This window comes from Oncorhynchus nerka, linkage group LG22, assembly GCF_034236695.1.
Source record: "Oncorhynchus nerka isolate Pitt River linkage group LG22, Oner_Uvic_2.0, whole genome shotgun sequence".
NCBI lineage: Eukaryota > Metazoa > Chordata > Actinopteri > Salmoniformes > Salmonidae > Oncorhynchus > Oncorhynchus nerka.
This window is the reverse complement of record NC_088417.1, coordinates 36,804,590-36,876,678: the sequence shown is the minus strand read 5'-3', so window position 1 is coordinate 36,876,678 and position 72,089 is coordinate 36,804,590. Positions and strand designations below refer to the sequence as shown.

The following is a 72,089-nucleotide window of genomic DNA, read 5'->3' as shown; positions in this document are numbered from 1 at the left end:
CAAGACGTAACATAGTAAATGTAAATCCGGGACACTCAAATGTGACCGACCACCTTGATTCTGTCTTACTAGTAAAATTTGAAATTGTGTTTTTTTACATTGGATAAAAGCAGAGATACAGAGCTACACAATGGTATATCATACACTGCCTTTGAGGAACAATGGGAAAGTAATTCTGCTTTGAAAGTTGATGAACTTGTAACCTCACATTTGAGAAAATGGCCTTTGAATTTTTGGTACCTACTGGAGAGCTCTTTGTCTACACCCATTCAGCATTGTTCACACCCTCTTAAGCTTTAGCCCCACCAATTACTTTAAGGTTGATCAGAGCGTTCTGTCCTAACAACAACAGTCAAGCACCCAAGCTAATTGGCTAACATTGTCTAGTTTGCTAGCTACCTCCAGACACAAATGAGAGAACAGCTCACTGACCATTTTACTCGCCTTAGCAGAGCTTGTAAGGCTATTTTTATGTTATCCAGAGTGCTTGTGACTGCAACTGTGCTGCTGGCAACAATTTACGCTTTTTTTGCCAACGTTTACTGACACTGGCCACATTCAACAGATGTTGAGCGTTTGTAAATTCATCAGTTATTCTGCTCGCCTCTGGCACACTCAGACGAGAGTGCTCTGAAATCAGAGTAGATAGCCAGAGAGAATTTACCAGCTACGTCTATCAATAGTTGTCGCAGTGACATTCTATTGAAATGGTTACTTGCGTAGTGGAGTCTTTTGTTAAGACATGTAGCTTTATTTAACCAGGTAAGCTAGTTGGGAACAAGTTCTCATTTACAACTGCGACATGACCAAGATAAAGCAAAGCAGTGTGACACAAACAACAACACAGAGTTACACATGGAATGAATAAGCGTCTATAGACAGTGTGTGCAACTGGCGTGAGGAGGTAAGGCAATAAATAGGCCATAGTAGCGAAGTAATTACAATTTGGCAAATTAACACTGGAGTGACAGATGAGAAGATGATGATGTGCAAGTAGAAATACTGGTGTGCAAAAGAGCAGAAAAGTAAATAAAAATAATATGGGGATGAGGTAGGTAGGTTGGGTGGGCTATTCACATATGGGCTGTACAGCTGCAGCTCAGATTGCTGATGTTTAAAGTTAGTAAGGAAATATAAGTCTCCAGCTTCAGCGATTTTTGCAATTCGTTCTATTCATTGGCAGCAGAGAACTGGAAGGAAAGGTGGCCAAAGGAGGTGTTGGCTTTGGGGATGACCAGTGAGATACACCTGCTGGTGCTTGTGCAATGGGTGGGTGTTGTTATCGTGACCAGTGACCAGTTACCTAGCATAGACTTATTGATGACCTGGAGCCAGTGGGTCTGGCGACGAATATGTAGCGAGGGCCAGCCGACTAGAGCATACAGGTCGCAGTGGTGGGTGCAACAAGGGGCTTTGGTCACAAAACGGATGGCACTGTGATAGACTGCATCCAGTTTGCTGAGTAGAGTATTGGAAGCTATTTTGTAAATTACATCGCCGAAGTCGAGGATCGGTAGGATAGTTCGTTTTACGGGGGTATGTTTGGCGGCGTGAGTGAAGGAGGCTTTGTTGCAGAATAGAAAGCAGATTCTAGATTTAATTTTGGATTGGAGATGTTTAATATGAGTCTGGAAGGAGAGTTTACAGTCTAGCCAGACACTTACGTATTTGTAGTTGTCCATATATTCTAAGCCAGAACCGTCCAGAGTAGTGATGTTAGTCGAGCGGGCGGGTGCGGGCAGTGGTTGAAAAGCATGCATTTGGGTTTACTAGCGTTTAAGAGCAGTTGGAGGCCACAGAAGGAGTGTTGTATGGCATTGAAGCTCGTTTGGAGGTTAGTTAACACAGTGTCCAAAGAAGGGCCAGATGTATACAGAATGGTGTCTACGTAGAGGTAGATCAGGGAATCACCCGCTGCAGGAGCGACATCATTGATATATACAGAGAAAAGAGTTGGCCTGAGAATTGAACACTGTGGCACCCCTATAGAGACTGTCAGAGGTCCGGAAAACAGGCCCTCCGATTTGACACACTGAACTCTGTCTGAGTTGGTGAACCAGGCGAGGCAGTCATTTGAGAAACCAAGGCTGTTGAGTCTGCCGATATGAATACAGTGATTGGCATAGTCGAAAGGACTGTCGTTTATCGGTGGCAGTTATGATAGCGTTTAGTTGGCCGGGGTTGGGGTAGCCAGGAGGAAAGCATGGCCAGCCGTAGAGAAATGCTTATTGAAATTCTCAATTTACGTGGATTTATCGGTGGTGAGAGTGTTACCTAGCCTGCAGTGGGCAGCTGGGAGGAGGTGCTCTTATTCTCCATGGACTTTACAGTGTACCAAAGCCTTTTGGAGTTAGAGCTACAGGATGCACATTTATGTTTGAAAAAGCTAGCATTTGCTTTCCTGACTGACTGCTTGTACTGGTTCCGGACTTCCCTGAAAAGTTGCATATCGCGGGGACTATTCGATGCTAGTGCAGTCCGGCACATGATCAAATCAAATCAAACTTTATTTGTCACATGCGAAGAATACAATCCTACTGTGAAATGCTTACCTACAAGCCCTTAACCAACAATGCATTTCAATAAAGAGCTAAGAAAACATTCACCAAATAAACTTCAGTAAAAAACAATAAAAGGTAACAATAAAATCACAATAATGAGGCTATATACAGGAGATACTGGTTCCGATTCAATGTGCGGGGTCACAGGTTAGTCAAGGTAATCTGTTCATGTAGGTAGGGGTAAAGTCATCATGCATAGATAATAAACTGCGAGTAGCAGCAGTGTAAAAACAAATGGGGGGGGGGGTCAATGTAAATTGTCTGGGTGGCCATTTGATTAATTGTTCAGTAGTCATATGGCTTGGAGGTAGACGCTGTTAAAAACCTCATAAGCCTAGGCATCCCACTAGCGGGATTCAATTCAAATAAATAATCATACAAATGATGGATATTAAACATTTGGGTACATATATCGGTTGAAAGATTAAATTATTGTTAATCTAACGGCACTGTCCAATTTACAGTAGCTATTACAGCGAAATCATTCTATGCCATTGTTTGAAGACGGCACACATCAAAACATTTTCCACCTGCACAAGTTTCAAAACATCACAAATAGCGATGAAATATTCACAATCTTTTTGAAAATCTTCCTCTGATTTCCATCCAAAGGGTCCCAGCTATAACATGTATTGTCGTTTTGTTAGATAAAATCCTTCTTTATATCCCAAAAAGTCTGTTTAGTTGGTGCCATCGATTTGAGTAATCCACTCGTTCAACAAGCAGAGAAAGGAATCCGAAAACCTACTCCTAAACTTTGTTTCAACAAGTCAAAATACATTTCTATTTATTCCTCAGATACCCCGAAATGTAATCAAACTTGAAAATTTCTTACGAAAAGAAGTATGTTCGATATGAAACCGATTTTAGCAGGTACGTCCTGTCTTCTTGGCACGTGCAAACACGAATTTCCAAGACTGTGTCGCTGTACTAAAACTGTTATTTCTTATTCGTTTTTCAAGTTAAAAGCCTGAAACCTTGAACATAGACTGCTGACACCCTGTGGAAGCCATAGGAATTGCATCCTGGGAGCTAGAATTGAGTATGCCCTTATTACTTGCCATTGGAAGAGCATGGTCTCTCTCAAAAAAATAATTCTGGTTGGTTTTTCTTTGGATTTTCTCCTACCATATATTTTGTTTTATGCCCTCCTACATTATTTTAACATTTCTACAAACGTAAAAGTGTTTTCTTTCCAATGGTACCAATTATATGCATATCCTGGCCTGAGTAACAGGCAGATTACTTTAGGGACGTCATTCAGACTGGAAGTGGAGAAAAAGGGGGCCTAGCCCTAAGATGTTTTTAAGGAGCATTTTGGTCCTAGACTTGGCGCTCCGGTACCGCTTGCCATGCGGTAGCAGAGAGAACAGTCTGTGCCTTGGGTAACTGGAGTCTTTAACAATTTTGGGGGTTTTCTACTGACACAACCTAGTATATAGGTCCTGGATGGCAGGAAGCTTGGCCCCAGTGATGTACTGGGCCATACACACTACCTTCTCTAGCACCTTACGGTCAGATGCCGAGCAGTTTCCATACCAGGCAGTGATGCAACCGATCAGGATGCTCTCGATGGTGCTGCTGTAGAACTTATTGAGGATCTAGTGACCCATGCCAAGTTTTTTCAGTCTCCTGAGGGGGGGGGGGGTGTTGTGCCCTCTTCACGACAGTCTTGGTGTGTTTGGACCATGATTGTTCGTTGGTGATGTGGACACCAAGGAACTTGTAACTCTCGACCCGCTTCTAAACAGCCCTGTTGATGTTAATAGGGGCCTGTTTGGCCCACCTTTTCCTGTAGTCCACAATCAGCTTCTTTGTCTTTCTCACATTGAGGGAGAGGTTGTTGTCCTGACCTCCTACCTATTGGCTGTCTCATCATTGTCGGTAATCAGTCACTGTTATGTCGTCAGCAACTTAATGATGGTTTAGGAGTTATGTTTGGCCACACAGTTGTGAATGAACAGGGAGTACAGGAAGGGTCTAAGCACACACCACTGAGGGGCCCCAGTGTTGAGGATCAGAGTTGCAGACGTGTTGTTGCCTACCCTTACCACCTGGGGATGGCCCGTCAGGAAGTACAGGACCCAGCTGCAGAGGGAGGTGTGTTTAGTCCCGGGGTCCTTAACTTAGTGATGAGCTTTGTGGGCACTATGGTGTTGAAGGCTGAGCTGTAGTCAATGAACATCATTCTCACATAGGTGTTCATTTTGTTCAAGTGGGAAAGGGCAGTGTGGAGTGTGATTGAGATTGCATCATCTGTGGATCTGTTGGTGCGGTTTGCGAATTGGAGTGGGTCTAGGGTATTTGGCATGATGCTGTTGATGTGAGCCATGACCAGCCTTTCAAAACACATAGCTACTGATGTGAGTGCTTCGGTGGATAATAATTTAGGCAGGTTACCTTCGCTTCCTTAATGATGGTCTGCTTAAAACTGCTTGAAACATGTATGTAATACAGACTCGGTCAGGGGGAGGTTGAAAATGTCAGTGAAGACACTTGCCAATTGGTCCACGCATGCTTTGAGTACACGTACTGGTAATCCGTCTGTCCCGAGGCTCTGTAAATCTTGATCTGTTTAAAGGTCTTGCTGGTCTGCTTAAAACTGCTTGAAACATGTATGTAATACAGACTCGGTCAGGGGGAAGTTGAAAATGTCAGTGACGATCGTATGAAATGGATGATCGTATATCATCCATTTGGTTTTCCAATGAAGAATTTGAAATGTCAGAATAATAGTAGAGGGAATGATTTATTTCAGCTTTTATTTCTTTCATCACATTCCCAGTGGGTCAGACGTTTACATACACTCGATTAGTATATGGTAGCATTGTCTTTACATTGTTTAACTTGGGTCTAACATTTCGGTTAACCTTCCACAAGCTTCCCAAAATAAGTTGGGTGAATTGTGGCCCATTCAGAGTCAGGTTTGTAGGCCAACTTGCTCGCACACGCTTTTTCAGTTCTGCCCACAAATTGTCTATAGGATTGAGGTCAGAGCTTTGCGATGGCCACTCCAATACCTTGACTTTGTTGTCCTTAAGCCATTTTGCCACAACTTTTGGAATACTCATTTGGAATACTCATTTGCGACTAAGCATTAACTTCATGACTGATGTCTTCAGATGTTGCTTCAATATATCCACAATTTCCATCCTCATGATGCCATCTATTTTGTTAAGTGCACCAGTCCCTCCTGCAGCAAAGCACCCCCACAACATGATGCTGCCAACCCCGTGCTTCACAGTTGGGATGGTGTTCTTCGGCTTGCAAGCCTCCCCCTTTTTCCTCCAAACGTAACAATGGTCATTATGGCCAAACAGTTATATTTTTGTTTCATCAGACAAGAGGACATTTCTCAAAAAAGTACGATCTTTGTCCCCATGTGCAGTTGCAAACCGTAGTCTGTATTTTTTATGGCGGTGTTGGAGCAGTGGCTTCTTCATTGCTGAGTGGTCTTTCAGGTTATTTGGATATAGGACTTGTTTTACTGTGGATATAGATTCATTTGTACCTGTTTCCTCCAGCATCTTCACAAGGTCCTTTGCTGTTGTTCTGGGATTGATTTGCACTTTTCGCACCAAAGTACGTTCATCTCTAAGAAACAGAACGCGTCTCCTTCTTGAGTGGTATGACGGCTGCGTGGTCCCATGGTGTTTATACTTACGTACTATTATTTGTAAAGATGAACGTGGTACCTTCAGGTGTTTGGAAATTGCTCCCAAGGATGAACCAGACTTGTGGAGTTTTTTGATTTATTTTGATTTTCCCATGATGTCAAGCAAAGAGGCAGTGAGTTTGAAGTTAGGCCTTGAAATACATCCACAGGTACATCTCCAATTGACTCAAATGATGTCAATTAGCCTATCAGAAACTTTTAAAGCCATGACATCATTTTCTGGAATTTTCCAAGCTGTTTAAAGGCACAGTCAACTTAGTGTTTGTAAACCACTGACCCACTGGAATTGTGATACAAAAGAATAAGTGAAATAATCTGTCTGTAAACAATTGTTGGAAAAATGACTTGTGTAATGCACAAAGTAGATGTCCTAAATGACTTGCCAACCTAAGTGAAAGTAAACTTCCGACTTCAACTGTAATAAAAGACAAGGCATGTTTTGCAAGTTATTTTGTCATTCATTTGTGTCACATATCAGTTTGCAAACAATGTAAAAATACAAAAAAGCTGCATACAAACACGGTCTCTTTCTTGAGTAAGGCAGCTCCAAAATGCAGGTGTTCCAGCCTACTTCAGTGCTTTTTGTGGTGGTGGGGCGGTGTGTAGGCGTGGGAAATCTTTTCTAGTTGCACCGTGATTGGCTCATCATTCTGTCACTCATGTGTACACTACGTCACCGCAGAATCTACCGGGAGAGCTTGGCAGTTCAAGCCCCCTTGGGTGCTGCCATAGATTTACAAAAAAGGTGCCCGTCCATGAAGACTCAATGTTATTGGCCACAGATACATTTAAGTCAAATTGCATTATATCCACCGTAGCTTTGATTTGACAGATGTCAACATCATACTTTCAAGCAGACAAGCAGTCATCATCATGAATCACTAACAATCTACTGGAAAATCCTTTTCAAGTCTTGTCATATGAGCAATTATTGATAAAACGTATCCATGCTCAACGGACATTGGACATAAACATTCTACAAGTCGGAAATTGCAAATTCAACAATGAGTGGTTTGGAAGGAATCAGTGGCTAACTGCGAGCGTCACGAAGCAATCACCATTTTGCTTCCCCTTCTTGCTATTCGGTGGAGAGCTTGTGTAGTTCAAGTCGGGGTTTAAGGATTTCAATCATTTGCCTGAAAGGGTCTCTTTTCCAAGATTAAAAGGATAAATATTGGCATGCAATACCAGGGGACAAAAAAGGTGGAACACATTGGCCATGCTGTCAATCCAGCATGACTTCATCCAGAGAATGCCAGACTTTGATGACAAAGTTCGATGACAAAGTTTGATGTCAAAGTTTGCCCACAAGAAGGACCGCTGCGAGCACAGCATAACAACAGTGAGTCCAAAAACATGTCTTGAATGCTGCTGTGTTGAGCATCAGTGAAGTGTTGCTGTTGTTTTCTACTTTCACCACCTGGGGGTGGCCCACCAGGAGTCCAGGGCCCAGCTGCATAGGTTGGGGTTCAGACCCAGGGCCCCAAGAGTATGGATGTGCTTGGAGGGTGCTATGGTGTTGAAGGATGAGCTATAGTCAATGAACAGCATTCTTTTAAAGGTTATTCTTCTAGGTCAGAGGGTACAGCAAGTGGGTACAGCAGACTATGGCTATGTTTTGGTTATTTGCATGTCCATTCACCTTATGTTTACTGTGTTTCTTTACTGTTAATGTAACTAACCTAAATATAGATTGTGTCATGCCTTCATGAAGCTGATATTTTGTTTACTAGGCCTGCTACTTGGTACCGCTGTTTTGTTCTGTTGTGTTTATTCGCATTCAGTTGTGCTGGTTTTCTAAGCCAAACTGCTATTCGGTATTTTTGTTTGCATGCATGAATAACTAGGTTACTACATTCAGCATTTGATTTGCATTATTTTGGTAAGACAGTTGTGTGCACGGCTAGATTCACATAGGCTGTTTGTAACCTATATTAATTACCAAAACTGCCTAGCTGTAGCGCGCTGTTCATTATGCTAATACAGCGCAGCAGAGAAAAGTTACAGATTTTAAAAGCCCTCAATGATCTTGGAGTCTCTGTATTTGATCTTTGTTTATATTGCTATAGCGTGATTATATAAGCAGAATTCAATATATTCAATTCCAAAGCAAGAACCCCCCAAAATATATCCCCCTCGCCAATTTTACTGCCCCCTGAGTCACTTTATCCTGACACCGGGTCTGTGTTGGAGTCTGTCTGTCTGTCTGTCTGTCTGTCTGTCTGTCTGTCTGTCTGTCTGTCTGTCTGTCAGTCAGTGTTGGAGAGCATAAAAGACAAAGTGAGAGAGAGAGAAAGTGTCCCAGGCTAAGCAGTCTTCTTTCTAGCTGACCGCAACCAATTAGAATGGACTTCCCGCTTCCTGTGTGTTGGGCTTCTCTCCTCCTCTCAGCTTCTCTTCCCTCAGCCAGCCACGGACCCCTCTCCCAGCCCAACTCCTCCAAACATCCCCCTAAGCATCACTGATCTCATTGCTCTGTCACTCGTGACAGTAAATACACAACAAGTCCTAGCTCTTTACCAAATAGTTTATAATGACGTCATGATTACAACCACATTACATCCAGTTTGTGAAGCAGTCTGTTGGATACCCTCTTCACTCACTGAAAATAGGTCTACTCACTCCTGAAAAGTGTGGCCTGGAGAGTTACACAACATGTAATCAACAAAATCACAACGTGTGTCAGGAGAACTGTATTTGTTTGACCACACATTTTATTGAATAATTTGTTTTGACATTGTCAGCTGTCTGACTCAGGTGTCCCCGCCACAACAAAGCTCGCTTTGCATCACTGCATTCCTGATTACAGCACCTCAATCTTTGTTAGATAGTTTTCTCATATCTGCCCTGCCGGCCTTGGAGGCCAAATCCTCTATGCTCCTGGACAGCTCTGTTTTGCTCTGCTCTGCTCTGTTTTTCTCCCTTTGGAGAAACCGTCTGGTTGACTGTAGGGAAATAAAATGGAGACTTCTACAATGAATAGTGATTGTATTTTGTGTTTGGATCACTGTTCACCTTCTGCGCACTGAATTATTGAACAACTGTGCGTTCTGTGGAAATGTCAGGTGCTCTTTTTGCTAAGACAGACGGGGGAGGAGTGGGGAGAGAGAGAGAAACGAGGGAAGCTATGCATGAACCAACCGCCGTGGATGGAGACAATGGAGACAACAAATGCCATTTCTAATGGGGTGTCATGACCGATCACTGATATGTTGATAGAACTTCAGCAGCCTAGTCCTCAAATTTGCTTTGTTACAATCCCCAGCTACAATAAATGCAGCCTCAGGATTTGTGGTTTCCAGTTTGCATAAAGTCCAGTGAAGTTCTTTGAGGGCCGTTGTGGGTATTCTAGGTCGTGTGAACAAAAGCACTTGAGTTCCTGTATGTTCCTAGAATTACACCATGAGTAGTTAATCATGAAACACACCCCTCCACCCTGCTTCCTGGAGTGATATTTATTCCTGTCTGTGTGATTTACTGAGAATCCTGCTGGCTTTACCGACTCCAACAGAGTATCTCGAGAGAGCCATGTTTCCTTGAAACAAAGTATGTTACAGGCCCCGATGTCTCTCTGGAAAGAAATCTTTGCTCTAAGCTCGTCGACTTTGTTATCCAAAGACTGAATATTAGCAAGTGATATACTCGGAAGCGGTGGGTGGTGTGCGTGCCTCCTAAGTCGAACCAGCAGGCCTCCTCGAGTGTCTCTCCTCCACTGGCTATGTTTTGGGTCGGCCTCTGGAATAAGTTAAATTGCTCTGGGGATAGTGACCAAAGGATCTGCTCCAGGGAAGCAGTATTCCTGGTCGTAATGATGGTAGTTCTGGTGAGTTTACCGCCGCTCTAATATCCAATAGTTCTTCCGGGCTGGAGCCAATAATTTAAAACAAATAGTACATAAAAAACAAAATACTGCAAAGTTTCCGAAGAGCTAGTCGCGATAATTGCCTAATAATTGCATAGTAATTAAATGACTTATTTTGAGATTTATTGACACAAGTGAAACTATGTACCCTTTTGTACTATGTGGTTACCAATTAAATGATTTCCAGTAAGTACCGGAAATTAGACAAACAAAGAGATGTAATGGGTTCGCACTAAAAAATGACATTGCATAAAGCTTCCTTTTTCAATGTTTTTAATTTTTTACTGCATCAGGGATAGCGTACACAGATGTTTCGGCTTCACAGCCATTGTTTTTCTGAATTTGCGGGAAAGTCCCTCTGATTGTTGTCTTGTGGATGGAGCCGTGTGTCGGAGAGAGGGTGCTGTTTCATCTGCTCCTTCTTCGGCGCTCTAGGTCAGCTGGTTCCCACGTCCCCGGCCGGCTCGACAGGTTCCCGCACTTCGGCAGAGGTGGCTAGTCCGCTTCTGATCCCCAGGATCGTCCCTGTTGTCGGCGTCTTGCGGCAGGAGCCGTGCGGCAGGGAGAGGGTACTGTCACGTATACACCCTCTTTGGCCTCTAGGTCCCCAGACTGCTGATTATTACATACACCTGTCACCATCATCACACGCACCAGAGCTTATTGACACTCACCTGGACTCCATCACCTCCTTGATTACCTGCCCTATTTATGTCACTCCCTTTGGTTCCTTCCCCAGGCGTTATTGTTTCTATTTCAGTTTCATGTCTGTGTGTTGTTCGTGTTTCTTGTTTTGTATTGTGTTTAGTTTATTTATTAAATTATTCACTCCCTGAACTTCCTTCCCAACTCCCAGCGCACACATTACATCAGGAGCATTTGAATATACAATTTGATTTTATCAAACAAAATTATACTACATTTTATCTCTGGGACCCCCAGGATGACAAATCAGAGCAAGATTACTGAATGTAAGTACAGTATTTAACTTCAGATGTGAATGTATCACACCAATTGCCGTGATACGTTGTTGTGCACTCTCCTCAAACAATAGCATGGTATCTTTTCACTGTAATAGCTACTGTAAATTGGACAGTGCAGTTAGATTTACAAGAATTTACGCTTTCTACCCACATAAGACATGTCTATGTCCTAGAAAGATTGCTGTTACAACTTCATTCTTGTCACATTAGCGCATGTTAGCGCACGTTAGCAACAACTGTCCCGTTATAGGGACACCGATCCCATAGGCGTAGAGGATATCATACACTGCATTTTTGAGGAACAATGGGAAAGTAATTCTGCTTTGAAAGATGATAAACTTGTAAACTCACTTTTGAGAAAAGGGGCTGTGAATGTTTTGGTACCTACTGGAGAGCTCTCCTTTGTCTTCACCCATTCAGCATTGTTTTACACACTCGTAAGCCAGCCCCACCCATCTCTTTATGGATTCACATGTGAGGTCATGTGCTAAACACTAAGTAGTGTAGTAAAGATTAAGACTAAAAGTGGTAGTAGCCTACAATAAGAAAAGAAAAATTCCAGGTAAACAAATTGATGGTTCATGTGAAAGAAATGCTATAACCCCCAGCCACATCCAGTGATGGAAAAAGTAAATTGTCATACTTGAGTAAAAGTAAAAGTATAATCATCTCAAGTTCCTTATATTAAACCAGACGGCACAAATTGTATTTAAAAAAATAATAATTATTGACTGATAGCCAGGGTCACACTCAAACACTTAGAAATAATTTACAAACGAAGTATGTGTGTTTAGTGAGTCTGCCCGTTCAGATGCAGTAGGGATGACCAGGGATGTTCTCTTGATAAGTGTGTGAATTTGACAATTTTCCTGTTAAAATGTAACGAGTACTTTTGGGTGTCAGGAAGTAAAAAGTACATTATTTTCTTTTGGAATGTAGGGAAGTAAAAGTAAAAGTTGCCAAAAATATAAATAGTAAAGTAATGTACAGATACCCCCAAAAAGACTTAAGTAGTACTTTAAAGTATTTTTACTGAAGTACTTTACACCCCCGACCAAATGCCTTCACACCAGTACATTAGTGTACTTTATATACTGTTACACACACACTTATCACATAATATTCCATAAATAAGTTAAGGCCATGCAAGCTGAGTTGAAACCTGAGTGAGGTGCACATGTACAGTCCATAAACAGATGCATCCGCCATATATTAATGTAGTGGACACTTGATACGGTCACATGATATTGTTGTGGCATAAGCTTGTTTTTCTCCAATGTTTGTAAACATTGTAAACGTAAACAAACACTTTTGACTCATAGCATGGTTAAAACATTAATTTTGATATCATGGATGGTCAGTCATTACATCCACAGCTCTGTCTATTAATATGAGAGTGGTTACATTTCTCCAGACCCATCCCTCCAAAACAGAGGCAGGGTGTTGTTTTGTTATTGTTTCAACTGTGGATTTGCCCTTTAAACATCTGCAAGATATCAAAGTGTCACCAACAAAAAGGTCAACAATAGGCCTAGAGAAAATGCAGAATATGGCATTCATTTTTCACATGTAAATAGCACTTTTCAGTAATGCTCAAAGCATGCCATTCCATGAGCGCAGCATTTCTGTATCAACTCAAATCAATGAGCCCAATCAGTCCTCCATGACAACAAAATCATAAACAACAGTGTAGGGCTGGCTAATAAGTCCTTCATTTTTGGGTTATGCTCAGGTAAAACATTTCCAAGTCCTATTCTTGAAGATCAAGGGGTACAACATTTATTGGAATGACTGGAATTCTGATATATCTTTACATTAAAAACCAAAGTCTAAGTTGTAACTTAATTAAGTTCTTATGGCTGGGGGGCAGTATTGAGTAGCTTGGATGAATAAGGTGCCCAGAGTAAACTGCCTGCTACTCAGGCCCAGAAGCTAAGATATGCATATTATTAGTAGATCTGGATAGAAAACACTCTGAAGTTTCTAAAACTGTTTGAATGATGTCTGTGAGTATAACAGAACTCATATGGCAGGCAGGTTTGTAGGTTTGCCTATCCAATATACAGTGTCTATGGGGTCATATTGCACATCCTAAGGCTTCCACTAGATGTCAACAGTCTTTAGAACCTTGTTTCAGGCTTCTACTGTGAAGGATGAGGGAATGAGAGCTGTTTCAACCAGGTGTCTGGCAGAGTGCCATGAGCTCACTCAGGCGCGCCCCCGTGAGAGGTAGCTGGGTTCAAGACAAAGACAAAGGAATTCTCCGGTTGAAACATTATTGAAGATTTATGTTAAAAACATCCTAAAGATTGATTCTATACATTGTTTGACATGTTTCTATGAACTGTAATGGAATTGATTTACTTTTCGTCTGGCCTGTGTGTCATGAATTTGGATTTTTTAACTAAACGGGTGAAAAAAAGGAGGTATTCGGACATAAATGATGGACTTTAACGAACAAAACAAACCTTTATTATGGAACTGGGATTCCTGGGAGTGCATTCTTAAGGTAAGTGAATATTTATAATGCTATTTCTGACTTCTGTTGACTCCACAACATGACGGGTACCTGTTTGGCTTGTTTTTGTGTCTGAGTGCCGTACTCAGATTATTGCATGCTGTGCTTTTTCCGTAAAGTTTGAAATCTGACAGCGGTTGCATTAAGGAGAAGTTTATCTAAAGTTCTATGTATAACACTTGTATCATTTATCAATGTTTATTATGAGTATTTCTGTAAATTGATGTGGCTCTCTGTAAAATCACCAGATGTTTTGGAGGCAAAACATTACTGAACATAACGCGCCAATGTAAACTAAGATTTTTAAATATAAATATGAACTTTATCGAACAAAACATACATGTATTGTGTAACATGAAGTCCTATGAGTGTCGTCTGATGAAGATCATCAAAGGTTAGTGAAAAATGGCTGTGTTTTTCTGTGTCTAGGTGCTTACCTAACATAATCAGATGGTGTGCTTTCGTCGTAAAGCCTTTTTGAAATCGGACACTGTGGTGGGATTACCAACAAGTTTATCTTTAAAATGGTGTAAAATACTTGTATGTTTGAGGAATTTTAATTATGATGTTTCTGTTGTTTGAATTTGGCGCCCTGCACTTTCACTGGCTGTTGTCAAGTCGATCCTGTTAACGGGATCTCAGCCGTAAGAATTAAATCGTATTATTATTATATGTAGGATAAGGCGATGCGTTAAAAGCAGCCTACTTATCCAACCCAAAAAGTGAAAATGTAACATCCATATAAGGCCAGCTATGTAAACTTTAACATTGATTTATCTTGCAATAGATGTCATTCAATTGGTAACATACATTTGTGTCTTCTAATGTCTCTTAAGATTACGTTACTGAGTTTGGGGTGATCCAAAAGTTACGTTACTGATTAAAATTTTGGACAGGTAACTAGTAACTGTAACAGGTTACATTTAGAAAGTATCCTACCCAACCGTGGTAAATGTCACGATTTCAAAGAGATACAATATTACAGAGGACAAGTTCATTATCTCAAATTCTGGGAAAGATTTGTACTGTTGAGCTTCTTGTTCACGTAAATCGTGCCCATGTTGAGTTTTTGTGCCAGCTCCCAATTGACTCCCACCAACTCCTGGAAGGAAAGCGCTCTTTGTCGGAGTGTACCTAGAATGCACTATGCGGCCCAGTATACGATTCAAATGGAGTTTCCTATCTCCTCAAAAGTATCTCTGACAATAAGCAGTCCGTTTCATTGCGCCAGATGTCATTAATTTCAATGGCAACCATCCATAATGGATGGAATCACAACACCTTTCCATCGAAGAACAGAAAATTACCATACACAGAAGGAAAAAAAATTGGTTTTCTTCTAAACAATTACCCAGTCCTATAACTGAGTACTATTTTAATAGTAATGTTAAGCCAATTATATTATATGACTGTTGCCTCTTGTTTAAGTTTATCTGGCTGGTAATGATTTTTGTTTTTGATGATAATTATTAGGTGGAGGTTGCTAGATACAGTGGTATCTTCAACCTAGCCTTTAGCTAGCTAGCTGCTCTGTTGACAGATGATACCGAGGTACTGGAGTCTGAACGCAATCATTGACATCGTTGAGCCGGCGCAAGATATGGGTTGTAAAACATATATACAAGGGTGAGATATGCCTCTGATATGCCTCTCCAAATGTTATCTTTATCCTCACTGCTCCATCGAGAAGATTTTAAATACTGCTAGTTTTTCTGTAAAACTGCCCTTTAAATCCTCATGCTAGCTAGCAGTAGCCACAGCAGCCGTCATGGAATGACACGTCGTGTTGAACAAACGAGCTGATTGGCTGACATGTTCATTCCAAACCCCTGGATTGAGGTACGTTTTCTGACCCATATGGGCGGCTCCACAGTCTCTTAAAGGGAAATTTCACCACTGCTCTAATACATTCGGTAATAATTCAGCCCTATTTGGTAAAATACCAAGTCCATATTATGGCATGAACAGCTCAAATAAGCAAAGAGAAACAACAGTCCATCATTAGGTCACTCTGAAAAAGCTCAAGTTCCTCTGTGGAGATGCGAGAACCTTGCAGAAGGACAACCATCTCTGCAGAACTTCATAAATCAGGCCTTTATGGTAGAGTGGACAGACGGAAGCTACTCCTCAAAAAAAGGCATATGACCGCCCATTTGGATTTTGCCAAAAGGCACCAAAAGGACTCTTGACCATGAGAAACAAGATTCTCTGGTCTGATCAAACCAGGATTGAACTCTTTGGACTGATTGCCAAGCCTCACGTCTGGAGGAAACCTGGCAACATCCCTACGGTGAAGCATGGTGGTGGTGGCAGCATCATTCTGTGTGGATGTTTTTCAGAGGCAGGGACTGGGAAACTAGTCACGACCGAGGGAAAGATGAACAGAGCAAAGTACACAGAGATCCTTGATGAAAACCTGCTCCAGAGTGCTCAGGACCTCAGACTGGGTGGAAGGTTCACCTTCCAACAGGATAACGACCCTAAGCACACAGCCAAGTCAATGCAGGACTGGCTTTGGGACAAGTCTCTGAATGTCTTCGAGTGGCCCAGCCAAAGCCTGGACTTGAACCTGATCAAACATCTCTGGAGAGAACTGAAAATGGCAAAGCAGCGACACTCCCCATCCAACCTGACAGAACTTGAGAGGATCTGTAAATGGGAAAGTAAAGGGTCTGAATACCTATGTAAATGTGGTAATTCAGTCTATTTTTACTGATACAGGCAGTTAGATTTGGGTATGTAATTTTAGGCAAATTGAAAAAAAGGGTTCGATCTAAAAATGTGTCAGAACAATTGCAAATTTCCTCACTACACGTAGATATGAGTGTTTCTGCAACCTCCAGCTACATTGCCTGATTGTAAGCAAACCACATAGCGATTTCAGGAAGAGGAGGACCGCCCCGTGGTGTGAGAAATATCTAAATGTCTGTGTTTGTAGCCAGCAGGTTCAGCCAGAGGATTTTGAAAAGGAACTGAAGTCTTAACTTCTCTAGGATAGGGGGCAGCATTTGGAATTTTGGATGAAAATACACTTCCTGCTACTCATGCCCAGAAGCTAAAATATGCATATTATTAGATTTAGATAGAATACACTCTGAAGTTTCTAAAACTGTTTGAATCATGTCTGTGACTATAGCAGAACTTATTTGGCAGGCGAAACCCCGAGGACAAACCATTCAGATTTAATTTTTTAGGTCACTCTCTTTTCAATGGGTTTTCATTGGGAATCCAGATATCTAAGGGACCTTCTTGCAGTTCCTATCGCTTCCACTGGAAGTCAAGTCTTTAGAAATTGGTTGAAGTTTTTCCTTTGAGAAATGAAGTAGCCATGCTCAGAATGAGCCTCGAGTGAAGTGTACTCTTTAGAGGCGCGTGACCTGAAAGCATACTACACTTTGTTTTCCTCCGGTATTGAACACTGATCATCCCGTCTTCAATTTGAACGATTCTTTATAATATTTGGCGCGTTTTCTGGATCAAACACGCCCAATAAATGGACATTTGCATATATATCGACGTAATTAATCGAACAAAAGGACCATTTGTGACGTTTGTGGAACATATTGGCGTTCCAACAGAAGAAGCTAGTCAAAGGTAAGGCATGAATTATATCTTTATTTCTGCATTTTGTGTCGCGCCTGGAGGGTTGAAATATGATTGTCTGTGTTTGCCATACACTCCACAGAGCTGTGCTTTACGGAAGAGAAAAAAGCTATTGTTCGCCAAAAGGCATGTGGGAGACTCCCTAAACATATGGAAGAAGGTACTCTGGTCAGATGATACTAAAATTGAGCTTTTTGGTCATCAAGAAAAATGCCAACTCTGGCGCAAATCCAACATCTCTCATCACCCCGAGAACACCATCACCATTTTTTCCATCGGCAGGGACTGGGAGGCAACAAAGAGACCAACGATAACCCTGAATTATCTGCAAAGCTGCAAATTGTCCATAGGACCACTTTAAGCCGTACACTCCACAGAGCTGGGCTTTACTGAAGAGTGGCCAGGAAACAGTTATTGCTTAAAGAAAAAATAAGCAAACACATTTGGGGTTCACCAAAAGGCATGTGGGAGACTCCCCAAACATATGTAAGAAGGTACTCTGGTCAGATGAGACTGAAATTGAGCTTTTTGGCCATCAAGGAAAATGCTATGACTGCTGCAAACCCAACACCTTTCATCACCCCGAAAACATCATCCACAGTGAAGCATGGTGTTGGCAAAATCATGCTGTGGATGTTTTTCATTGGCAGGGACTGGGAAACTGGTCAGAATTGAAGGAACGATGGATAGTGCTAAATACAGGGAAATTCTTGAGGGAAACCTGTTTCAGTCTTACAGAGATTTGAGACTGGGACAAAGGTTAAGCTTCCAGCAGGACATTGACCCTAAGCATACTGCTAAAGCAACACTCAAGTGGTTTAAGCGGAAACATTTAAATATCTTGGAATGGCTAAGTCAAAGCCCAGACCTCAATCCAATTGAGAATCTGTGGTTCGACTTAAAGATTGCTGTACACCAGCGGAACCCATCCAACTTGAAGGAGCTGGAGCAGTTTTGCCTTGAAGAATGGGCAACAAATCCCAGTGGCTAGATGTGCCATGCTTATAGAGACATGACCCAGAGACTTGCAGATGTAATTGCTACAAAAGATGGCTCTACAAGGTATTGACTTTGGGGGGGTGATGCACACTCAAGTGTTCTGTTTTTTTGTCTTATTTCTTGTTATTTTCACAAGAAGAAATATTTTGCATCTTGAAAGTGGTAGGCATGTTGTGTAAATCAAATTATATAAACACGCAAAAGGCAACAAAATAGGAAAAATGCCAAGGGGGGTGTATACTTTTGTTAGCCACTGTAGCTAGCTAGCGAAGTACATTTTTTTAAATCTAAACCAAAATCTAGCTAGCTTTCATAATATGCTGGCTAGGCATTCCAAAGCTATCAATTTAATTAACCACCTGCTATCTGGCGATGTGATTTGTGAATGATTTGCAAGCTAACATTAGCTTTAGGTCAATATCAAGCTCAGCACCAGGAACTACTGTAAGTTGCCGTGGCCGTTCTCCCCAATTAAGGTACCACCAACCTCCTGTGTTGTAAAAAATCCCAGAAATGTTAAATACGCACAAGAAGGTCTATCATTGTGTATGCAAATTTGTTTCCATCTGTTAGTGAGCATTTCTCCTTTGCCAAGATAATCAATCCACTTGCAAGGTGTGGCATATCAAGAAGCTGATTAAACAGAATGATCATTACACAGGGGCACCTTATGCTGGGGAAAATAAAAGGCCACTCTAAAAGGTGAAGTTTTGCCACACAACACAATGCCACAGATGTCTCAAGTTTTGAAGAAGCGTGCAATTGGCATGCTGACTGCAGGAATGTCCACCAGAGCTGTTGCCAGAGAATGTAATGTTCATTTATCTACCATAAGCCACCTCCAATGTTTTAGAGAATTTGGCAGTATGTCCAATTGGCCACATTACCACATGTGACCTCCCAGGCTCACCCGTGGCTTGCCCCTGCCCAGCCATGTGAAATCCATAGATTAGGGCCTAATTAATTAATTGAAATGAACTGTCACTCAGTAAAATCTTTGAAATTGTTGCATGTTGCATTTATATTTTTGTTCAGTGTAGTTAGTAGGCCGAACCGTTTGACCCTACAGACATTTTCATGTCTGTTCTGACAAGCACCCCTGTAGCTCTGCCACCTTCCACCACAGCTGTAGAAGACCGACATCGTTATTGCAAAAAAAAAAACATTTCCCCAGCTAATTAGATTTCCGCAGACATCAATTATATGGATTTAAGCCACTTTTTGACTGTTGCCTCCCGCTTTAGTTTATTGTGATGGTAATGACGTTTGTTTTTTTACTATAATTATTAGGTGGCAGTGGCTAGCTACAGTATCTACAACCTAGGTTAGAGAAACAATTTGAGGATGACAGGTGATGGCTGCATGGTGCAGTTGGTGAGAAGCAACTGCAGTTTCATCAAAAACTCCATGACCTTTGATCACATGATTTTTGTAATGTTCTTCATTTCTTCCACATGGTTGCAAGTATGATCATTTTTATAACCAGATAATGCATCACAATTTGAAAGGTTGTGACCAACGATGGTCAACCGCTTGACCGCAGTGACCAGCCGAAATGTGCCCAATATTTTTCTCCTGTCTAAATGAAAAGGTCCTATTTTACAATCTCCCAAAATAAATGTGATATCTGACAAGCGACTATGATCTCCTCCATCCTGTCTTGTGTTGTGAAACTGTGGCCTTTTCTCTTTTTTTGGTCCATGTGTCCTCTCTCCTCGTCTCAGTCAAAACCCATTGGATGAGAAAGCCACAGAGGTCCCGCCCCTCTGACCTTCTCCTTCAATGGGTTGTGAGAAGGAGACGAGCAAAGAGGAAACATGACACGAGGAGGGTCCAATTGAAAAGGCACCCCTATTATTGACTTTATGCTCTCTGTCCAGTAGAGGTACGAGATTGCATGAAGATGACGTACGGCGTAATGGACACGTCATGATGTAGGCAAGGCATTAGCCAATGGCGAAAGCAACGAAGGTGAGGGGGAGGGTTCTGGATTGTAAACAGCGAATTAATTGATTCAAATTGTCTTGTACAACCAGGGCTGCTACTGTACTTTGGACTGAAATTACACCACTGTCATGTCTGTAGCTTTACGCATATTTTCACCGTGACGATTTTTCAGGTAAGATTACCTAAAAACACCACACTCACTTGCAAGGTGGATTTACAGCTAACTTTATGTGGACATAGTGCACGGAGCTGAGGTCAAACTGAGTAGATTTTAGTTTAGTTGTTCCGTATGAAGGGAGCAATAGATTGCTAGTTTAGCATAGCTCAATTATTTATTTTCACCATGTAGTTTTAGCTGGTTGGCACGAGAGCCTCTATCGGTGCCTGTATTTAGCTAAGGTTGTCTCAAAGATGTCATGTTCTGCACAGATAACGTTACCGGTTGATTTCTGCACGACTCACGAGCAAGTGGTGTCTGTCTTGCTTGGAAAGATGTTTACTCAACCATGCTTGCTAATAATCGCTGAGCTGTTCTGTAGGAGATCTACCGTACATAAATTACCCTACATTCCAGCGTATCAGCTTTCACCACAAAAGCTTGCATGATGATCTGCTTGGTAGCTAGCTAGTTAATACTTCTAGTTAAAGCAAATATTCTGTGGTTATAACTTGCTAGCCAAAGTAGCTAAACTTTGAATAACTATGACCTTTCCCCCACATCCAGATTTATGAGCCTTGTCTAATCATCAGACCAATGAGGGTGTGTCTAAATACCAACGAATGAAAATCAGAGGAATCGTCAAGTAACTAATTATTGATGGCCCATCGAATTCTGTCGCAACATGGTTGTATCACAAACAGTACTGCAACTCTCACAGTACATTTATGTGTCATCCTGTCCTAATCCTCCCCATATCCAATGTGATAATTTGTGATTTTGCATTTTATTGAAACATTTAGGCTTATGTATAATATTATTTAACCTTTTGTGGCAGTTCATAATTGTTTAGGAAACAGTACCAGTTAGCTATGTCACTCATTTGTCCTGAAATGATCTCTTCAGGGCTGTCCAAGTATAACATATTCCCACTCTGAAGCTGCACACAGCTGATTCTATGATGGGGGCGACGGTGGAGCAATTCAACTGTGCAAAGAGTCAGATGGGCACGCTGAAGAAAGACCCTGGCAATGAGGCTAAGCTGAAAATCTATGCTCTCTTCAAACAGGTGAAAGGTCTTTGTTCTTAGCTACTTGGCTGTCATGTCTCCGAACATCATGAGCGATAGAGGGGGTGGGCAACTTGTTCAGTTTTGCTGTGTCACAGTTGTATTGAGTAGCATCTTGCTGTCACCAGTTGTATTGGATGACAGAAAGCTTTGGGGTTATAGGAGCGGGCCAGTATCTGAACGGTTGAAGATTTTGAATCCCAGGGCTTACAGGAAAAATCTTGAGGGTTGCTGGCATCAACTCGGCTGACTCAACTGACCCTGTATGGGTCTTACCTCAGTGATTCACTATAGGGATAGCCATGCTGAATTCGCCCTCATGTCGGAGGCTAGCTAATGCTAGGTATCAACAGCCAATCCAGTAGGGGCTGGAAACTATAGTAAGCTTTGATTGGTCAATAGCAACACGATGTCGTGGAGTATGTGAATACATTTCAGCTTTTCCCAACTTTGGTCCCGCCCTGTTCACGTTCCATCGCCCATGCTCACGTCGGCCAACGGTCCCCCCGCCCACTTAGGTTCCCTTCATTGAAAATTAATGGGGCTCCATTGTTTTATCGCCCCCTATGTGCTTGCTAGATGTAGTTCTGCCATTAGGCTGTCGTGTGTATATATGTATGTATGTGATTGGGTGTTTGCACGATGGATGCTGTGTCAGCAAAAAGACAAGTTTCCATTGTACAATAGATGAATAACATCTGTTGTAATGGTTGTAAAGCTATCCAGGGCAGTTTCTTATTGGACAAGTCAAAGTAGTCCCTCCCTGTTTCAGTCTGTTTTCTTTCATTTGAGACCTAATGACAATGACCCAGATTGTTAACCTATCAGAGTGCATGAGGGAGACAGGATGAAGAAAGTAAGCACCTTAAAGTCTATTGGAGACACTGATCCTCACATTTTAGTATCTTCTCCTCTCTCTTCGTTGTCTTATTAGGCTACTCAGGGACCCTGTAACACCCCCAAGCCAGGGATGCTTGACTTTGTCGGCAAGGCCAAATGGGATGCCTGGAAGTCTCTGGGCTCTGTATCTCAGGTAATCTGCAGTCTCATTATTGAATATACATAACAGCACTGTCATACACATGTTATTGAATATGCAGTCTGGGATATTAAGCACTTATTAATTCATAACTTATTGTACGAATTGGAATTTGTAACATACTGTATACAGATTGCAAAACATGTTTTTTTAAAATTCAGGATGTAACATATCATACGAAATGGATGATGTAGTTCACAACTTTACAATTTTCGGGGACCCGTTTTGGCTCGTGAGCACTACTTTCAAAACTGCTAGCTGAAATTATACAAAAGCTGGGGAGCAATATACCCATTTGTCTATCAAGGCTATTCCTCCCAAGTTTGTTAAAAACAACAGACGAAAATACACGACTTGTGAGAAAGGTCAAACACAGCTGAAAATGATTATAGTTAATAAAATTAAAAACAAATTAGAAGCAGCCATTCTTATTGAATGTCACAATTTTCAGTGCCCATAAAAAACAACTCTAATGTCCTCAATGTGGTAAAGTGCCATTTTCTTCACACAATGACATTGACAGGCATACATTGATACATTGTATAACTCTCTTCCTCTCTCTCAGGAAGATGCCAGACAGCAGTATGTGGACCTGATTGATTCTCTCCTCGCTCCTGAGGGACCTGTGGTAGCCGCACAGCCCACTGGGAGCGCTGCCACCTTTGACACGCTGCTGGTCTCCACAGAGGACAACGTCACCACTATCCGGTTCAATAGGCCACAGAAGAAGAACGCCATCAATGTGGAGGTACATCAATTAAGTTATTAGGCATTCGTGTCATTGTCTATTCCCTCCTCCCAACATCACCCTTACTGGAAAAAAAACAGGCTTCTGGCAAACATCTAGCGGTGACTTTTGAACTTCTGGAAAATCATTTTGTGAAGCTTGTGGCAAACAATCTGTTTGTTAATAACTCATTGTGTTTGCAAATCAGGTTTTTGGTTACACATATAACTTTAAATGAACTTGCTTCCCAGTGAGAACTAAACTTACTAAACATGTTTTCAATGTCTTAACTTCTCTAGGGTAGGGGGCAGCATTTGGAATTTTGGATGAAATGCGTGCCCAAATTAAACTGCCTTCTACTCAGGCCCAGAAGATAGGATATGCATATAATTAGTAGATTTGGATAGAAACCACTCTAAAGTTTCCAACTGTTGAAATAATGTCTGTGTATAACAAAACTGATTTGGCAGGCGAAAATTTGCAGTTCCTATGCCTTCCACTAGATGTCTTTAGAAATTGTTTCAGGCTTGTATTCTGAAAAAATGAGGGAGTAAGGCCAGTCTGAATGAGTGGTCCCTGCCGTGTCACAGAGCTTTTTAATGCAGGCGACCGAGAGAGTGCCTTTCTTTTTTACCTTTTATATTGACAACGTCGAGGAGCAACAACAGCACAGTTGCAAAGTGGTAGGCCACACAAGCTCACAGAACGGGACCTCTAAATGCTGAAGCGCGTAGTGCGTAAAAATAAATAAGTGCCTGTCCTTGGTTGTAAAACTCACTGTTCCAGTGAAGGGAAATCTTCTCTCTACAGCTTAGAATGACATTCTAGACGATTCTGTGCTTCCGACTTTGGAGGCAACAGTTTGGAGAAGGCCAGTTCCTGTTTCAGCATGCAAGGTACATACAGAAATGGTTTGATGAGATCAGTGTGGAAGAACTTGACTGGCCTGCACAGAACCCTGACCTCAACCCTATCGAACACCTTTTGGGATGAGTTGAAATGCAGACTGCGAGCCAGGCCTAATCACCAAACATCAGTGCCCAACCTCACTAATGCTCTTGTGGCCGAATGGAAGCATGTCCCCGCAGCAACGTTCCAACATCTAGTAGAAAACCTTCCCAGTAGAGTGAAGGCTGTTATTAGCAGCAAAGGTGGGACCCATGATTTTGGAATGAGATGTTCGACGAGCAGGTATCCACTAGGGCTGTGGTAGTCATGAAATTTTGTCAGCCGGTGATTGTCAAGCAAATAACTGCCGGTCTCACGGGTAATTGATCGTTAATTAATAAACACATTTAGCATCTCCTGGCCGCTGACTCAGACCTTTGGAACATCCACAATTTAAAAAAAGTTTAATAAATCCATGTAATATAGCCTAAATCATCACAATAAATCCATTATTTATTTTAAACAGATCTAAATCAACTTGATATGAAGAAAATGTAGTCTATTTCAGAAGAAAAGAATAGCATATCCTGCCTTGTCCTTATGTTTGGTCCTGATCTGGCTGTGGGCTACACTAGTTCATTTAGCAGACAAGATTTGCTTAGAATTCCATGTTATTATTTTATAGTATAAGGAATCTAATTGAACATGGCTGAATAAAATAGAAAATATGTTCTCCAAAATATTTGATGGAGTACGTAGAAACAGGTACTCCTACAGTTGAAGTCGGAAGTTTACATACACTTAGGTTGGAGTCATTAAAACTTGTTTTTCAACCACTCCACACATTTCTTGTTAACAAGCTATAGTTTTGGCAAGTCGGTTAGGACATCTACTTTTTGCATGACACAAGTAATATTTCTAACAATTGTTTACAGAAAGATTATTTCACTTATAATTCACTGTATCACAATTCCAGGATCAGAATACGTTAAGTTGACTGTGTGCATTTAAACAGCTTGGAAAATTCCAGAAAATGGTGTCATGGCTTTAGAAGCTTCTGATAGACTCAAATTATTTCAATTAGGGCATTGGAGGTGTACCTGTGGATGTATTTCAATGCCTACCCTCAACTCAGTGCCTCTTTGCTTGACATGGGAAAATCAAAATAAATCAGCCAAGACTTAAGAAAAGGATTGTAGACCTCCACAAGTCTGGTTCATCCTTGGGAGCAATTTCCAAATGCCTGAAGGTACCACGTTCATCTGCACAAACAACAGTACGCAAGTATAAACACCTTGGGACCACGTAGCCATCATACCACTCAGGAAGGAGACGCGTTCTGTTTCCTAGAGATGAACGTGCTTTGGTGCGAAAAGTGCAAATCAATCCCAGAACAACAGCAAAGGACCTTGTGAAGATGCTGGAGGAAACGGGTACAAAATTATCTATATCCACATTAAAACGAGTCCTATATTGACATAACCTGAAAGGCCGCTCAGCAAGGAAGAATATGTATATGCTGTATAACAACAACTGTATAATTTAGAGTTATTTATGTAACTTTAGTTGTGATAGAAATGTTGATGTATGTTTAGATTTTTATACATTCTAAGGCTGTATGGTGCGACTGATGAGGATTTGAAAAAAGTTGCATTGAAGGCATGAGCTCTGCTTTGTGTTTTTGTGCAGGTTTGTACATACTTCATCAGTCTTTCATTCACAATTTGACAAGCACTTGTTTGGTAGGCTACTGATGATCAGCAGCATCAGACCTTGGAGAAGCCTAATTACTGTGACTAGACGGTCATGTGGAATTTGACTGCCATCATGACTCGTGACCGCCAGTGTTGCGGTAATACGGTCACTGTAACAGCCCTAGTGTCCACATACTTTTGTAATGTAGTGTATATATTTTTCAGCAATAAAATGTCTCTGCCTTGTATAAATGCTATATAAACAAACAATCTAGCTAGCATAAACTGCGTAGGATTGATCACCCTGTCGCTGGCCGCATTTGGGGAGGGTGTATAGTGTGAAAGGCCGAAACACCCTAGGAACCAAAGGTACACTACTGACGATGCACTCCCCAAATTTCACCAGGCTCACTGTTCATGAACTCTTGGAAGTGCTTGCACAAAGGATAGTAACATCTCATCCTGTGTTCTTGGAATCTGGGATTTAGGCCTACTAAATCGAACTTTTAAATGTGTGGCCTACTTTTGTATGTAGTGTCTGTCTCCAGCCAAGCCTAAACAAAATGGATTCAAACTAATCAACTAAATATGATCTTCAACATAGACTGGGGTCTCCATAATTTAAGAGCCAGTTGTCTACTAGTTGTTTCTTTTTCCTGACTCAGGTGTATATTGTTCTAAAATGAATTATTGTTAACTTACATCTCAAAGCCATGCAAGGAACCTTGACCTGGTGCACACATTTCTCTTTCCTTAGTTTGAAGCCTTCAGTCAATCTGTCTTGATTACATCTAGAAAGAAAGAGAGAAGGAACAACACATGAACAAGATGAGCTAGCTACTAGTTTAAAGCAATGAAAGATCTAATTGTTACAAAGTCGGAATTTACATTTATGATAATACATTTATTTGCTTACCTTATCAAGTTTGAAGACGATTCACTCAAAGGGTTTTGATGCATCCTCTTCCAACACCATGGCTAAGGGAAGGGTATCCATCTACGATGCTTTGTCAAATCAGCTAATATTGTTGCTACCTTAGCTGTTGTGCTAGCTAACATTTTACTGAACAGTGACACTAGCATATTGAATGGCATATTGTTATTAAAAGACAACAATGTATTCACCTAAAAAGGTTTAGGCAAATAATTAGTTAGCTAGCTAGCTATCACATTAATTGTGCACAAATATGATAGCTAGCTAAGCGCTAGCCAGTCAATGGTACTGATGGATTGAAACTGATAAACAAAATGTGTTTCACTCTATCCCATAAAGCATAACATTGCTAACTAGGCATCAATTAGCTAACATAATTATGAAGTTTAATTAAGTTAGACACTCACTGGACAACTTTGGTAAGTAGCTAGATAACTGTTGGAAAATGGAAACTAAGCTTTCTTCTCCCACAGACTGGTCATCAGCTGTTACTGGTCTTGGAACTGTCTTTGCCACTAGTGTTATTGCCATATTGTTGCCAAAGCTTTGCCGCAGATTCACCAGTGGCATTTTGTGACATGCCTTGTAGAGTGGCTTACGAAGGTATTCAACCCCCCTTAGCATTTTCCCAATTTTGTTGCCTTACAACCTGGAATTAAAATTGATTTTTTTTTTGGGGGGGGTGTGTTTGTATCATTTGATTTACATAACATCCCTATCACTTTGAAGATGCAAGATATGTTTTATTGTGAAACAAACTAGAAATAAGACAAACTGAAAACTTGAGCGGGGATGAGTACTTTTTGCAAAGCACCTTAATAGTGAAATTTCCAACTGCCTATGCACATCCCAAATATCCAGTAATCATCCAGTTCTTCAATTCTATTGTTTTCCTCCTTCTATCCAGATGTACAACGAGATCATCAAGGCTCTGGAGGAATCTGGCAAAGATGACTCTGTCATTACTGTAATCACAGGTAGAGCCAACCAACCTATTCATCCCATTTGAAATAGTGAATCCGTTAAAGAGAGCATCGGTGATATGAATATATATAATTTATCTCCAAATAGCTACTTTCGTTAGCACGTTTTGTAAACAAATCCAGTCACGAAGCGCTTTCACTAGGATCAGACAAAATGTCAAAACGTTCTGTTACAGTCCGTAGCAAACGATGTATAGAATCAATCTTTAGGATGTTTTTAACTTAAATCTTCAATAATGTTCCAACCGGAGAATTTCTGTGTCTTCAGAAATGCAATGGAACGGGAGCTACCTCTCACATTACCGCGCGTCACGAGCCTGTGGCACTCTGCCACTGACTCAAAGAGCCCTTATAAGCCTCAAACAATTTTCTAAAGACTGTTGATATCTAGTGGAAGCCTTAGGAAGTGCAACATGACCAATATCCCACTGTATCTTCAATAGGGGCTGAGTTGAACATTGACCAACCTCAGATTTCCCACTTCCTGGTTGGATTTTTTTCTCAGGTTTTCGCCTGCCATATGAGTTCTGTTATACTCACAGACATCATTCAAACAGTTTTAGAAACTTCAACGTGTTTTCTATCCTAACATACCAATTATTATATCCAAGCTACTCAATACTGCCCCTCAGTCACCAAGAAGTTAAAGATTCACATGTGAGGCTATGTGCTAAACAACAAAAGATTTCAAGACTAAAGGCTGGCTTATACTACGGGTGTGTTCGTAATTTTAATCTGGAGTGCCAGAGTGTGCTCAGGGCGTTCGTAACTCAGAGCTTTATGATTGTTCGTTCGTAAATTCAAATAGTTTCGTTCTCAGAGCGTTCATAGCGCACACTGGACGCTCTGGCTGAAAAGTAGGGTTGATCCGATCGTTCTGACCTAACAGCAGTCAAGCACCTTAGCTAACTGACTAATCGACAGTTTTCACAGTGACTACGTAAGCATTCTATTGAAATAGTTACTTGCATAATGGAGTCTTGTTTAGGCATGTAGCTAGCTAACTAAACAGTAAACCATAATCCCAACTCATAACGTTACTTCCCTGCATGAATCTGCAGGTAGCTAACCAACCAGGTTCAACTACTACACAGATCATACACATAATGTTAGCTAACTAACAGTAAACTTTCTGACAAAATTAGTAACGTGAAAATGTAGCTAGCTAGACTATTTTACCCATATACATGGATGGACACTTCTCCCTCTCTGTCACGGATGCCATGGTTGCCCTTAGTTTAAAGATGTAATCCGGAGACAGGTGTTTTATACAACAGCCTTCTGTGTTCTTTTTTCGACTCTTGTCTGCATATTTGCAATTAAACACCAGAATTTTCTCTATCATACTCTAATTCCACTGATTTCAAAACTTGGTCCTCCAGAACGTGGAGAGCAACTTTTATGCATTTCTACAACGTAATATCTTTCAAAAAAGCAGAGTCACAAAGGATTACCTACCCATACTGACCAGCTCATATTATAGACAGAAGCGCGCTACATGGCGGACCGATCGGACCTCGTCTCTCGGCATGTCCAGTCCACTCATTATCTAGCGGGAAGGTTATGGATTTTTTTTGTGGCTAAACAAACTAGGCTTGTAATTTAACAATTTTATTAATATTTACAGATGGCATACAAGTTTGTTATTAAGGCACATGAAAGTTCACATGTTCCAGACGGCCAAAAAAAAGTTTACGTTCATGTGGCGCTCCTGTGAAGTAGTGCCGTGTGACATATGCCTAGTTTCCTGAAACGAGTAACATACAGTGAATTCAGATTTCCATATTGTTACGTTACAGCCTTATTCTAAAATGTATTTAAAAAATACTCAGCAATCTACACACAATACCCCATAATGACAAGGCAAAGACAGGTTTTTAGAAATGTTTGCAAATGTATTCAAAATGAAAAACAGAAATACCTTATTTACTTAAGTATTCAGACCCTTTTATATGAGACTCGAAATTGATCTCAGGTGCATCCTGTTTCCATTGATCATCCTTGAGATGTTTCTACAACTTGATTGGAGTCCAGCTGTGGTAAATTTAACTGATTGGACATGATTTGGAAAGGCACACACCTGTCAAACTAAGCCATGTGGTCAAAGAAATTGTAGAGCTCAGAGACAGGATTGTGTCGAGGCGCTCATCTGGGGAAGCGTACCAAAAAATGTCTGCAGCATTGAAGGTCCCCAAGAACACAGTGGCCACCATTATTCTTAAATGGAGGAAGTTTGAAACCACCAAGGCTCTTTCTAGAGCTGGCAGCCCGGCCAAACTGAGCAATCGGGAGAGAAAGGCCTTTGTTAGGGGGGTGACCAAGAATCCAATGATCACTCTGACAGAGCTCTAGAGTTCCTCTATGGAGATGAGAGAACCTTCAAGAAGGACAACAGCCTTTGCAGCACTCCACCAATCGGGCTTTTATGGTGGAGTGGCCAGACTGAATCCACTCCTCAGTGAAAGGTACATGACAGCCCTCTTGGAGTTTGCCAAAAGGCACCTACAGACTTTCAGACCATGAGAAACAAGATTCTCTGGTCTGATGACACCAAGATTTAACTATTTGGCCTGAATGCCAAGCGCCACATCTGGAGGAAACCTGGCACCATCCCTATGGTGAAGCATAGTGGTGGCAGCATCATGCTGTGGGGATGTTTTTCAGCGGCAGGGACTGGGAGACTAGGCAGGACCGAGGCAACGATGAACAGAGCAAAGTACAGATATCTTTATTGAAAACCTGCTCTCGAGCGTTCAGGACCTCAGACTAGGACGAAGATTCAGCTTTCAATGGGACAGCAACCCTAAGCACAAAGTCAAGACAACCAAGGAGTGGTTTTGAGACAAGTCTCTGAATGTCCTTTAGTGGCCCAGTCAGAGCCCAGACTTGAACCTGATCGAACATCTCTGGAGTGACCTGAAAATAGCTGGTCTGCAACGCTCCCCATCCAGCCTCACAGAGCTTGAGGGGATTTGCAGAGAAGAATGGGAGAAACTCCCCAAATACAGGTGTGCCATGCTTGTATCGTCATACCCAAGAAGACCCAAGGCTGTAATCGCTGCCAAAGGTGCTTCAACAAAGTACTGAGGAAAGGGTCTGAATACTTATGTAAATGTAATATTTCAGTTTCAATTATTTTATAAATGACCAAAAATCTCTAAGAGCCTGTTTTTTCTTTGTCGTCATCTTATTCAACCTTTTATTTAACTATTCAAGTCAGTTAAGAACAAATTCTTATTTACAATTGTGGCCTATCCCGCCAAAGCCTAACCCGGATGACTTTTGGCCAATTGTGCGCTGCCCTATGGGACTCCCAATCACTTCTGGTTTTGATACAGCCTGGAATGGAACCAGGGTCTGTAGTGACGCCTCTAGCACTGAGACTCAGTGCCTTAAGACCACTGCTCCACTGGGGAGCCCCTACATACAATACCCCTTTGTGGTACTGTGTGTAGATTGATGAGGAAAAATAACAATTGAATACATTTTTGAATAAGGCTGTAACCTAACAAAATGTGGAAAAATTCAAGGGGTCTGAATACTTTCTGAGATCACTGTATGCACTGCTGGGCCAAAAATGAACACTTGGACTAAAGAAAAGCCAGAACACAATATATTACACACGGTTTATTATGGTGCACAAAAAAAGCATGTGGTTGCAACGTACTGTGCGTGGGTTTTTCTTTCTTTAGTCCACAGGTGTCAATCTCATTCCACGGAGTGCCAAGTGTCTGGGGGTTCTCTCCTCCCTTGTACTTGATTCATGAATTAAGGTCACTGATTAGTAAGTGTCTCTCCTCACCTGGTTGTCTAGGTCTTAACTGAAAGGAAAAACAAAAAAAACAGCAGGCTCTCCATGGAATTAGTTTGACACCCCACCCCTGCTTTATATCTTTAAAGGGGCAATCTGTAATTGCTACATCCATTTTTCTGACTTTTAAATTAATGATATATAGCCACTGAGTCTTGAAAAATACAATTTATAAATCCCTCTTTAGCTTCAACTGTCTAACCCCACCAGAACCCAAAATATAAGCTGTAAACGATGTAATTGTAAACAAACACTCTATAGCCTTAAAACATGATTAAATGTTGGAAATTGCTGTCGTGGATGGACAGCCTCTGTCTATTAATTTAAGAGTACTTATATTTCACCAGCCCCATCCCTTTGGATTTTTACCAAATCGGTGGCGGGGTGCCCCCTTTAATTCTTTGAATTGCCCCTTTAAGTCTTTACAGTGATGCAGTGACTTGCAAATAGTGCTCCAGTCTTCTTAATTGTTAAATGTGGCTATTCTTGTTCACCCCCTCAAGGTAGTGGAGACTTCTACTGCAGTGGCAACGACCTGACAAACTTCACCAAAATCCCTGAGGGCGGGATGCAGCAGATGGCAAAAGATGGAGGCGAGTTGCTGAGGTAAGGACTTACCCAAAAAGAGCAAGCAAGAGGTTCACTTTGAGAGAACCATTTTTATAACTTGTGTGTGGTTGTATAGGGAGTTTGTCAAAGCATTCATCGACTTCCCCAAGCCCCTGATTGCAGTGATCAACGGTCCGGCTGTGGGCGTGTCCGTCACTCTACTGGGCCTGTTCGAGGTGGTCTACGCCACGGAGAGGGTAAGGTGCTTTGTCATGTCCACTCAGTGTTAGCTTAGAACACGTTTATATCTTCCCTCTATATATATGTATGTTAGTTGATGGTACAAGACTAGCATTGGTTTATATTAGGGGTATCAAACTCCGGTCCTGGAGAGAAACTGGGTGTCCAGGCTGTGGATCCTGTCCACCAACACTGACATATTGACTATGATTAGTTGATTTTCTGAAACTTGTGTTGATACTGGGCTGGATGAAAAGCTCTCCAGGATCTTAATTTGAGACCACTGTTTTACATGCATACCTCAATCGAGGTCAAATAAGCAAAACAGTGTTGTGACCACTAGCACCACCCATACCACTACATTGCCATTCTCCACTTCCATTTTTCACTATACTCTGCCGTAAGCGGTTGGGGCTGTTCCTGCCTAACTTGTGCCCTCCCCTCCTGACAGGCTACATTCCACACCCCCTTCAGCCAGCTGGGACAGAGCCCAGAGGCCTGCTCCTCCTACACCTTCCCCAAAATGATGGGCAATGCAAAGGTATGGATACTCCCCCTTGTTCCTTTGCTGCAACTGATGCATTTCATAGAGGGGTTTTCCCAGGTATTTATTTTACTTTTGTTCTTTCACTTGAATGAAATTACACTAATGGACAACATTGTCATGCTCTGTGACTAGGCCAGTGAGATGCTGCTGTTCAACAAGAAACTGACAGCCACCCAGGCGTGTGCCCAGGGCCTGGTTACCGAGGTCTTTCCCGACAGCAGCTTCCAAACCGAGGTGGCCACCAGACTGAAGGCTTATGCCAAGCTTCCCAGGAATGTGAGTCAAATCCCCAGCAAACATTGAACATCAGGAAACATTTGAAATGTTTGTGTGTTTTGTATAAAGTTGTGTATTCAGAAACATTCCTGAACGAATCAATATGGATGAAAGCTGGTTGTATTTTACATAACTTCCTTTCGGAACGTTCCAGGAATTTTGTATTGTGTTATTGGCCATGGCTGTGCTTCTGTGGACGGACTCCTTTTCACTGTAAACTGTGACCGGAGCCACATTCTGCACATTGAATTTCATTCACAATTTCATTGACATTTTCAACAATGTCTGATTTGATTACAGCACAGTTTACAGTGATTTGAATGAATATTCCAAAATGTTAAGTGTCAGTAATATAGGACATGGCAGTATATATAGGTCACAATATTACATAATCACTCAAATAATAAGCAGGGAAAATGTTACAGGAAAGCGTCATTCATTCTGTATAGTCTGATGGCGATGCTACAATATGTGCACAATTGGTAGGCAGTTAGAGACAACTAGGAAGCAAAATTATAGTTGTAATATGGTTAAAACACAGATTGTTCTGCTTCAGAACAGTAGGAAGATAAGCCAATAATTGTTTGTCATGTTGTGAAGGCTTTAAATAGATTTCAGCTCATATTCAGCCGTTGATTCCGCTGTGACACTGGTCGTTTGGGCAGTACCATTCACTTACTATTGGGCAAGGCATAACCAAAACACAATTTAAATGCATCCACAGTTTCTAAAGTCATAGGCTTGATGCCTTTATTGCATGCAAGGGATATGGGACCAACCTACTTATGGTTCCCTAAAAAGGTGGACGAGAGGCATAATGTGCTTTTTATTTCTAATATAAAAAAACTGCTATGCATGAAAGTACCATAAAGGACTGTAGACATCAATTGATATTACATCCAAATTGCTGGAGTACAGGGCACTGCATTTGAAAACCTGTTTATTATTTTATGTCAGTATAATGAAACCATAGACACATTTCCACATTTTGTGGACAGTACCGTTTAAAAAAAATCCACTTTTGTTTTGTATCCACATTTTTATTCTGTCTCTTTGACCTTTTACTTTCTTCCTATTGCTGTTTCCTGGCTGTCCTAGTCCCTAACACTTTCCAAGCAGCTGATCCGTGGGACAGAGAAGGAACGTCTCCACACTGTCAACGACCAGGAGGTGGAGCGCCTGGTGGAGCGCTGGCTCTCAGACGAGTGCATGCAGGCCATCATGAGCTTCTTCCAGGCTAAGGCTAAGCTGTGAGGAGGTGATCCTCCCCCTGCAGAGTCCCGCAGACAGAGTCCCACGGAGCAGAGCGCCTAGCCTGAGTGGTGTTCATTAGGTACCAAGCAGAAGAAAAATCTGACTTACAGGGAGTGACTACTACTACCTGTTCTTAGAAGAAACACAAATTTCTATTTTTGATTTTTTTAAATGTATTCCATTGCGTGCCCTAATGAGCATTACCCACATAACACCAGCCTTAAGCAGATGCCTTATTTTCTACTGTTTTATCGGATTGGCTGTGTAAATTAATTATAATAATACACAAAAACCCATTCTGTACATTTGACCGTTGACCTGGTTGGTTTTGCATTTAACATATCTGGGCATTCCCTGTTTTGAAACACCTTTGAGGGAATGTAACTTACATGGACTTATGCTACCAAGGGGTGTGTATTGTAAATTGAAGGTGGGTGGTGCCTTAGTCCAGATGGCCTTAGGACTGAACAAAGGCTTTGGAATTACCTTCCAAGAGGAAGTGTCTTGTGGTTTTATATGCACAAAAAAAATCATTTGTGGAGATGACATTGTTTCACACGTCCAACTATATCTGTTTGAAAATAAATCTATTTCTGCAATCAAGCAAATATGTTTTTCAATGTGTTTTTGTGACAAAGGGACAATGATTTGAGGAAGAGGATAGGGATGGGTTGTAGGATAAGTCTGCCCTTTCCCTTAATATTCCACAGAGGGCGTACTGCACCAACAAACAAAAAACGTATTCAACAGCTCTTCAGCCTTCATGCCAGAAATGTGAGTTTGTCCCTTTTCATTTGAAAGATGAACTATGGAAGTGTATTTGCTAATTGTATACATAGGTTTGAATGTTATACCTAAATTATATCAATATGAATCAATTTCTCATGAAACCTGTATGCTTTTCCTCATGGGTATGGGGAGGTGTGCCTCGTCTGTCCAATAAGCTAAATACGGGACAGACAATATTTCTGTCCATTTGGAGTGACCCCTTTTGGCCCAATAGCACCCCAGAGGCACATTCCAACACTTCATCTATTGAGACCCTCCCCACTAGATGGCATAGGTCCTCTATCCATTGCATTTGGTTTGACACTGCCAACGCAGTGTACCTCAAGGCATGAGAGATAAGTACATTTCTTTTGCATGATGTTCCATACTAACACAACTGAGATGGAAAATACAACACATTGTCCACACCTGTCTGTCCCTTACCCTTACGGGGGGCCCTGCTTTGCATGTCACACCTGGTTTTCTTAACCTTTCCCTGATCGATAACACGAACATAACCTGCTGTTGCCAAACAAAACACTTAAAATGTCTTATTTACTATCTGTGGGCTGCAAATTCAAATGGTTGTGAATGGAATGGATATGGAACGTGATAAATTGGGTACAACGCTAGTGTAACAAAACATCGTTTGAAGTACGATAAACTAGACTCCTCTGTATTTAGAATAATGGAAATTCAAACAAATTATGTTTAAGGTTGTACCACCCTTTCAATAAGTCATACCTTTTGTGAAATCAGTCACTTTGAATGTAACCAAGACTGGTCAAATAAATAAGTCATAATGAATGGTGTTGACTCATTTGGATATATTCAAACCTCATCAGCACTGAAATCTACCAAGGAGATTATAAATCCTACAGTGAACTGACATTGAGGAATCAATGAAGTAATGAGTAGATACAGTACCAGTCAAAAGTTGACACCTACTCATTCCAGGGTTTTTCTTTGTTTTGACTATTTTCCACATTGTATAATAGTGAAGACAAACTACGAAAAACACATATGGAATCATGTAGTAACCAAACAAGAATTAAATCAAAATATATTTTATGAGATTCTTCAAAGTAGCCACCCCTTTGCCAAGTGTGCAGAGATAGTCACCTGGAATGTATTTCAATTAACAGGTGTGCTTTGTTAAAATATTAATTTGTGAAATTTCTTTCATTAATACGTTGGGGCCAATCAGTTGTTGTGACAAGATAAGGGTGGTATAGATAAGATAGCACTATTTGGTAAAAGACAAGTCCATATTATGGAAAGAACAGCTCAAATAAGCAAAGAGAAATGACAGTCCATCATTACTTTAAGACATGAAGGTCAGTCAATGCGGGAAATTGCAGTCAGAAAAATCATCAAGCGCTATGAAGAAACTGTCTCTCATGAGGACCGCCACTGGAAAGGAAGACCCAGAGTTACCTCTGTTGCAGATGATAAATAAATTATTTACAGAGTTCAAATAACAGACACATCTCAACATCAACTGTTCAGAGGAGACTGCATGAATCAGGCCTTCATGGTCAGATTGCTGCAAAGAAACCACTACCACGCCTCGCTTCGCGTTCCTAGGAAACTATGCAGTTTTTTGTTTTTTTTACGTATTATTTCTTACATTAGTACCCCAGGTCATCTTAGGTTTCATTACATACAGTCGAGAAGAACTACTGAATATAAGATCAGCGTCAACTCACCATCAGTACGACCAAGAATATGTTTTCCGCGACGCGGATCCTGTGTTCTGCCTTACAAACAGGACAACGGAATGGATCGCATGCAGCGACCCAAGGAAACGACTCCGAAAAAGAGGGAAACGTAGCGGTCTTCTGGTCAGACTCCGGACAAGGGCACATCGCGCACCACTCCCCAGCATTCTTCTTGCCAATGTCCAGTCTCTTGACAACAAGGTTGATGAAATCCGAGCAAGGGTAGCATTCCAGAGGGACATCAGAGACTGCAACGTTCTCTGCTTCACGGAAACATGGCTTACTGGGAAGTCGCTATCCGATGCGGTGCAGCCAACGGGTTTCTCCACGCATCGCGCCGACAGAAACAAACATCTTTCTGGTAAGAAGAGTGGCGGGGGCGTATGCCTCGACCAACGAGACATGGTGTGATGAAGGAAACATACAGGAACTCATCCTTCTGTTCACCTGATTTAGAATTCCTCACAATCAAATGTAGACCGCATTATCTTCTAAGAGAATTCTCTTCGATTATAATCACAGCCGTATATATCCCCCCCCAAGCAGACACGTTGATGGCTCTGAACGAACTTTATTTAACTCTTTGCAAACTGGAAACCATTTATCCGGAGGCTGCATTCATTGTAGCTGGGGATTTTAACAAAGCTAATCTGAAAACAAGACTCCCTAAATTTTATCAGCATATCGATTGCGCAACCAGGGGTGGTAAAACCTTGGATCACTGTTACTCTAACTTCCACGACGCATATAAGGCCCTGCCCCGCCCCCCTTTCGGAAAAGCTGACCACGACTCCATTTTGTTGATCCCTGCCTACAGGCAGAAACTGAAACAAGAGGCTCCCACGCTGAGGTCTGTCCAACGCTGGTCAGACCAAGCTGACTCCACACTCCAAGACTGCTTCCATGACGTGGACTGGGACATGTTTCGTATTGCGTCAGATAAAAATATTGACGAATACGCTGATTCGGTGTGCGAGTTCATTAGAACGTGCGTTGAAGATGTCGTTCCCATAGCAACGATAAAAACATTCCCTAACCAGAAACCGTGGATTGATGGCAGCATTCGCGTGAAACTGAAAGCGCGAACCACTGCTTTTAATCAGGGCAAGGTGTCTGGCAACATGACCGAATACAAACAGTGCAGCTATTCCCTCCGCAAGGCTATTAAACAAGCTAAGCATCAGTACAGAGACAAAGTAGAATCTCAATTCAACGGCTCAGACACAAGAGGCATGTGGCAGGGTCTACAGTCAATCACGGACTACAAGAAGAAACCCAGCCCAGTCACGGACCAGGATGTCTTGCTCCCAGGCAGACTAAATAACTTTTTTGCCCGCTTTGAGGACAATACAGTGCCACTGACACGGCCTGCAACGAAAACATGCAGTCTCTCCTTCACTGCAGCCGAGGTGAGTAAGACATTTAAACGTGTTAACCCTCGCAAGGCTGCAGGCCCAGACGGCATCCCCAGCCGCGCCCTCAGAGCATGCGCAGACCAGCTGGCCGGTGTGTTTACGGACATATTCAATCAATCCCTATACCAGTCTGCTGTTCCCACATGCTTCAAGAGGGCCACCATTGTTCCTGTTCCCAAGAAAGCTAAGGTAACTGAGCTAAACGACTACCGCCCGTAGCACTCACTTCCGTCATCATGAAGTGCTTTGAGAGACTAGTCAAGGACCATATCACCTCCACCCTACCTGACACCGTAGACCCACTCCAATTTGCTTACCGCCCAAATAGGTCCACAGACGATGCAATCTCAACCACACTGCACACTGCCTAACCCACCTGGACAAGAGGAATACCTATGTGAGAATGCTGTTCATCGACTACAGCTCGGCATTCAACACCATAGTACCCTCCAAGCTCGTCATCAAGCTCGAGACCCTGGGTCTCGACCCCGCCCTGTGCAACTGGGTACTGGACTTCCTGACGGGCCGCCCCCAGGTGGTGAGGGTAGGCAACAACATCTCCTCCCCGCTGATCCTCAACACGGGGCCCCACAAGGGTGTGTTCTGAGCCCTCTCCTGTACTCCCTGTTCACCCACGACTGCGTGGCCACGCACGCCTCCAACTCAATCATCAAGTTTGCGGACGACACAACAGTGGTAGGCTTGATTACCAACAACGACGAGACGGCCTACAGGGAGGAGGTGAGGGCCCTCGGAGTGTGGTGTCAGGAAAATAACCTCACACTCAACGTCAACAAAACTAAGGAGATGATTGTGGACTTCAGGAAACAGCAGAGGGAACACCCCCTATCCACATCGATGGAACAGTAGTGGAGAGGGTAGCAAGTTTTAAGTTCCTCGGCATACACATCACAGACAAACTGAATTGGTCCACTCACACTGACAGCGTCGTGAAGAAGCAGCGCAGCAGGAGGCTGAAGAAATTCTTGTCACCAAAAGCACTCACAAACTTCTACAGATGCACAATCGAGAGCATCCTGGCGGGCTGTATCACCGCCTGGTACGGCAACTGCTCCGCCCTCAACCGTAAGGCTCTCCAGAGGGTAGTGAGGTCTGCACAACGCATCACCGGGGCAAACTACCTGCCCTCCAGGACACCTACACCACCCGATGTTACAGGAAGGCCATAAAGATCATCAAGGACATCAACCACACGAACCACTGCCTGTTCACCCCGCTATCATCCAGAAGGCGAGGTCAGTACAGGTGCATCAAAGCTGGGACCGAGAGACTGAAAAACAGCTTCTATCTCAAGGCCATCAGACTGTTAAACAGCCACCACTAACATTGAGTGGCTGTTGCCAACACACTGTCATTGACACTGACCCAACTCCAGCCACTTTAATAATGGGAATTGATGGGAAATGATGTAAATATATCACTAGCCACTTTAAACAATGCTACCTATATAATGTTACTTACCCTACATTATTCATCTCATATGCATACGTATATACTGTACTCTGCATCATCGACTGCATCTTATGTAATACATGTATCACTAGCCACTTTAACTATGCCACTTTGTTTACTTTGTCTACATACTCATCTCATATGTATATACTGTACTCGATACCATCTACTGTATGCTGCTCTGTACCATCACTCATTCATATATCCTTATGTACATATTCTTTATCCCCTTACACTGTGTATAAGACAGTAGTTTTGGAATTGTTAGTTAGATTACTTGTTGGTTATCACTGCATTGTCGGAACTAGAAGCACAAGCATTTCGCTACGCTCGCATTAACATCTGCTAACCATGTGTATGTGACAAATAAAATTTGATTTGATTTGATTTTAAAGGACACCAATAATAAGAAGAGACTTGCTTGGGCCAAGAAAGATGAATAATGGACATTAGACCTGTGGAAATCTGTCCTTTGGTCTGATGAGTCCAAATGTGAGAGTTTTGGTTCCAACTGCCGTGTCTTTGTGAGACGCAGAGTAGGTGAACGGATGATCTCTGCATGTGTGGTTCACACCATGAAGCGTGGAGGTGCTTTGCTGGTGACACTGTCAGTGATTTGTTTAGAATTCAAGGCACACTTACCCAGCATGGCTACCACAGCATTCTTCAGTGATATGCCATCCCAACTGGGTTGCATTTAATGGCCTCCACAATCACCCCACCTCAACCCAATTGAAATGGTTTGTGAGGAGTTGGACCACAGAGTGAAGGAAAAGCAGCCAACAATTGCTCAGCATATGTAGGAACTCCTTCAAGACTGTTGAAAAAGTATTCCAAGTGAAGCTGGTTGAGAGAATGCCATGTGTGTGCAATGCTGTCACCGAGGCAAATAATCTAAAATGTAAAATATATTTGTTTTATACTTGTCTGGTTACTATGTAATCCCATATGTGTTATTTCATAGTTTTGATGTCTTCACTATTATTTTACAATGTAGAACATTGTCAAAATGAAGAAAAACCCTTGACTGAGTAGGTGTATCCAAACTTTTGATTGGCACTGTATATATATAAAAGGAAATATCCATATAGAGATGTATAGCCTAGACAGACATAGCCAGGTAAGGAACATTTGCAGTGATCTGTTCATTAACTCCTACCTGCCGTGATGCGGCACATGTTAGCATTGTCACTGAAAGGCGAACGTTGAAACACCAGTCTCCTTTGTCCAGGAAGTTAGCCACTTTATCGCCCAACTTTCCTCTCCGGGCAGTCAGCACCGCTTCACAGTCACGCTTCACCCACCGCCCCCTGATGACCCATCCAACCAAATGTTCGCATTTCCAGAAGTGGCTGGGCAATAACACAGAGTAGGGCCCACAACATTTTGAATTCCGCTCTTGGCGCTGCAACCCGGGCCAGTGTCCAAGGACAGACGGATTGGAAGACGGGTAGTGGTGGTGGAGCTATTGTGCCGGTATTACATTTTTGTTTAAAAGCCAGACGGTGGCTCCCTCGCCGGTTGAATAGTCAATGTTTCAGTGGGTTGGGCCCAGCATAATGGACTGTTGTGGTTTCCTTGTAGAATGTACCGTCGGGCTCCTCCTGATTCACAACCTCTGACAGATTAAGTCAAATCGAAAAGACATCCGACTGTGTCATGTTCATTTTGAGTTAAAAAAAAAAGAAAAACATCTTATGCAGAGCAGTTAATCTACCATTACAAGTGTTGAGTGGAGGCCTCTGAAACCCATGTCTATTTTATTTTAAATGGGTGCTGGCAATACAAAACAGCTCTATGATGGGATGATAACTCAGAAGCTTGTTACTTCTCTGGCCTGATTCAATCATTCCAAAGTGATAGAAACACAAGATCAACGTCGTAAACTCAAGACTCATGAGAGCAACACTATCCCATATTACATAAAACTACAGCACCATCTCAAACCCCCTTTCCCTCTGAAGCTGAAAACAGATCAAACCCTATAACAGAGGCCATCCCAGCCATCGCAATCACATCAGAGTCTCTCTAATTATATGATGGAATTGACCGACTTGACTGATACTTCCATTGAAAACTAGGAGTCCTTGATGAGTTCAGATTTGAATCGGCATCACTCTCCCAGCTGCAGTGTTGTCTGACCATCAAGGACAATTTACCTGTCCATCTATGATGCGTTAGTGGTTGTAAAAGGATGCACTGCACTACCCATAATGCTCTAACTATTTCCAGTTCATCTTGACAAACACACTCCTAAAGTTAACTATGGTATACCGTCTCCTTATTGATGGTGTCGGAAATAGAAATCCGATGTTGAAACCGAATGAGCTTGCTACCCTTCTCCTTATTAATACAGTAGTATTCATGTGACATTGAAATGTGAACAACCAGATGTGACCATTCATTGAGGATGTCAGTAATGTATGTACAGTGAACTTGATCCACACCCATTGCAATATGCGTGGGCGGTCCAGCTACAATATTTTGTAAATGTTCTGTTTTTGACTGTACGCCTATATGGGGCCTCGGCATGCAAGCCGAAGCCAAGGCCAGACAGACTTCTCCTTCCTCTCCCACTCCAGTCTGTGTTTGACAGATGGCAGTTAAGCACAGCCCGTCACACTGCTGATGAATGAGCCCTCCCAACAGGGACCGGCAATCAGGCCTCTGTCTAGTGTTACCACAGACACTGGAGGCACAGCCATGGGGAGGAAGTAAAAGAGAAACAGAGAGAGGGAAGCGCATCGAAGGACCATACGAGAGTGAGGGAGGGGGTGGGGGTGGAAATACTGTAGTTGTCGGACATCTGGGAGAGCAGCTCTGCTCTTACAGGTGCAAAAGATAATTAGCAAACTCTCGGAAGGAACATATTCACTTTTATTGCTGACAAGGTAATTGGCCAATTGGTGCCATTGATTAGGTAGCAATTTCACACACTTACTATTCAGCCTAAATCAGGTACAGCATAATGAATTCTTATTACAAGGCAAAGATTAACCTGAACACATGCTAATGTTATTCTTAATTTTTGTATAGGGACATACTGCTTTGGGCCTTGGCCCACCTCAGATTAGTATTCAGAGTGCCTTGGAGAGACACTACATATCTGGTAACAAAGTTTTCCCCATGAAAGGTTGGGTCTGTTTTCTTCCCAAATAACAATGATTCCACAGGCACTATAATGGGAGAGAGAGAGAGAGATGTCAAGGTGGACTTCAGTTCCAACTCATCACGTCCTTCCTGTGTTGCACGCAGACTGCATTGTAGGGATACATAGACGTAAACAGGCTTTAGTAGATTTAAAAAAAAATCCCCCTTAAATAATTGTTCCCATATACATTTAGTGTGGTATTATCCATAATGTGTACTCGGTGAGTCACATACATCACCATTACTGTGCATGCAGTTAATCCATGTCCAGTAAAAAAGGATAAAGAATGTATGCTTTTGCTAATCCAAGGATGACCCCCAAAGGTCATGAATACTGTGTCCTGGTGACTTCATCATAAATGTACAGTGTAAACCAGAGTTGTAGAGGGGACCCACCTGGGTCTTTAGGCCTATAGGTAGACATCTCTCACTTTGTTTCCCTCTTTCATTGTCAGCGTGTTAATTAACTAGGTGCCTTTGAGTGCTCCTACACAAGCATTCGACGTACCCCACATACGCCGAACCTTCCAACATGTGACACTGTTTATAGGGTGCGAGGAGATAAGGCCTGTGGGTCATTGCTATGTGGACGGCAGCTCTGTGGAAGAAGGAACAAGGGGACTGAGGGGTTTTAAGAGTCAGAGAAAGGGAAGAGGGAGGAAGGCCCCTGTCGGCTCGAGGGGTAGACTGAAGGGCCACAAGATGAGTGATGTTCCCCAGGGGAGATCACCTTCCTACCCCAAGCAAGTCCTGCCTAAGCTGGGACTCCTCAGTTAACATTTAGGTGGTGGGGGGCAAAGATGGGGCTCCAGGGGCTCCGATTAGGACAAGAGGGAAGAAGAGGGGAGGAACGAAAGATAAGAGGGCCCCAGCATCCCTGTTGCTGGGTATCGGTCCGTCCCGCACGAGGACCGTAGGCGTCTAACAGGAGGTCCTTCAGGCGTGAAATGTTTATTACATCACAAGTGCACTTTGGGGGCTTGGGGAGCGACAGTCATGGGCAGCTGACTCTCTTACATAGTAAAAAAGGAAACATTCACACACCCAACTTCAAGGAAGGCACCAATGATGAAAAAGGGCAGATATTTTGCTCCCCCTTGTATATGCTACCTGGAGTGGACTTCCCTTTCTGTACATTGCTTGCATTAGAGTGTACACTGTTTGCAAAGTTGATGATTTAGATGTTTCTGTATGGGTCACATTTACGTTTTTGTTAGCTTTAGATAAAATGCATTCATTTTAATGTAAACCGATGTCCCTATCTAAGGGTCAGTTAGATTTGCACTGTAAATTCAATACTTCAGTTTTACTATTATGTCCTATTATTATGTTGAGACTAAATGGAATAGGTTGTTATCAATAAGAAGTTACTTTTCGCAGCAGGTTAGGACAATTAAATGTTTGGGCGTATACTGGTAAAAAACAAAAACACATTTGCTATCTCAGCCAATGAGACTCACATACATTTGGGACATTTAAATTAGCTACCAACTTCACAGGGCTGCGCACAATAACTAGCAGGCTTTCCTTTTTTACCAACACCGAAGGATTAGCTACTGCCTGTAGTCAAAGAGTATGGATGGATTCAAGGTTTGGAAACTTATGTTAGAACTACTAAGGCACTATAACAGCAATAAACGGAGACAGATTATTTGAGTGTGAGTCTGTTCTGTCCATTGTTTGTCACTTAGTATTCCTGATATGTTTGTTGTTAGCTAGATACTAGTTGTGATTGCTAAGCTAGCTAAAAACTGTTGCTATTTTTTTCCCCACCTTTATTTAACCAGGTAGGCTAGTTGAGAACAAGTTCTCATTTACAACTGCGACCTGGCCAAGATAAAGCAAAGCAGTGTGACACCGACAACAACACAGAGTTAAACATGGAATAAACAATTAACAAGCCAATAACGCAATAAACAAGTCAATGACACAGTATAAAAAAAAGAAAGTCTATATACAGTATGTGCAAAATGCATGAGGAGGTAGGCAATAAATAGGCCATAGGAGCGAATAATCACAAATTAGCAGATTAACACTTGAGTGATAAATGAGCAGATGAAGATGTGCAAGTAGAGATACTGGTGTGCAAAAGAGCAGAAAAGTAAATAGAAACAGTATGGGGATGAGGTATGTAGATTGGGTGGGCTATTTACAGATGGACTATGTACAGCTGCAGCGATCGGTTAGCTGCTCAGATAGCTCATGTTTAAAGTTGGTGAGGGAAATAAAAGTCTCCAACTTCAGCGATTTTTGCAATTCGTTCCAGTCACTGGCAGCAGAGAACTGTAAAGAAAGGCGGCCAAATGAGGTGTTGGCTTTGGGTATGATCAGTGAGATATATAGAGATATACCTGCTGGAACGTGTGCTATGGGTGGGTGTTGTTATTGTGACCAGTGAGCTGAGATAAGGCAGAGCTTTACCTAGCATAGTCTTATAGATGACCTGGAGCCAGTGGGTCTGGTGACGAATGTGTAGCGAGGGCCAGCCGACTAGAGCATACAGGTCGCAGTGGTTGGTGGTATAAGGTGATTTGGTAACAAAAGAGCTGTTGGCCGGGGAGTCAGTGCAGTCAAAAAAGTTTCCTGTGTTAGATCTAACACACACACACACACACACACACACAGTGCATTTTGAGACTACTTGAAATTTTCTACATTGTTACGTTACAGCCTTATTCTACAATACCCCATAATTACAAACCAAATTGTTGCAATTTTTGGGTATGACGCTACAAACTTGGCACATCTGATTTGAGGAGTTTCTCCCTTTATTATCCTCAGAGCATCTCAAGCTCTGTCAGGTTGGATGGGGAGCGTCGCAGAACAGCTATTTTGAGGACTCTCCAGAGATACTCGATCGGATTCAAGTCTAGGCTCTGGCTGGGTCACTCAAGGACATTCAGAGACTTGTCCCGAAGCCACTCCTGCATTGTCTTGGCTATGTGCTTAGGGTTGTTGTCCTGTTGGAACCTGAACCTTTGCCCCAGTCTGAAGTCCTGAGAGCTGTGGAGCAGATTTTCATTGAGGATCTCTCTGTACTCTGCTCTGCTCATCTTTCCCTCGATCGTGATCCCCACAGCATGATGCTGCCACCACTGTGCTTCACCGTAGGGATGGTGCCAGGTTTCATCAAGACGTGACGCTTGGCATTCAGGCCAAAGAGTTCAATTTTGGTTTCATCAGACCAGAGAATCTTGTTTCTCATGGTCTGAGAGTCTTTAGGTGCCGTTTGGAGTTAGTCATGTGCCTTTTACTGATGCGTGGCTTCCATCTGGCCACTCTACCATAAAGGCCTGATTGGTGGAGTGCTACAGAGATGGTTGTCCAAGGCCTTTCTCCCCCGATTTCCCAGTTTAGCCAGGCTGTCAACTCTAGGAAGGGTCTTGGTGTTTCCAAACTTCTTCCATTTAAGAATGATGGAGGCCACTGTGTTCTTGGGGACCTTCAATGCTGCAGACAAATTTGGTACCCTTCCCCAGATCTGTGCCTCGACACAATCTTGTCTTGGAGCTCTACAGAGAATTCCTTCGACCGCATGGCTTGGGTTTTGCTCTGACATGCACTGTCAACTGTGGTACCTTATATATACAGGTGTGTGCCTATCCAAATCATGTCCAATCAATTTAATTTACCACAGGTTGACTTCAATCAAGTTGTAGAAACTTCAAGGATGATCAATGGAAACAGGATGCACCTAGGCTCAATTTTGAGTCACATAGCAAGGAGTCTGAATAAGTACGTAAATAAGGTATTGTTTTTTAAAATTAATTTGCAAACATTTCTGAAAACCTCTTTTCGCATTGTCATTATGGGGAATTGCCTGTAGATTAACCTTTGGTTGTAGATATGCACCTGACACTTCTGAGCTTGGGCTACATTCCCCTACACTTGTTGTAGGATCTGCTGCTGCCGCTGAACAACATTATAGGCTTTTTGGTTTGGGTCTGGAAGCTGAGTCAACAGTCGCTCTAGAGGACCCTTCAGTTTTCTTTCCAAAGCGACCTCTGCAGGAGAGAAGCCTGTGCTCTCATGGTAGGCCATGTTGATAGAAAAACTCCCAGCCACAGATCCCAGTTCTGGGGATTAACCTTAACCTAGGAGGCCAATATTGACTTTAGGGTCAGAGCAACTCTCTCCGTCAAGTTGATTCGGGTGTGGTAGCTTGTGTTAAGTTTCTGAATGACCGCCCAGGGCCTGTAGAGCACCTTCAGCAGCTGACTTGTGAACTGTGGCCCCTGGTCCAATAGGAGGAACTTTGGCTTCCCCCATCAAAGGAAGATCTCCTGCCTGAGTATGTTGACCATCTTTGTCTTGGCATCCAGCAGCGGAAAGTGTTCAACCCACTTTGAACCCTAGTCAACAATGACGAGCAGGTAGTTGTTGCCCTTTTTGCTTCTCGGAAAGGGTCCCATCAGATCCACTCCCAGCATCTCAGCTGGTTCTTTCACGGTACTGGACTTGAGGAGTCCAGCTGGTTTCTGGCACACAGGCTGGTACTGCTGGCAGACAAGGTTGTTATTTGTGTATGCCCATACATTGTTTCTGACTTGGGGCCAGTAATCTACATCCAGCAGTCACAATAGTTTCTTCAGCCGTCCCATGTGCACACTCAGAGGGCAATCATGAAATATTCCAAGAATGGGTTACGGAGCTTTTGGGGCAGAAACAGCTGTAACTTTTGGGCAAACCTCTGTCCTGGTATCAGCATTCTCGAGGATGTAAGTGATTTGGCCTGGTCTTGTGTTTCCTTCTATGAGAGCTTGTTTCTCCTTGCCAGAGGCTTGAGCATCTGCAATCTCCGACCAGTAAGACAGAAGGCGATGATGTCGTCTATGACTCCCTTCAGATCAGCCAACACAACCTCCATCAGCCGTTGGAATGTGGCCGCAGCATTCTTCAATCCGAAACTCATGTACTTGAATAGGCCCAAAGGCTCTCTTCTGTCACAAAGGCTCTCTTCTGCTGGCTAGCAGGATCAATCTTCACCTGCCAGTAGTCACTTTTAAGGTCCAAGGAGCTGAAAACCTTTGTTCCATGCAGGCTCAAGGATTTCCTGGAGGTTGGGCACAGGATAGGCATCCTGGTGTGCTTTTGAATTCAGACCTCGGTAGTCAACACAGAATCGGATGCTGCCATCCTTAACAAGGACAACCGGAACAGCCCAGGGAGATGTGGATGGTTGAATGCAGTCTTTCACCTCCTTGTCAATCACAACCCTTATTGGGGATACTCGATAAGCTTTTTTCCTGATTGGCTGTGCATCTCTGGTTTGAATGGACTTTGGATCTTGCTCTTTTGCCTCCATCTGGTGGCCACTTCTCCTGGTCCTTGCTGGGATTTTGGATTTTGTACTGCTCTTTGCCTGTAATAGCATTCACCAGATTCCAGTAGGTGGTCTGGCCTGACCAGTCAGCTTCTACGGGGGTCCCAATCCGCACCAGCTCATCAACTATGTGGGTTGTCCCTCAGACTGCTGGACAATTTTGGGTTACAATTTCTGAGTATAAGATTCATGATATCCTTTTAAGCGTTACCAGGCTTGCAGCACACACACAGAGTTCTGTACTGAAAGGAGAAGTTTTGGATGCTTTCCTTTTGGCCTAAAATCCTGTTTCAAAGCCTCTTCTCCATAGTCTTCAGTGAGATATGCCCAGAAGAATGCAGTCGTGAAACTCCACCAGGTATCAACCTGTGAACTTTCACCTCGCCACCAGTCTTTGGCTGTGCCCTGTAGAACAGTATTCATAGCCAACACCTCTTCATGTGTTTAAAGGATGATGAGCCAGAAATTATTCACATTTCTCCAGATAGGTCAAAGGACCTTTATCATCATCCCTTTCTCCAAAGCTGGGAAACTGAACCTTCACTGGTAGTTTGTATCTGTGAACGGCAACGCCACTCTCTTCCCGGCATAAGCCTCCAGTTGCATTCTCTGTTGCCCCAGTAAGCTCCCTTCCTGTCCCCGACCCCACCATGTAACTTCTCTGTACAAACCCAGCATCTCTCCTTGTCCCACTCATTGAGAAAATGACAGAGGGAGCTTCATCACGCATGGTGGTGCTCACTTTCCTAGTAAGGTCCTTGAGTTGTGTATCCAACTGTCTGTCTCTCTGCGGTAAAACAATCAACCATTGACTGCCTGATTTTCATCATAGCACCACCAAAGGCATTTTGCAAGCGTTGGCATTTATAGTCAACATAGTACTGGAGAACGTCTTTTTGCCTTACAGCATTGAAATGGAACGCCTGGATATCCTTTCCACATGCTTTAATCGTGAAGCCAAACTATTGTATTCATCATCATCCTCATCATGGTGTATTGGTGACTTGACAGGATAAATAATATGACCTAACCAACAAACAGTGGTCTGGGTGGGGTAGGCCGTAATTGTAAATAAGAATTTGTTCTTAAACTTGCCAAGTTAAATAAAGGCTAAATAAAAATTAAAAATAATCCAGATGAAAAAAACTAACCAACAAACAGTAGATTGGGTGAGAAAAGAGGCCTGAAATCCGTATATGGCACACGGAAAAACAATGCCAGCTCTCTCTCTCTAAATGGGCTTGCAGACAAATTAAACCTTCTTGGTGACAGGGTGCAGTATTTTCACGTCCAGATGAAATGCATGCCCAAATTCAACTGCCTGCTACTCGTCCCCAGAAGATAAGATATGCATGGTATTAGTAGATTTGGATAGAAAACACTCTGAAGTTTCTAAAACTGTTTGAATCATGTATGTGAGTATAACAGAACTTATTTAGCAGGCGAAACCCCGAGGACAAACCATTCAGATATTTTTGTTTTGAGGTCACTCTCTTTTCAATGCGTTTTCATTGGGAATCCAAATTTCTAAGGGACCTTCTTGCAGTTCCTATCGCTTCCACTGGATGTCAACAGTCTTTAGAAATTGGTTGAGGTTTTTCCTTTGTGTAATGAAGAAGTACTGCCATCTTGAACGAGAGTAACTTGAAGTGTACTGTTAGAGGCGCGTGACCAGAAAGTATGCTACAGTTTGTTTTCCTCCTGTATTGAACACAGATCATCCCGTCTTCAATTTTATCGATTATTTACGTAAAAAAATACCTCAAGTTGTATTACAAAAGTAGTTTTGAGATATTTTGTAGTCACGTTGCAAGTTGGAACCGATGTTTTTCTGAATCATTGGATTTTTTGGACATATATCGATGGAATTAATTGAACAAAAGGACAATTTGCGATGTTTATAGGACATATTGGAGTGCCAACAAAAGAAGCTCGTCAAAGGTAAGGCATGAATTGTATTTTTATTTCTGCGTTGTGTCGCGCCTGCAGGGTTGAAATATGCTTTTCTCTCTTTGTTTACTATGGTGCTATCCTCAGATAATAGCATTGTTTGCTTTAGCCGAAAAGCCTTTTTAAAATCTGGCATGTTGGCTGGAATCACAACAAATGTAGCTTTAATTTGCTCTCTTGCATGTGTGATTTCAGGAAAGTTTGATTATTGCAGTAATTTATTTGAATTTGGCGCTCTGCATTTTTCTGGCTTTTGGCCAGGTGGGACGCTATCGTCCCACATATCCCAGAGAGGTTTAAGATGCCAAGCCTCTGACCGCACCCATACCTGCAACCTTAAGGACCCACTACATAATAGGCAACTAAACTCAGCAAAAAAAGAAACGTGCTCTCACTATCAACTGTGTTTATTTTCAGCAACCTTAACATGTGTAAATATGTGTATGAACATAACAAGATTCAACAACTGAGACATAAACTCAGATGTGACTAACAGAAATGGAATAATGTGTCCCTGAACAAAGGAGGGGAGGGGGGTCAAAATCAAAAGTAACAGTCAGTATCTGGTGTGGCCACCAGCTGCATTAAGTACTGCTGTGAGATGTTACCCCACTCTTCCACCAAGACACCTGCAAGTTTCCAGACATTTCTGGGGGGAATGGCCCTCACCCTCCGATCCAACAGGTCGCAGATGTGGTCAATGGGATTGAGATCCGGGCTCTTCGGTGGCCATGGCAGAACACTGACATTCCTGTCTTGCAGGAAATCATGCACAGAACGAGCAGTATGGCTGGTGGCATTGTCATGCAGGGGGGGTCATGCCATGATGAGCCTGCAGAAAGGGTACCACATGAGGGAGGAGGATGTCTCCCCTGTAACGCACAGCTTTGAGATTACCTGCAATGACAACAAGCTCAGTCCGATGATGCTGTGACACACCGCCCCTGAACATGACGGACCCTGGACCTCCAAATCAATCTCGCTCCAGAGTACAGGCCTCGGTGTAACGCTCATTCCTTCGACGATGAACGCAAATCTGACCATCAACCCTGGTGAGACAAAACCGCAACTCGTCAGTGAAGAGCACTGTTTGCCAGTCCTGTCTGGTCCAGCGACGGTGGGTTTGTGCCCATAGGTGACGTTGTTGCAGGTGATAACTGGTGAGGACCTGCCTTACAACAGGCCTACAATCCCTCAGTCCAGCCTCTCTCAGTCTATTGCAGACAGTCTGAGCACTGATGGAGGGATTGTGCGTTCCTGGTGTAACTCGGGCAGTTGTTGTTGCCATCCTGTACCTGTCCCGCAGGTGTGATGTTCGGATGTACCAATCCTGTGCAGGTGTTGTTACACGTGGTCTGCCACTGCGAGGACGATCAGCCTTCCATCCTGTCTCCCTGTAGCGCTCTCTTGGGCGTCTCACAGTACGGACCATGCAATTTATTGCGCTGGCCACATCAGCAGTCCTCATGCCTCCTTGCAGCCTGCCTAAGGCACGTTCACGCAGATGAGCAGGAACCCTGGGCATCTTTGTTTTGGTGTTTTTCAGTCAGTAGAAAGGCCTCTTTTCGTGTCCTAAGTTTTCATACCTGTGAACTTAATTGCCTACCGTCTGTAAGCTGTTAGTGTCTTAACGACCATTCCACAGGTGCATGTTCATTAATTGTTTATGGTTCATTGAACAAGCATGGGAAGTGTTTAAACCCTTTACAATGAAGATCTGTGAAGTCGTTTGGATTTTTACGAATCATCTTTGAAAGACGGGGTTCTGAAAAAGGGACGTTTCTTTTTTTGCTGAGTTTATATTCACAATACAATACAGTCTACTCTTGGCCCAGTACATACATCAATACATCGCTTTCATACATTTTTATTTTTATTTTTACAAGGGCAACGTTTCATCTCACTGTCATATTATGCTTAAATGATAACGTATGTTACATCAAAATATGGTTCAATCAAGCCACACGTCAACAAACCTTTTCCCTCTCAGCACATTTTCGCTACAAATTGGACAAAATCATCACATATTGCCATGCAGAATGTCAGAGTTAACGCAGCAAAAATCAAGCATTTCCCCCCGCAAATATCACAAAAATCCCTGTGAAACCCTAGGGGGAGGGCCTGGGTAGTGACTCTCAATATGAGATTTATTGAAATTGTGATATCTTTCATCGCCAATACATTTTCCTACCTAGCGTTAACTTGAATGAACTTAAATGGTGGAGGCGTTTTAAAGTATGCACTGCGGGATGCTCCCCTTTGATATGAAAATACCATTTGCAAACTCTCCCCAGTCTCCTGACCCTAATTTCATCGGAATTCCAATGTCTGGTTTCTTTGGCCTCCGATCCAGTACATTTGATTTCAGTACAATTAACACATTTCTTCACACTTTTTGTGGGACTCAATCTTCTTACCAGCAAAATGGGCAAGGATGGGATTCAACTCCAATCTAAAACACTCATCTGTTTACATGATGCATTACAAAGTCAATAGGACTGCTTGAACAACTTTGAGATAGAGGAATAAGATGTGAATAATCGATATATCAAGGCTTAGATTAAGGTTTTGTGTTGTTACTTGCTACTGGGATCCAGTACATGAAATAGGAAAAGGAATGCTCAAATATATTCAGATTAGAATCACAATACAACAGTGAGTGGATGTTGTTTTAGCTTTAAAACAAAATATGGATTTTCCCCCAGAATGTGGTTCAATGACTGCTCAGGTAAACAAGTGAATTCCTGTGTTTTTAACCACGTAAGACGTGAGTCGAGTTCAGAAAGCCTGAATAAACCCACATAAAACATACTACAGTTTTCTATAGAATACTATATTATTCTAGGGGTTCTAGGGGTGATGAAATGTGTTGGGTTTGCGCCAGAAAGATAATTTTCCTTGATGGCCAAAAAGCTCAATTTTAGTCTCATCTGACCAGAGTACCTTCTTCCATATGTTTGGGGATACCAAACGTATTTGCTTATTTTTTTCTTTAAGCAGTGGCTGTTTTCAGACCAGTCTTCTGTAAAGCTCTGTGGATTGCACGGCTTAAAGTGGTTCTATGGAAATATACTCCAATCTCCACTGTAGAGCTTTGTAGCTTTGTAGCTCCTTCAGGGTTATCTTTGGTCTCTTTGTTGCCTCTCTGATTGATGCCCTTCTTGCCTGGTCTGTGAGTTTTGGTGGGCGGCCCTCTCTTGGCAGGTTTGTTGTGGTGCCATATTCTTTAACATTTTTAATAATAGATTTAATGGTGCTCTGTGGGATGTTCAACATTTCTGATATTTTTTTATAACCCAACCCTGATCTGTACTTCTCCCAACTTGACCTGGTTGGAGAGCTCCTTGGTCTTCATGGTGCCGCTTGCTTGGTGGTGCCCCTTGCTTAGTGGTGTTGCAGACTCTAGGGCCTTTCAGAACAGGTGTCTATATACTGAGATCATGTGACAGATCATGTGACACGCAGATTGACTTTATTTAACTAATTATGTGACTTCTGAAGGTAATTGGTTCCACCAGATTTTGTTTAGGGGCTTCATAGCAAACTAACATACTAATGCATGCACCACTTTTCTGTTTGTTTTTTTTAGAATTTTTTGAAACAAGTTCTTTTTTCCATTTCACTTCACCAATTTAAACTATTTTGTATTTGTCCATTTAATGAAATCCAAATAAAATCAATTTAAATTCCAGGTTGTAATGCAACAAAATAGGAAAAACGGCAAGGTGGATGAATACTTTTGTAAGGCACTTGTAATACGGTGTGTGCTGGTGGCAGGGAAGTCAGGCGCAGGAGAATGAACCTGGTAAAAACGGATCTGAACCCTAAACATTCAAAAACCTCAGAAAACCAAAGTATACAACACCACCACCTGAACAAGGAGAGGGACCGACTTTGGCGGAAGCTTTCATACAATTTCCAATGTCCTCGCCCATGTGGAAATTAGAGTAATATAGTAATATGAGTAATATATATGTCAATTATTTGATTGTCAGACCGCATTCTGTCCCCATCAACACTTTTTGAACTTTTGATGCTAGACAGAATGACATAAGAAAGTAGTCAAGACGACTAGCTTGATTGAGCCTCCGCCATGTATATCTCACTAGGTCAGGATATTTAAGCCTCCCTATGTGACTGACCGCCTATATTTTATAAATATTTTATCGATATTAGATGATGCTTACCAGACACACTTGCCTAAATTGATGGTCATGTGAAGGAAATGCTATAATCACCCCTCACCCACATCTTACTAAGTGGATGGGTCACTATTGTCTAAACATGTACACATGGTCATGAAATGCAGTCGATGGCCGTAATTACCCTCAGACACACCTGCTAATTTGATGGGTCATGTAACAATACGGCCGAAGTGGAGTCTCTGTTTAGACATGTAGCTAGCTAGCTAGCTAAACAATGAACCGGCATAACCCAACCCATACTACTAACAATACAAACATTGTCATAGCTGTAGTATGAATCTGTAGGTAGCTAAAGCTAACAAACTAGGTTCAATGTTAACTAGCTACATTAGGCTGTAACTAGCAATGCAAATGGATTTCTGATTCTAATAATATTACTACACAGATCATACACATAACATTAGCTAGCAAGCCAGCAAGCTAACGTTTGCTATATTTTATAAATATATTTCGCCCATTGTGTCCTTTTTCCTTCATCTAAAATTGTTGAATGCGTTTCCTGTAAACAATAGATTTTAGCCAGGTAAATACTGATCTTCTTTTCTTATTGTCTGCTAAGCCATTACAATTATAACTGGCTATACTTATTTCACCATTTACCATAATGAGATACACGTTGAACGTCTATTTATCATAAAATATGTTTGTAAACTCACCATTAAAAAGTACCATAGCGATTGAGTGTCAATATAGTTACCACGATACCATGATATTTGCATTGCCACTAAGTAAACCTACAATTGTTCCCCACTATTGCACCCGCTAAAACCCCTCCCCATCCCAAGTTGGGTTGACATCCCAATGACCACCCCTGTACCATCCCGGATCTCAGGGCTCCCGAGAGACTGGGACCCATCCTTCGAAAAAAGCATACAATGCCAGCCACAGAACAGAAGCAGATCAACCACCAAAATCATTTCTATCGCCCTCAACTCGATTTGCATAGCTATTAAAAATTATATATATAAAAAATCCAGCGTCTCTAAATGTCCATAATTAACAAATAATATGCGTAATAATGTAGGCAGTTAATGTGAAGGTTTGTTACCTATAACCAGGACTGTTACCTATAACCAGGACTGTTACCTATAACAAGGATTGTTACCTATAACCAGGACTGTTACCTATAACCAGGATTGTTACCTATAACCAGGATTGTCATTACAACAATTACATTTAAAGCAAGCAATTAGTATTTTAGCAAACAATTATTGTGATTCATCATATATTGTCCCAAACATCATTACCCCCTAGCAACAGATGTGGGAAACATACAAACACACAAACTCATACACACACAACCCCTTTCCCCCACAAACAACCATGATCTCAGATTCTCAACAATTGTTCCATCCCAGAGACCAACTCAAGAAAGGACTTGATTTACGAATGCATATACAGTTCAGCTGTTTGAGAAGGCATGCAAAATTTAGCAAAACATGTAAAAAAATCAGGAGATTTAATTAACCATTGTCAAGTCCTAGGTGATGCAGATCAGATACACCCCCTTCCCCTGAAACACACACACACTGGTATCCCGTTGTGACCATTTACCCAAGCATCTCAGTGCAGTCAGACCTTTGATTATTTTGTGCCACCAGGGCCACAATAATATGTCCCCTCTCTGATTGTCCCCTCTCTGAAGTGTGACCCCCTTCCCAGCACTGCCACTGCCTGGGTGGGGTCACCCCACCGGAATCCGCACAGGCTAGGTACAAGGTCATCAAGGTTCTCATTAGCAGCTTTACTTGTATATTATGCTTTCCCATCAGGGGGCTTTGGCTTTGTAGGACCAACCCTGCCAGGCAGACTCAGAATCTTGAGGGTGCGGTGCTGTTTTAGTAGGTCTCTGATTGTATTCATCTATCTGATTTGGCTGCGTATAAGCTACTTACAGTAGCCCCATAAAACAGATAAGGACATCTCCTTAGTGTATGGGTCGTTCAGGTGGGTACCTAGGGTATAGGGTTGTGGACCGTTCCATCATGATATGACAATAAATAACCATATTTTAAATGTATATCCCATATCTGCACAAAATGGAATGCTCTCTCTCACAACCCCTTCTCACCAACACACATGGGCTCTGGGATTTGCAACCATTTTCCTTTTTCACTGACTTAACTCCACACTTTTCCAAACACAAACACCCCCCCCCCCCCTCACCTTTCACCACAATACATCCGCACATACCCACATACTCTGCCTTCTATGTCCTCTGTTTGCTGTGTTTTATCTCTACCATGTTGATTGAGTACTTTTGTGTTCCAGTTCCTTATATTTGAAGATATATTATTGAACTAATTATCCTTTCTTCTAATGATTATTAATTTATAAAATACTTACATGGAAAGTCTAATACTCACATTCCCTATCTAGAATGATATACTATAGTTGTAGTTTCTTTCTTTAATAATTGTTGTATTTGATTTCTTTTCTCTCTCTTTTTTTTACAATCCCTACCATCGCAAGTATTGGGTGTTCCATTATTCGACTCCTCTATGGGAACTTTGTAATATTTAGAATTGCTATCAAATCAAATTAAATCAAATCAAATTTGATTTGTCACATACACATGGTTAGCAGATGTTAATGCGAGCGTAGCGAAATGCTTGTGCTTCTAGTTCCGAAAATGCAGTAATAACCAACAAATAATCTAACTAACAATTCCAAAACTACTGTCTTATACACAGTGTAAGGGGATAAAGAATATGTACATAAAGATATATGAATGAGTGATGGTACAGAGCAGCATAGGCAAGATACAGTAGATGGTATCGAGTACAGTATATACATATGAGATGAGTATGTAAACAAAGTGGCATAGTTAAAGTGGCTAGTGATACATGTATTACATAAGGATGCAGTAGATGATATAGAATACAGTATATACGTATGCATATGAGATGAATAATGTAGGGTATGTAACATTATATTAGGTAGCATTGTTTAAAGTGGCTAGTGATATATTTGACATCATTTCCCATCAATTCCCATTATTAAAGTGGCTGGAGTTGAGTCAGTGTCAGTGTGTTGGCAGCAGCCACTCAATGTTAGTGGTGGCTGTTTAACAGTCTGATGGCCTTGAGATAGAAGCTGTTTTTCAGTCTCTCGGTCCCAGCTTTGATGCACCTGTACTGACCTCGCCTTCTGGATGATAGCGGGGTGAACAGGCAGTGGCTCGGGTGGTTGTTGTCCTTGATGATCTTTATGGCCTTCCTGTAACATCGGGTGGTGTAGGTGTCCTGGAGGGCAGGTAGTTTGCCCCCGGTGATGCGTTGTGCAGACCTCACTACCCTCTGGAGAGCCTTACGGTTGTGGGCGGAGCAGTTGCCGTACCAGGCGGTGATACAGCCCACCAGGATGCTCTCGATTGTGCATCTGTAGAAGTTTGTGAGTGCTTTTGGCGACAAGCCAAATTTCTTCAGCCTCCTGAGGTTGAAGAGGCGCTGCTGCGCCTTCTTCACGATGCTGTCTGTGTGAGTGGACCAATTCAGTTTATCTGTGATGTGTATGCCGAGGAACTTAAAACTTACTACCCTCTCCACTACTGTTCCTATGTGGATAGGGGGGTGTTCCCTCTGCTGTTTCCTGAAGTCCACAATCATCTCCTTAGTTTTGTTGACGTTGAGTGTGAGGTTATTTTCCTGACACCACACTCCAAGGGCCCCCTCCTCCTCCCTGTAGGCCGTCTCGTCGTTGTTGGTAATCAAGCCTACCACTGTTGTGTCGTCCGCAAACTTAATGATTGAGTTGGAGGCGTGCGTGGCCACGCAGTCGTGGGTGAACAGGGAGTACAGGAGAGGGCTCAGAAAGCACCCTTGTGTTGAGGATCAGCGGGGTGGAGATGTTGTTGCCTACCCTCACCACCTGGGGCCGGCCCGTCAGGAAGTCCAGTACCCAGTTGCAAAGGGCGGGGTCGAGACCCAGGGTTTCGAGCTTGATGACGAGCTCGGAGGGTACTATGGTGTTGAATGCCGAGCTGTAGTCGATGAACAGCATTCTCACATGGGTATTCCTCTTGTCCAGATGGGTTAGGGCAGTGTGCAGTGTGGTTGAGATTGCATCGTCTGTGGACCTATTTGGGCGGTAAGCAAATTGGAGTGGGTCTAGGGTGTCAGGTAGGGTGGAGGTGATATGGTCCTTGACTAGTCTCTCAAAGCACTTCATGATGACGGAAGTGAGTGCTACGGGGCGGTAGTCGTTTAGCTCAGTTACCTTAGCTTTCTTGGGAACAGGAACAATGGTGGCCCTCTTGAAGCATGTGGGAACAGCAGAATGGTATAGGGATTGATTGAATATGTCCGTAAACACACCGGCCAGCTGGTCTGCACATGCTCTGAGGGCGCGGCTGGGGATGCCGTCTGGGCCTGCAGCCTTGCGAGGGTTAACACGTTTAAATGTCTTACTCACCTCGGCTGCAGTGAAGGAGAGGCCGCATGTTTTCGTTGCAGGCCGTGTCAGTGGCACTGTATTGTCCTCAAAGCGGGCAAAAAAGTTATTTAGTCTGCCTGGGAGCAAGACATCCTGGTCCGTGACTGGGCTGGTTTTCTTCTTGTAGTCCGTGATTGACTGTAGACCCTGCCAAATACCTCTTGTGTCTGAGCCGTTGAATTGAGATTCTACTTTGTCTCTATACTGACGCTTAGCTTGTTTGATAGCCTTGCGGCGGGAATAGCTGCACTGTTTGTATTCGGTCATGTTTCCGGTCACCTTGCCCTGATTAAAAGCAGTGGTTCGCGTTTTCAGTTTCACGCGAATGCTGCCATCAATCCACGGTTTCTGGTTAGGGAATGTTTTAATCGTTGCTATGGGAACGACATCTTCAACGCACGTTCTAATGAACTCGCACACCGAATCAGCCTATTCGTCAATGTTGTTATCTGACGCAATACGAAACATATCCCAGTCCACGTGATGGAAGCAGTCTTGGAGTGTGGAATCAGCTTGGTCGGACCAGCGTTGGACAGACCTCAGCGTGGGAGCTTCTTGTTTTAGTTTCTGTCTGTAGGCAGGGATCAACAAAATGGAGTCGTGGTCAGCTTTTCCGAAAGGAGGGCGGGGCTGGGCCTTATATGCGTCGTGGAAGTTAGAGTAACAATGATCCAAGGTTTTTCCACCCCTGGTTGCGCAATCGATATGCTGATAAAATTTAGGGAGTCTTGTTTTCAGATTAGCCTTGTTAAAATCCCCAGCTACAATGAATGCAGCCTCCGGATAAATGCATTCCAGTTTGCAAAGAGTCAAATAAAGTTCGTTCAGAGCCATCGATGTGTCTGCTTGGGGGGGAATATATACGGCTGTGATTATAATCGAAGATAATTCTCTTGGTAGATAATCCGGTCGACATTTGATTGTGAGGAATTCTAAATCAGGTGAACAGAAGGATTTGAGTTCCTGTATGTTTATTTGATCACACCATGTCGTTAGCCATAAGGCATACGCCCCCGCCCCTCTTCTTACCAGAAAGATGTTTGTTTCTGTCGGCGCGATGCGTGGAGAAACCCGCTGGCTGCACCGCCTCCGATAGCGTCTCTCCAGTGAGCCATGTTTCCGTGAAGCAAAGAACGTTACAGTCTCTGATATCCCTCTGGAATGCTACCCTTGCTCGGATTTCGTCAACCTTGTTGTCAAGAGACTGGACATTGGCGAGAAGAATGCTAGGGAGTGGTGCACGATGTGCCCGTCTCCGGAGTCTGACCAGAAGACCGCCTCGTTTCCCTCTTTTACGGAGTCGTTTTTTTGGGTCGCCGCATGGGATCCATTCCGTTGTCCTGGTTGAAAGGCAGAACACAGGATCCGCGTCGCGAAAATCATATTCTTGGTCGTACTGATGGTGAGTTGACGCTGATCTTATATTCAGTAGTTCTTCTCGACTGTATGTAATGAAACCTAAGATGACCTGGGGTACTAATGTAAGAAACAACACGTAAAAAAACAAAAAACTGCATAGTTTCCTAGGAACGCGAAGCGAGGCGGCCATCTCTGTCGGCGCCGGAAGTCCTATCGAGTAGTCTTTGTGTCTCCGAATATTTGGTTATCAATATACAGTTTATCAACCACGAGAGCTACACATTTCCCTTTTAATCTATTCTCCTTGAAGATTGGGAACAGAACCTTGCGCCGTTCCGCAACTTTGCCTTCTTTTTCTTGGATACCAGTAAGTATCAGATTTTCTCTTATAGATCTAATCTGTATGTCAAGTAAGGCTTCTCTCAGAAAGATGTTCCTTCTTTTTAAGTTCATTAACATCCGTTTCAATCTTATTGACGGTCCCTTTTAGCTGGTTTGTTTCTTGCTCCATTGTTGCAGCTTTTTAGTCACTCATCTCGAGGCTCGCCTTCAACTCCTTTATATCTTTACTGACTAATTCAAGTAGGCCCAGTTTGTCATTTATTCATTTTAACAGATCGGGGTCCACCCTTATCATTCCCGGTGGTGAAAAGCATAAATCGACGGTGTCCGTCAAGGTGCTTGTTTTCATAATATTTGTCGATACATTTCTCTAGCCTTATGATTTGTTTTGTGTTGTTATGCAAATTGAAGGTTATAACACACACGTATGTAAAGTGATAATATCTAGTGTAACAGATGTTGAATATAATGATTTTATCTTGAGGCGATCTGCACTGCTGTGTTCAGTCCGCCATCTTACCCCACGTCCCCTATCGCAGAGTTAAATCGAACTAACAAAGCATTATTTAATGTTAATGTTTTTGACATAACATATATTTATCTTATTGTATATACGGTATATAGGTAGTTATAGCAAGCTCTTCGGCAGCAGGCTTTTTTAGCAATAATATTTAGCTAGTTAGCTAGCTAGCTAGCATCAAGTTTAGGCGATATAAAAATGGCTTTAAAAACAGCTCTAGCTTAATTTAGAAGACTGACTGAAGAATGGAGAATTACTTTTGACGCACTGTAGCAAAGATTTGAATAACTAGCTCTGCGTTCTATTTGTGCCCTTAGTTTACAGCATCTGCCATTACTACAGCAGTGAAAAAACAGAAACAGTAATCCCTTCCTTCTTTGGTATTATGGCGGTCCGCAAACAAATATTATAGATACATGCCGCCACCTACTGTATTGGCTGTGTATTCTTTAGTATGAATTCATTAGACTTTGTGGAAAAATTTGCCTACCAACTAACCCTGCACCCATTAAAACCTCACCACTATTTTACTACTTTGATCCTTGCCTGGGAGGAAGAGACACTGTTGTTCAAAACATCTTGTAACTCTTCTGCAGTAAAATCTGGTATACCCAAGTACTTCTCGAAAGCTGCCACCACAACATCTGTCCTCTTTGATTTACGTTCCATTCCTGTGGTACAATTGACAAACATGGCCATGAAAAAAATACAAAAATCCTGAAGCATATGTTATTCCTATCACTCTCGATTGGCCTCGGCCTACTCACGGGGATCCTCTTAGGACTCCTCAGCCATCTTCCTCTACTACAATCGTCACTGCCTCAGCATACAACAACATCTGCAGTATGCTAATCCTGGAAACCTCAACCTGCCTTTCTCTCAATGGACACCTCTGATCTCCAGCCGCTGCAGTTTTACACACCAAACCTTTTCCACTAATACAACGCATTCCATTGTCTCATGTCGCCCTGTACACTTCTCACATCTAGGAATCTCCCTCCTACACACTGCTGCCACCTACACACTGCTGCCACATGACCATAATCTTGACACCAAACACTGTAATGGTTTCAGGACAAAACCTCTCACAGGAGAACTGGCACATCCTAATTTGACTTTATCTTGTAAAGACACTGCATCAAAACTCAGTCGTACAGACATTGGCTTCTCTGTTTCATCACACTCTCCACCAGGTCTGCGTCACACCAAACACCGGACGTCACAGAGACCGTGAATCTTCAACTTCAATGGATCCTTTTCACTTCAGTTATCACTCCTTTCAAAGGCGTCATGCTCCAGAGAGGAAAGCAAATCACCGTTCTTGTCCCCAGTCACGTGGTGAGGAGCGCACACTCCCTCTGGAGAGCAGAGATGCATAAAATCTACACGATTCCACTTCAAGTCACTTTTACCGACCCAAACTTCCTCAACTCTTCTTCATCCAACCTGACAGAAGGCAAGGATGCATTCTCTACCAAAAATCTCACTCCCACTTGGTCAGAATCATCTTTGCATCTAGGGACAAGGCTCAAACTCGCCGGTATTTTCTCCCCACCTGCCACCGCAGTTAATTCCTCCTCAATCTCGTCACGTTCAATTTCTGCAGCTCTTCCAAAGGTTTTATGCCATCCACCACTCAATATTCACTCAAAACAATTTCCACTTTTCTCCTTTCGTTTGCTCGGGTCACTCAGTACTGACCTACTACTGGTATCCTCTCATGATCCCTCACTCTTAGCCCACCATCCTCTACTTTCCTCACTGCTCAAACCCTGGCAGCCTCAACCTGTCTCACTTGCACGGGACATTTCTGACCCCACAATTGAAACACTACTTTTTCCTCCGACACTACACACTCCTTTGTCTCATGTCCTCCTGCACACTTCTCACACCTCGGCATCTTCACCCGACACACTGCTGCTACGTTACCTTGGCACCTGAAAAATCATAGCAGATTCGGAACAAACGCTCTCACAGGATAACTCATATATTCTAGCATGACTTTATCAGGCAAACACTCAATATCAAAACTAAAAAGGACAGATGGGGTCCTAAAAAGGATAGAAACGAGTCAGCCAAAAGTCGACTCAATTTCTCCACAAACTCACTCCCACTGGGCCAGAGTCATCTCAGGCAGTTTCCTGCTCATTGGGGTGAGGCTCGGAAGCCTTCCCCACACCTGTCAACACAGGTTCTTTCTCTTCACTTTTGTTGGATTCGATCTCTGAACTCCCATTATCCGCCTCCATCTCAAGGTTCTCAAGCGATAAAGTAGATTTATAAGTAATTCCAGTTGGCTTGTATTCCTGGAACGTAGGTTTATACTTAATGCCGGCATCCTTGACGCCCCTCATGCCAGTTGACTGATTTGATGCAATGTTGCATTTCACTAGCGATAGCTTAAGTTAAGACGGAAAGAGAGGCAGAGTAGATAGATTAATGTGATTGAAAGAAGCTGAAGTTTCATCAGGATATTTTCTACTGTTTTTATTTGTTGGCTTTATCTATTTTTACATTGTTGACAATGGAAGTTATAGGCCTACTGCTGCTTAGGCCAATTTGGCCTATAGGCTATCTCTGTGTTCCATGCACTCATTTCTTTAGCCGCCAATGGCTCATGGTATAGGCCTATCAATGTGTCCATATGACAGAGGCTGGTGCTCTTGCATTAGTTAGTCAAACATTTTTGTAAATTAAGATTTGTATTATTAAACCATGTGACAATGATTTGGAGAAATTAAAATATTATTGTTGAAATGAAACTGTTCCACGAAAATGTGAATATGAAAATCATAACTGACACATCGATTCTTAGCTTCCTCAAACTTGAAAGTCACATGTCGTGCCGCCTGTGTCAGTTATAGGCCTACCCAAGTTTTTTCAGGCGTTGCGCTATCTTGGAGAATTGTCAATTTTACTTTGGCTATTGTCAATTTGGCTATGGTGTGTTTGTTAACATGTGAATTAATACTTACATTTAGGCATTTTTTTCTTTGATGATTTAGGCTAATTGATTGGAAACATGCATGATGTAAAAAGTGTAGGTCTCATGACATTCGGTCGCACTATAGGCTACAGAAAAGACCACTGAGGCTATATACTCATTCTACCATATATGTTAGATGACTTTGACGGAGCGTTTGTGGAGCGATGGAGCACAGCGTCTCTCCAACAGCACTATTGAGAGACATGCTGGGTATGGTCAAGATACATATTTTGTACTCCTGCATCAGTGCTCACTTTAATAGCCCATATACCACCGGGTGAGGGAAGTGTTCATCATTGTTTTGGGGCAGAATTATGTGAGGTGTTGGAGGTGACTCTTGGTCATTGGCTCAGAAAATGTCATCCTCGTCAATCTGCCGCACTAGGCAGCCGCCTAATCCTACCAAGTGGGCGGGCTTGCCCTGCCTGGGCCGGCCACAGACCACCAGCTCTCTAACCATTATAGAGGAAGTGGAGTCTGGACGTTCTCCAAAGCTAAGATTGACACTCTGACACTCTCCTGCTCTCCCTCGGCTGCTCTGGAAAAATATAGAAAGACATTTTGGATTACTATGCAGTCTTCGCAACTCATTCACATCTACTGAAACTGTTTATATTGCAAAAACATGAGCCACCTCTGTTCTCCCGGGTTCTCTTTCCCTTCACTTATTTGTTTCCTAAAGCAGGAGTGCAGGTTTAACCAGAGCGCTCTGCGACACGTGCACCGTTCATGCTAGACAGGCCAAAAGTACCAGCGTTAGTTATTTTGGGAGGCCAGGAAAGAGGGGGAGGGACACTATTAAAAACAAGCGATAACATGCAACGCACAAGGATTCGTAACAGCCTCTTAAGTGCTTTGGGTTCAGATTTGAGGGCCATGCAGCTCTTATTAGCACTTGGACGATGTTTCAGCGTCCTCTTTTCTATTCTTCTGTTGTGGTTACTATTCCGAGAACGTTGGAAAAGGAGACAAAAATAAACATCTCGGCTGTGACATTTAAGATGTGTATGGCTTGGGATAAAAATAATCCCTTTACCAGTTTCAATCTGAACATGACCAAAATGAAATACCACAAATACATTTAGTGTAGATTTTTACTTAAAGGCCTCATACATAGTGGAAGTGTTGCCTAACTTGTTCTGTACAGACAAGGTGATAGATATCCTGCAATATCCTGCATTGTGTGTTTATTCATGACTTATTCAAGGAGCTGCAAAGCTCCACAGCTAATATTGGAGTATCTGTCCATAGGACCACTTTAAGTCGTACACTCCACAGAGCTGGGCCTTATGGAAGAGTGGCCAGAAAAAAGCCATTCATTTAAGAAAAAAATAAGCAAACCCTTTTGGTGTTTGCCAAAAGGCATGTGGGTGACTCCCCAAACATATGGACGGAGGTACAGATGAGACTAAAATGGAGCTTTTTGGCCTTCAAGGAAAACGCTATGTCTGGCTCAAACCCAACACCTCTCATCACCCCAAGAACATCACCCACTCAGTGAAGCATGTTGGTTGCAGCATCGTGCTGTGGAGCTGTTTTTCCTCGACAGGAACTGGGAAACAGGTCAGAATTGAAGGAATGATGGATGGCGCTAAATACAGAAAAATTCTTGAGGGAAACCTATTTCAGTCTTCCAGAGATTTGAGACTGAGACGAAGGTTCACCTTCCAGCAGGACAATAACCCTAAGCATACTGCTAAAGCAACACTCGAGTGGTTTAAGGGGAAACATTTAAATGTATTGGAATGGCCTAGTCAAAGCCCAGACCTCAATCCAATTGAGAATCTGTGGTATGACTTAAAGATTGCTGTACACCAGCGGAACCCATCCAACTTGAAGGAGCTGTAGCAGTTTTGCCTTGAAGAATGGGCAAAAATCCCAGTGGCTAGATGTGCCAAGTTTATAGAGACATACCCCAAGAGACTTGCAGCTGTAATTGCTGCAAAAGGTGGCTCTAGTTATGCACGCTCAAGTTTATTTTGTCTTATTCCTTGTTTGTTTCACAATAAAAAACATTTTGCATCTTCAAAGTGGCAGGCATGTTGTGTAAATCAAATGATATAAACCCATAATTCCATGCTGTAAGGCAACAAAATAGGAGAAATGCCAAGGGGAGTGAATACTTTCTCTATCCACTGTATACTTATCTAGGCCTATTCATTTGTAATTGTTGGAAGATTTTTTTATTTCAATCACAATAAAAAAACATATTTGTTCTGAATGTATAATGTGAAAGTGAGTTTGGATGCTTGAAAAAGTAAAATTTTATAGCCCATCCCCTTGCAGGTAAGCAAATGTGTGTTTCAGCATGGGCCAATATAGTTTGGCAAGTGGATGTTTGAAAATAACAACACAAAATCTTTTGTAAACAAGCCTTTTTTTAAACTTTCCTCCCTTTTTAAAAAGTCTCATAGCTGAAACTCCACAACAGGCTCGGGAGAGGTGAAGATCAGGTAATGTGTCCTCCGAAACATGACCTGCCAAACAGCGCTTCTTAACACCCGCCCGCTTAACCCGCAAGCCAGCTGCACCAATGTGTTGGAGGAAACACCAACTGCTGACCGAAGTCAGCCTGCAGGTGCCCGGCTCGCCACAAGGAGTCGCTACAGAGCGATATTCCAAGTAAAGCCCTCCCGGCCAAACTAACCCCTAACCCGGACGACGCTGGGCCAATTGTCTGCCTCCCTATGGGACTCCAAGTCACGGACGACAGAGATGGCCGCCTCGCTTCGTGTTCCTAGGAAACTATGCAGTATTTTGTTTTTTTACGTGTTAGGTCTTACATTTGTACCCCAGGTAATCTTAGGTTTTATCACATACAGTCGGGAGGAACTACTGGATATAAGAGCAACGTCAACTCACCATCATTACGACCAGGAATACGACTTTTCCGAAGCGAATCCTGTGTTTTGCCCACCACCCAGGACAATGGATTGGTTCCAAGCCATCGAACCAAAACAACGTCGCCGTAAAAGGGGCAGACGAAGCGGGCACATCGCACACCGCTCCCAAGCATATTTACTCGCCAATGTCCAGTCTCTTGATAACATGGTTGATGAAATCCGAGCAAGGGTAGCATTCCAGAGAGGCATAAGAGACTGTAACGTTCTTCGCTTCACGGAAGCATGGTTCACTCGAGACACGCTATCAGAGTCGGGACAGCCAGTTGGTTTCTTCACGCATCGCACCGACAGAAACAAGCATCTTTCTGGTAAGAAGAAGGGCGGGGGGGTATGCCTTATGATTAATGAGACGTGGTGTGATCATAACAACATACAGGAACTCGAGTCTTTCTGTTCACCTGACTTAGAATTCCTCACAATCAAATGTCGACCGCATTATCTACCAAGAGAATTCTCTTCAATTATAATCACAATGTTCCCCCGCAAGCAGACGGCCCTAAACAAACTTTATTTGACTCTATGGAAACTGGAAACCACATATCCTGAGACTGCATTCATTGTAGCTGGGGATTTTAACAAGGCTAATCTGAAAACAAGACTCCCTAAATTCTATCAGCATATAGAATGTGCTACCAGGGCTGGTAAAACCTTAGATCATTGTTATTCTAACTTCCGCGACGCATATAAGGCCCTCCCCCGCCCTCCTTTTGGAAAAGCTGACCACGACTCCATTGTGTTGCGCCCTGCCTATAGACAGAGACTAAAACAGGAAGCTCCCACGCTCAGGTCTGTTCAACGCTGGTCTGACCAATCTGATTCCACACTTCAAGATTGCTTCGATCACGTGGATTGGGATATGTTCCGCATTGCGGCGAACTACAACATTGACGATTACACTGATTCGGTGAGTGAGTTTATTAGCAAGTGCATCAGCGATGTCGTACCCACAGCAACTATTAAAACATTCCCAAATCAGAAACCGTGGATTGATGGCAGCATTCGTGTGAAACTGAAAGCGCGAAGCACTGCTTTTAACCAGGGCAAGGTGACCGGAAACATGACCGAATACAAACAGTGTAGCTATTCCCTCCACAAGGCAATAAAACAAGCTAAGTGTCAGCATAGAGACAAAGTAGAGTCGCATTTCAACGGCTCAGACACAAACCAGCCCCGTCGCGGACCAAGATGTCTTGCTCCCAGACTGACTAAACAACTTATTTTCTCGCTTTGTGGACAATACAGTGCCACTGACACGGCCCTCTACCAAAACCTGTGGACTCTCCTTCACTGCAGCCGACTTGAGTAAAACATTTTAAACGTGTTAACCCTTGCAATGCTGCAGGCCCAGAGGATATCCCCAGCTGCGTCCTCAGAGAATGCGCAGACCTGCTGGCTGGTGTGTTTACGGACATATTCAATCAATCCTTATCCCAGTCTGCTGTTCCCACATGCTTCAAGAGGGCCACCATTGTTCCTGTTCACAAGAAAGCTAAGGTAACTGAGCTTAACGACTATCGCCCCTCAGGAGGCTGAAGATATAGCATAGGGTACCCCCCCCCCCACACACACACACACACACACACAAACACACGCACACGTGCAAGCACACATATGAGCATTTCGTTACACTCGCAATAACATCTGCTAACCATGTGTATGTGACGAATAAAAAATTTGATTTGACATACATACAAAAGCCATGCAGTGAGAACCCCCCCCCCTTCTTCTTGGCTTGTCACCGAAAGCACTCACAAACTTTTACAGATGCACAATTGAGAGAATCCTGTCGGGCTGTATCCCCGCCTGGTATGGCAAGTGCTCCGCCCACAACCAGAGGGTTGTGAGGTCTGCACAACGCATCACCAGGGGCAAACTACCTTCCCTCCAGGAAGCATCAAAGCATCAAAGCAGGGACCGAGAGACTGAAAAACAGCTTCTATCTCAAGGCCATCAGACTTTTAAACAGCCTCCACTAACATTGAGTGGCTGCTGCCAACATACTGGCTCTACTCCAGCCACTTTAATAATGGAAAAATTGATGTTAAAATGTATCACTAGCCACTTTAAACAATGCCACTAAATATAATGTTTACATACCCTACATTACTCATCTCATATGTATATACTGCACTCTATACCATCTACTGCATCTTGCCATCTTTATGTAATACATGTATCACTAGCCACTTTAAACAATTCCACTTTTATATGTTTACATACCCTACATTACTCATCTCATATGCATATACTGTACTCTATACCATCAGTGCCTTAGAAAGTTGAACCATTAGGGAGGCCCAAACAATCTTTTTTGTATTGACTACTGCAGCTGGGGTAGCAACGTGTTTCAGGGATTAATATGATGTGGGAGAGAGTGTACTGTAGGTTTGCAAGAGTTTCAATCCGGTGGGGAAGAGTGCTTGGAAGTTTTTCAGACATGCACACACACACACACACACACACACACACACACAACAGTGTGAGTTCAATGCAGTACACGTTGTCAGGAAACCCTGGTAAATTTAGTCAAATACTCAACCCGATCACGCCGGGTATACAGAGCCGTTCACGTCATCTGTTTACTCAACGCAGGTTGTGCCAAAGATGTGTGACACGCCGTTGATAAAGTAATCTGGACTTTTTAACACAGAAACGCATCTTTTCATACATTGAATTTAATTCCGTTACTTTCCAGTGATCATAAAGTAATCTAATGTCTGTACAAAAAGGCAGTGTAGGTTTCTCTCATTGAAAGAAGAAGTGGTTTGCATTAAAGGAAATACAGTTTTTCAGTGGCTGGTCCAATTTGGAATGCTTTGGGAGTGAAGCGATTGCAGTTGGTTAAACACGTGCTACAACGGTGAAATAAAAAGGGAGTCTACCAAATAACAATAATTATGGAATGTGATTCTGCGTTTTCCACACATTTCATAATTCATCCACGACAACAAATAGAAGTATAATTCACAGCGTATACAGTTTCTTTGTTGAAGCTTGAATCCATAGCGCTGAAACTGCCACGTCTGTTTTGAGATATTACAGCAACAAAGATATTACTTAAAAAACGACACACTGGTTTTTCCCCTCAGGAATCATGCAAGCATGATAGAACAGCAGAGTATGTACTACTATATTTTTTTTTTACCACGATGCTGGATGGTCATTTCCGCAATACAAAAATAATAACAAATGCGCCTGGGGCAGCCATGGCGCTGTTTCACCTATCACGGATCTCAGCTTTTAACTCCCCTCTACGACTTTATGAAACACACAAAAATGAGATAATTCATCTATTTTGGAACAGGGTTACCGTCTTACCATGGGGAAATTTAACAGTGTTTATCTGTATACATTCAAGTGGCTATAAAGAACTTTCAAGTCTGGAGGTTCTGAGCCAAAAGGAGTGACCTAAACTGCTTGCCCAGAAATGACCTCATTGGGCAGAAAGGGGCACACCTCCCCATGTCTATGAGCAAAAGCATATATTGTTTGCCTTAGAGCCTTTTGCAGACCTTATGCAACGTAACAAAATGCAGTATGTGAGTTTCGTTTGTCATCACAGAAAGGGACGGCTCCTTGTAGTAAGCTATAGTTGACCATGGAACACGTTTTGGTTGAAATGGAACCAGAAACATTTATTTTGTTCCTCTCTCTTTTGCAAAAAATTGTTTCACAAAATAATTACCTCTACATCTATCCATTTAAACTGCCCTAAAAAACAAGCACCAGTGTTGCTATAAATCCGTGAAAACAAAAGTGATGAAAGGATAAACGCTGTTCCTTGAGCTGATATATAGGCATCTATGTATTTCTCACTGTTCAGACTCTTATGCTACTGTGCCCTCATTATAATTGGATTGTAAGCTTAATAGGATTGTCATGCTCATGCTGTGTTAATAAGCAAGAGGGAAGGAGGTCAATACAAGCTGTGAATACCAGTTGGAATCATTCACGTTTGAAGTTGTTGAGAAACATTGTTTGACTAGTAGCCAACAAACTGTGTCAACAATGAACTAAACGTCAATCTATCATGCTTGTAAACATATTATAGTGTTCAAAAACCATATGAATAGATCACGTTCTATAAATAATGTTTTGTTGTTACATTTAACTGCCAGGAAGGCTGTTATTGAGGTAATTCCCTTCGGAGATCACCAGAGGTCAGCATGTGGGAGAAGTCAGAGCTCAGGGATGATAGTTTCCCACGAGTAATTACGAGTTGGAGCGGTGTTCAAAATCAAATCAAATTTTGTTTAGAAGTAATTCTTATGTGATTATAGGCGATTTTTAAATGAGAGATTATATGAGATTATATTTGGTTATCAACGTAAAAACAACTCTAGCCTTTAGCTAGACAAAATGTTAAACTAAACATCAAAACAGCATCTTTAAGATACCGCTGTTTTAAACTGAAGAATGATACTTCAAACAGAATCTATATGGAATGAAAGGCAAAAGTTTCAAGACTGTATTTTAGTACTTTCCAAAGAATAGGAATAATGGCACAGTCAAGCCCTTTCAGTTTTAGCATATGTGTCATCGCGTATTGAGCCACGGATTGATGATCAATCTCGGCTTTGAACCAACAGGCTGACCTTACTGACAGCCTCCACAGTTGACAGGGAGACATGGTTGGACTTTGTGGGAGATAGCAAGGCTTAGCTCTACTTTTTGGCCCAGAAAGGAAGGGTGATGGATATATCGGTGTGATCAAATTAAGAGAAGTGTGACGTCCCTAGTTCGCATTGCGTCACTACGGCAGTGCAGTACGTCACCTTTACATAAACCCTTACGTACTGCTAAATCTGATAAATCAAACAAACAGTAAGTGAATCTGTTCACAGGGGGAACACTGATTCAAAGTGTGTGAATTGGATCCACGGGATAAAAGTGACAGCTATGAACCGGCATCAAACACTTCTACAGATAGAACCTAGGCAGTAACTGTTTTTTTCTACATGTTCTTTTTCCTTGGATTGTGAGAATTAGAAAGAAAGAGGATGAAAGGAAGCAAAGAAAAAAGGTTGAGAAGGAATCTGGATTGTTGGCGTCACATTGACGGCTGAAGCCTTGTTCAATCGATGCTGAGGATCAAAGGCGCAGGTGTGAGGCTGTTACCATGGTACCATACCTATAATGGGGTGAGTCATCAGTGGTGAAGGGGGCCACCACCCCTTGGGCAAGAGAGATGGTGAGGGATTCCGCTCATGCGTCACTCTCTCT

The 72,089-nt window shown here is 42.5% G+C and overlaps 2 protein-coding genes across 8 annotated transcripts in view; one reads left to right on the top strand and one right to left on the bottom strand.

Annotated features, from left to right (window-relative positions):
• The window catches only part of LOC115105125 (tubulin beta-5 chain-like), a 3,770-nt gene extending 3,730 nt beyond the window's left edge, over nt 1–40 (bottom strand). The window contains exon 1 of the mRNA XM_029626767.2: nt 1–40. This exon is cut by the window's left edge and continues 182 nt beyond it. The gene's annotated coding sequence lies outside the window, so the exon portion shown is untranslated.
• Nucleotides 41–20,212: 20,172 nt separating this feature from the next.
• LOC115105124 (enoyl-CoA delta isomerase 2) lies at nt 20,213–34,925 on the top strand. 7 transcript variants are annotated; one of them, XM_029626765.2, is made up of 11 exons: nt 20,213–20,321; nt 20,874–20,952; nt 21,247–21,375; nt 22,310–22,408; nt 22,980–23,162; nt 27,565–27,634; nt 31,955–32,057; nt 32,137–32,257; nt 32,692–32,781; nt 32,920–33,063; nt 34,162–34,925. In XM_029626765.2, the coding sequence occupies exons 3-11, from the start codon at nt 21,265–21,267 to the stop codon at nt 34,315–34,317; spliced, it is 1,077 nt and encodes a 358-aa protein (XP_029482625.1). In that variant the 5' UTR covers nt 20,213–20,321; nt 20,874–20,952; nt 21,247–21,264; the 3' UTR covers nt 34,318–34,925. The 7 variants fall into 7 exon arrangements, with proteins under 7 accessions (XP_029482625.1, XP_029482623.1, XP_029482621.1 ...); XM_029626763.2 differs by having other exon boundaries at nt 21,213–21,375; XM_029626761.2 differs by having other exon boundaries at nt 20,874–20,994.
• The last annotated feature ends 37,164 nt before the right edge of the window (nt 34,926–72,089 follow it).

What these genes read in the sequence shown, in the direction of transcription:
- LOC115105124 (XM_029626760.1), top strand. An exon ending in GATGGAGGCGAGTTGCTGAG is followed by an intron (nt 32,058 to 32,136) that starts GTAAGGACTTAC and finishes GTGGTTGTATAG; the next exon opens with GGAGTTTGTCAAAGCATTCA. An exon ending in AAATGATGGGCAATGCAAAG is followed by an intron (nt 32,782 to 32,919) that starts GTATGGATACTC and finishes CTCTGTGACTAG; the next exon opens with GCCAGTGAGATGCTGCTGTT.